The sequence below is a fragment of the Lissotriton vulgaris genome, chromosome 3_1, assembly GCF_964263255.1.
Source record: "Lissotriton vulgaris chromosome 3_1, aLisVul1.2, whole genome shotgun sequence".
NCBI classification, from domain to species: domain Eukaryota; kingdom Metazoa; phylum Chordata; class Amphibia; order Caudata; family Salamandridae; genus Lissotriton; species Lissotriton vulgaris.
Window position 1 is genome coordinate 1,018,346,463 of NC_141689.1, and position 72,089 is coordinate 1,018,418,551.

Below are 72,089 nucleotides of genomic sequence, written 5' to 3' on the forward strand. Positions count from 1 at the left end.
CATAAACTGTAGTTTGGATTTAGTTGAAAGTGGCTATTTCCCGACCATGCATAATTTCCATACGATAGGAAAACGTTGGCAGTAGCCGAGCAGACATAACAGTTGGCAGATGGGTGAACGATAGACAGCTCAGTTTCTGTTTTAATGTTTTGAACCCATAAATTAGCAACTGTGCTTTTTCCTGGATAGCATCTAGTTGGTATTTGCAGGTCTTAGTTGGTATTTGCAGGTCATATGGAATAAATGCTATCAGAAAATGTGCTGCATTATGCCACAAAACGTGCCTCTTCTTGCCACATAATCTAGTCAACCTTGTTGCATAATTTGCTCCTCCCACTGCAACATAATTCCAATGGTCCTTCATATACTTCTAGCTGACTAAGTGGCACAATAAAATGCTGAGATATGCAGCGATGTGTAGGCGAGCAATTGGGAGCCCCCCAAGGTTGACTCAGCTTTATGTATGGGATATAGTACCCCCTGCCGTGCATTATATGGATATTATAAGTCAACAAAGAGTTACATGACCATATACAGCAGTGATACTCATGGTATGGACAGGGGGCCACATGCGGTCCTTCTGACCTTTACATGCGACCCCCTGGGCAGCAGCAGCACTGGGCTGCTGTTTATGCGACCCAGCACTAACAAGAAAACAAGTTAAATATACAGCAAACACTTATTTAAAGGTTAATTGCAGTTAGGAAAAGGAAGGAACTAGGCCCTTAACTTTAGGAGCACCTTTATCTTTAGACAGCCACTAGATATACATACTTTGCCTCCCCAACACCTCTTTATACCCCCCCCGCTGGCATCAGTGCGGCTCTCGGTCACACCATAGACCAAACCTCGCGGCCCCTGGGAAAATTTTTGCGAGTACCCATGATTTAGAGGAATAAAGCTGAAGGCTGAGTTCCTTTATAAGCTTATGGAACTGTGAGGTGACTTGCAATATCCTTATCATATATGGCAGGGAGTCATTTATTCCTTTAAATGCATGGTCACACCTTCACCTTTGAAAACTGAAACAATGGATAAACTAACGCACTCTAAAGTATGTAATGTAGCTCTGTTCAAAAGGTCGGTGGTGCTAGTAGGTGAATCCTCCTGAGTGCGAGGATAGTCATACAAGCAACAAAAAAAACGCGCTGACCTCAAGATGTGAGGGGAGTCTCCAACTAGCACTTGAATAAAGATCAATCAATGGATCCTTTCTTGATGAGTTCTTCAATAGTTTATTCAATTCATAAATGTATAATTTGGAAAATCATAGGATATTCAATCATAACTAAAATTCCCTTTTCGGTAAATGACGATGTTTAGATATGCTTTTTACATGTGCCCAATGCATTTTGGGCAAAAGCCCTCCATCAAGGGATAAATATCTGTAATGTAGAAGAAACTGGATATCAGTAAAAAGAACAACGGTGTCTGCCAATTACTAGTACGGGTGTGGTTCCATGCAGGAGAGTAAAGTGTGAAAGTCTCTGAATATAGATGAGGTGGAAAAAACAGTTGTGAAAGGTGTGAGTGATTCGAATCAAGGGTCAACGAGGTGGTCCGATGGCAATAAGAGGTGAAAAAATACCAGGTATTGTGAGAATCAAAGAAGAAAAGGGTAAACAAAACTGACAGAGTGACGTGAGTAAAACAGGGATAAAAATAGCTGTAACGGATCGTAACCAAGTAAACAGCCGAGTAAACAGCCGGTTTCCGTGTACGTGCAACCGAGTAAACAGCCGGTCTCCATGTCCGTGTAAGAGACCGTGTGTGAGCGAATCATGTTTAAAGTGAAAGGTGACCCGAAAGTAAGTGTAAACCGTGAAAGATGATGGAAATGGAAAAAAGACTGACACAAAACGTGATGAGAATACTGGAAGTATTAAGGAAGTGGTACAAAATTAAATAGTGATGAATTGTTGTAACAAATACAGTAATATGAGAGGAAACTGGAACCAACAACAGTGATGCATTAAAGTAAAAAAAGCAAGGTAAAAAATAGGAACAGATTGGCAACAGTCAATTATGACTGAGCGATATTTTATCCAGGTAATTAAAATGACAAGCAAAATGTGTGAAATAAAGTTAATGCATTTGAGAAAACAACTAAAGTCCATACTTTCATCTAATCCTTTGGGATTGACCGTTTCCTTGAAGTTAATCCAGAATGTTTCTTTTTGTAAGAGAAATTGAGCATTGTCGCGACCTTGCAATACAGGTACTTGTTCAAGAACTACAAATCTTAATTGGCTTACATTGTGATACATGGAATCAAAATGCGCAGCAACCGCAGATTTTAGGTTTCTTGTACGGATACTACTCTTATGCTCGTTTCTGCAGATTAAAAATTTACATTCTGTTTTGCCTACATAGGCTAAACCACATGGGCATTTTAATATGTAAATTGATGAAGAGAGAAGATTTACTCAAATCAAAACCCAAGATTGAACAAAAACGTATGAAGGTGGTTTCTAAATATTCCACTTTGAGTAACAAATATTGAAGTATAATCTTAAGGCACTGGTCATTATTGAGTAAAGAATCCGATTTTAGAGGATTGTTTGAACACACACCAATTTTTGCCTACACCCGAGGTCCCAACATCAAAGAACTATTAACTCATCCCAAGATTGAAAGTTTAACTTCAAGGTATAAAGGACTTCAACCATGCTACAATTGCAGCAATTGCAATAATGTCATAAAGGGCAACATCTTACACCATCCCATGAAAGGTTACAAAATTAAGTTAAAGGTTAATGCGACATGCAACACGTCAAACGTGATCTACTTACTGAAGTGCCTATGTGGCCTGTGCTATGTTGGACACACTGAAAGGAAGATAAGAATCAGAATCTTGGAGCATAAGAGCAACATAAGAACTGCTAATATGAAATCCTCCGTGGCCATGCACTTTCTGGAACACAGACACAATATAACTCAACTACAATTCATGATTCTTGAGACCGTCGTCAATACTGAGGGCATGAACCCCAAGAACAAATTGCTTCAAAGAGAAAACTTTTAGATACGCTACCTGAGCACGATGCAGCCCACAGGGCTAAATGATCGTATGGAATTTCTGTGTTATCTTTGAATAGACTTATGATGCTTTTTAACATATGATTCTCTCAAACTTTGCGTGTATGAACACTAATATTTTTTTTCAGATTTATGTTTGTACACATGACATTGTTTTTATTTGTGAGCCTTTGTTCCTTTTCACCCACTGGACATTTTCAGTTTATCTTTAGGGTCGGGTAACCCGCTTGTATAACACAGTTTAGCTGACTTCCCATACTGCTTTTGAATGGCTCCCACGCCTTCAACTGTCTGTCACTTTTTGAATAACTTTATCACCGTTTCAAAATGGCTCCCACACTTTGGACTGCTCGTCAGTCCTTTGTTGATATTTACTTTAATGCACTCGGCGTGCCTTATCAAGTATGAACACCGGTAACTCCGGGCTTTATACGCCAGTGGGAACTTGCGGTTTACGGCGTTTCAACACTACGTTTCTAGTGAGTACTAACCCTCCGATATCACTGACCATTTCACTGTGTTTTGATAATTATTCCGGCACTTTGAGGTTGATACCACTGGTCACTACAAAGTTTATTATTTTTTATCACGATATATACGAGCAAATAGCACTTTTTTACATTTAGTCCTGTTTTGGCGATGGTTTCTTTCTTTTAAAAATTCGTAGTTCACAGTAACACTTCACCGGATTAGGTGATCTTAACCAGATATGTTTAGCGAGCAACATGCATGCATTGAGATTCACAATTTATATTTGATCTGCATCTTGTTCCTTACGAACACGGGAATAACTTGGCTTATCTAGTAATGACCTTCATACATGGAAGTTTATTTGTTTAGTTTGATATATGAATAGGAGATATCTCCCTGAAAACAGTCAGTTTTTCATTTTTTCACAGATAATACCCCTGATGAAGGGCTGGATAAGCGGGAAATGCATAGGGATGTAGAAAGAAACATTGTGGATGTATTTATTTACGTTTGAAGAGCACTCTCATTGTACGAATGAAAGTTACGACATTGCAATGAAAAAGTGACAATTACCATTACAAATTTATTTGGAATGAACTTTGTGTTTGTTTGAACTTACTTATACCTGCGGGTACTCATAAAGCGGAGCACTGGGGGACAACTGCCATTGGGAATTGCTACATAGATTTTAATATGTATACAACATTTTGACTGTTGCAGCCGTGTGGTATTGCCGTTGATGATAGAATTGCAGTTCCCACAATTCATAAACAGTGTTGTCCCTCAAAATGGTTTCTCGTTAGTATCTGTGGATTTTTTGAGAATTTGTTTTAGATTTTTGGTCCTCAAGTAAGCGAACATAGGTTGAGTTTCAAAAATTATTTTAAATCAGGTTCTGTACTTAGAATGGGCCAGTAGTTTTATAACGTTTTTTTGATTTGAAAACTTTTTGTAGAAAATTTGGATACAAATACAGATCTGTTTTCTTTGTTTTGTGATTTTGAACTAGTCGGTAAACTCTCAAGTGTTTTGTTGTCAACTTTTGAAATGGTGATCTGTAGAATTGCCTCAGGGTAATCTCTTTCTCTGAATTTATTCATGCAGTTTATCATGCTTTCTTTATACAAGTCTTCTGTAGTAGAGATACGTTTTAAACTGAGAAGTTGAGAATAGGGTAAATGCTTTTTTAATGAAAGTTGGTGTGAGCAGTGAAAGTATACAAGTCTTCTGTAGAAGAGATGCGTTTTAATCTGAGAAATTGAGACTAGGGTAAATGCTTTTTTAGAGAAGTTTGGTGAAAGCTGCAAAAGTGAAGGAGATTGTTGCGGTCAGTTGGTTTTGTGTATACGTTGGTTATGATTTCTCCATTAGCTAAGATAATGTGCGTATCCAAGAATGTAATTTGTTCAGTACTTATAGAGGAGGCGAACTCAATTCTTTCATTCACCTTGTTTAAATTGTCGATTGCTTGCGAACGATCCGCATGGGACCCTTTCCATAGTATGAAAATGTCATTGATGTATATAGGATGAGATTTTTTTGTTCATGTTTCTTGATTGAGTATGTGATCCAATTCGAATCGATACATAAAAAGATTTGCATACGCCAGTGTGGCGCAATTTCCCATTGATCTTCTAGAAAATGGAATATAATAGTTATCCTGCCATTTAAAATAACTGTGAAATAAGGTGAAATGTAAAAGTTCCATGAGGAATACTTTGAGTGGCTCATCTTTCTCAAGGTCAACCAAAAAAGATTCCACTGCAGCGATACCCAAATTGTGTGGAATGGAAGTACACAACGATTTTACATCTATGGTGTACAAAATAGTAGTCTGGGTTATTTGATTTTTTACAATCTCCAGGATGTTCAAAATTTGGTAGTGTCTTTGATATAGGTCGTCATATTTTGAAAGAGAGGTTGAAGATGTTTGTCCAAATATTTACCAACTGGTTCATGAATGGAATTAATAGTGGAAACTGTGGGTTGGAAAGGAGGTCTGGTGGTATGTTTGCGAATTTTGGGAATCATGTAAGTATAGGGAATGGATGGATTATTTTTAAGAAGGTATACTTTTTCATCTCTCCCAATCGTGCCATGTTCCATGGCAACATCAATGATTTTAGTAAAGACCTTGGTAAACTCGATAGGGGGATCAAAGGACAATTTCACGTAAGTAGTATCATCTTCTATGTGAGCTTCAACATTCTCCATGTAAAAAGTGGTATGCATGATGACCATGGCTCCCCCTTCATCTGCTTGGCAAATGGGTATCTCCGGGTTGGAAGCAATTTGTTCTAGAGTTTTTCTTTCTTTTTGGGTAATGTTCGAAGATTTTGTAGAAGGGTGTTTGAAAATGGTGTATAGATCTTTTTGTACGACTGTCTGAAAAGCTTCCAACACCTTGTGACTAATAGGTGGAATGAAAATGCTTTTATTACGTAATCCCAACAAGGAGTTAGTATTTGAAAGAGGATTTTCTTCTACTACATTAGTGAAATGATGTTTTAATCCCAGAGTCCGCATGAATTTGTAAAAACAAATCTCAGATTCAAAGGTGTTAGAGTTGTAGGTAGGTACATAAGAGGAACCTTTTTGTAAAGTTTGCATTTGGAAATAGGTAAGACAGCATTTGGAAATGTTGATGACTAGATTATTTGGGTCCGTGTGCCTTTTGCTACTGGTTGTGGTTTTTGTCTTTGCGCTTCTCCTTCTGCTTCGCCTGGTGGTTTTTGGCCTCGCTCTAAAAAAGGTCAGCTACCGTTTAGATTTCCTGATTTAGAAGGTGCGTCCTGATCTGATCTTTGAGTCACAGATGTTTTGGTTTGTTGTCCCCGTTAGTGTGCATCATCTGAGGATGAAGCATCCGTGTCTGAGAATCGTCCTGTGTTGAATCTTTGTTGCCTTCTCTGAGCGTAGATGTCTGCCTAATTATAAACTTCCCCTAATTTATAGCCTTGTGTATCTATTTTACATTATCAGATTTTTCTTTCATTAATCTCTCTTGTATACGTGTCTAACTGCTTATTGATATCGTTTAATATTTCATCCCAGTTTTCTTTAGACATATTGTTGGTTAAATCTTGCTTTAACTGGTGTATTTCTTTGTTAAGATCCTCCAGAAATTTTGACAACTCTTCTACAATTAATAAACTGAGGTCCAAAGAACATTTGTTCAAAACTGCCTGCCACCTTTCTGTGAATTTTGTGTTATTCTTACATAGTGTGTATTTTAGTGAAATGCCTAATCCCCTGGGAATTTGTTGGACCTTATGGTATTTTATATGGGTACTTGCATGTAACTGTTGATTTATTGCTTTCTTTGAAATATAAAGTACTTGTTTTATGTTGGATTCTGTTGAACCTGTACTTGTACTGATGCCCTCAGTTTCCTACGATCAAAGAATCAATCTTTTGTGTTTCATCGTCCATGAATACAAACGTATCCGCTCTTTGTTTCGTAAGTCTGGCTATATCTTCATATGACATTTCTGTGGGTGCGTCGGTTGGTCACTCCGAGTGATAAAGTTGAAAACTGAAACAATGGATAAATAAACGCTCTCTGAAGTATGTAATTTAGCTCTGTTCAAAAGGTCAGTGGTGCTAGTAGGTGAATTCTCCTGAGTGCGAGGATAGTCATACAAGCAAAAAAAAAATACGTTGACCTCAAGATGTGAGGGCGTCTCCAACTAGCACTCAAATAAAGAGCAATCAATTTTTCCTTTCTTGATGAGTTCTTCAATAGTTAATTCAATTCGTAAATGTATCATTTGGAAAATCGTAGGTTATTAAATCATAACTGAAATTCCATTTTCGGTAAATAACGATGCATAGATATGCCTTTTACATGTGCCCAATGCATTTCGGGCAAAAGCCCTGCATCAGGGTCTCAATATCTGTAATGTAGAAGAAACTGGACATCAGTAAAAAGAACAACGGCGTCTGACAATTAGTAGTATGGGGGTATGGTTCCATGCAGGAGAGTAAAGTGTGAGAGTCTCCGAATATAGATAAGGTGGAAAAAATAGTTGTGAAAGGTGTGAGTGATTAGGAACATGGGTCAACCAGGTGACCCGATAGCTATAAGAGGTGAAAAAACACCAGGTATTGTGAGAATCAAAGAAGAAACAGGTAAACAAAACTGACAGAGTGACATGAGTAAAATGGGGATAAAAATAGGTGCCAAACCCGTTACGGTAAGAAAAGAAAGTCTGTGATCAAATTAATCTCTGTGAAAAGGTGCAAACGAGGAACCAGTGCAATACACTCACTTAATGCTACAAGTTTGTAGTATATACGCGTGGTGAAGATCTGTGTTGCTGAAACTGAAATTAAAAACGCCAAGTTACTATCATGGAGTAAATGACCTGTAAACATTAAAGGCATGTGCAGTATTAACACTGACCCGTGTAACGGATCGTAACTGAGTTAACAGCCGAGTAAACAGCCGGTCTCCCACAAACCACTTACATCCTTGGTGGGGAGCTTTTTCTTTTTTTTTATAGCAAACATTAGGAATAAAAATAGAATCTTTAGTGCAAAGTTAAACACATCAAAAAAGCTGTTAGCTATTTGTTGGGAAATTATAATTTGTTAAATGCAGGTCAGGTTAAAAAAAAAGTTGCAGTAGCTTGGAATGTGTAGTAAATGCAGAAAGAATCTAACTTTTCTATAACTACCCTACAAGTACAATAATAAACATGTTACCATAAATTACCCCTTTCTTCTTGTTATGTTACAGCTCTAAAATCAGAGCAGGAAAAGAAAAGCCACATTTTGTGTTATGCGCTGTGACCTGACCTGCCTTTTTCTCTGCTGCTGGCTCTGGCACCAGGCTGTGTGAAGTCAGAACTCAACAGTAATAAATTATTACAGTAGAGTGCTGATGGAGTTTCTTTATATTCAGCGACTGGGTGCATCATAAGTTACTGATTAAAAGAAATTAGAGACAGGCTATTATTACAGGGATTGCATAATCTCATGTATTAAAGCACTTTAATGCCAATAAATTGAGTTCCAATAAATTGAGTAATAATTACACCTGTTATGTACTGTGCATTGGTAAATTAAGCACTGTTTAACTGTGTAAAAATATAATCTGTTGTTGTGAACAGTGTTTTGGTAAGCGAAGTAAAATTAACATAGTATCAATAACACCTGTTATGTTCAGCAGTTAGAAACAAAGTGTGATGTGAAGTAGTTACAAAAGTTACTCATTGTACATTAAGTTGGGGTACAAAAACACAAGGATGTGCTAGCAGGCAATGTAATTGGAGGAAAACAAAGTGCAAGTGAGTGCAGGAAAACTGCAACTTAGAGTTGTTAGTGTGCAAAAAACCACTTTGTACATCCACTACTGATGAAAAGCTAACTTAAGTATGGAATGTACAGAACAATATTTGATATAGCGTGGCTTGAATTTAATGGCATTTTAACAAAAGCCCCATTTTATGTTGAAGTATGTACAAAAGAAAATGATAGAACACTGATATGAATAAATTCCATAAGAAATATAAAAAACACTTTCTGGAATATTTCAACTGAATAATTGAAGTGCTGTAAATTACATTACAAATATTCATACCACATATAATGAAAATTGTAAAAAAAAATGCATTCTTAATTGGGGTGGGTGACTACCCACCTCAAGAAATAATGACAGCTCTTTCCAAGATAAACCCTCAAAGTCACGGTGCTCAACTCCCTTGTAGCTATGGCACAGAGCAGACAGGCTTAACTTAGGGTTATGTGTAAAGTATTTATGCAGTACCAAAACATTAATGAAGACAAAACACCAATACATAAAAAAATAAAAAATAAAGTAACATTCAAAAAATACAAGTACACTAACTGATTATGTTTTCACTAAAATGAAAACAAAATCAATAGGGGGAACTGGACATATGAATTTTTAAAGTTTTAAATAGGGTACACAGACAAAATATCGAGTTTTAAATTTTGATATACAATTATATCGAAGTTTAAATATCGATGGGACATAATATAGAAGGTAAGTAATATCGACAGTCTTAATATCGATATTAGTATGATATTAGTAATTTCGAAGTTTTAAATATCGATGTCAATAATATCGAAATAAATAATTTCGATGTTACTAATATCGATTTTTAAATAAATTTTGTGTATATTATATTGTATTTATTATGTTTTATTATTTATTTTTAATATAATTTAATTAAATATTGTCTTTTAGTACTGTAGCGGGTTGTGGGTTTATAGGGGAATAGGGTGGGAAGTAATTTAATTATGTTAAATTAATTATTAATTAGTAGGAATTATTAATTAATTAATTGAGAATTAATTTTTAATTAATTTTAATTAATTGATTAATTGATAAATATGTTCTGTAGCGGGTTATGGGTTTATAGGGGAATAGGGTGGGAAGTAATTTAATTATGTTAAATTAATTATTAATTAGTAGGAATTATTAATTAATTAATTGAGAATTAATTTTTAATTAATTTTAATTAATTGATTAATTGATAAATATGTTCTATAGCGGGTTATGGGTTTATAGGGGAATAGGGTGGGAAGTAATTTAATTATGTGAAATTAATTATTAATTAGTAGGAATTATTAATTAATTAATTGAGAATTATTTGTAAATAATTTTAATTAATTGATTAATTGATAATTATGTTCTGTAGCGGGTTATGGGTTTATAGGGGAATAGGGTTGGAAGTAATAAAATAATGTTTAAATAATTATTAATTAGTAGGAATCATACATTAATTAAAAATAATTGGTAATTATATTTCATTATTTTGGTAATTATTTTTAATTAATTGATAAATATGTTCTGTAGCGGGTTATGGGTTTATAGGGGAATAGGGTGGGAAGTAATTTCATTATGTAGAATTAATTATTAATTAGTAGGAAGCATACATTTATTTTTATTAATTGGTAAATAAATTTAATTAATTGGTTATTAATTTTAAATAATTAATTAATTGATAGATGTAATTTATAAGTATGTAATTTAAACCCGTACGCTATCCAACACTTTCCCTACTGTTGGACTCTCTGGATTTGGAATAGTAATTGTTACCCCTACGCTATCCAACACTTTCCCTACTGTTGCACTCTCTGGTGTGGGAATAGTAATTTTTACCCCTATGCTATCCAACACTTTCCCTACTGTTGCACTCTCTGGAGTTGGAATAGTAATTGTTACCCCTACGCTATCCAACACTTTCCCTACTGTTGCACTCTCTGGAGTGGGAATAGTATTTGTTACCCCTACGCTATCCAACACTTTCCCTACTGTTGCACTCTGTGGAATTGGAATAGTAATTGTTACCCCTACGCTATCCAACACTTTCCCTACTGTTGCACTCTCTGGAGTTAGAATAGTAATTTTTAATCCTACGCTATCCAACACTTTCCCTACTGTTGCACTTTCTGGAGTTGGAATAGTAATTGTTACCCCTACGCTATCCAACACTTTACCTACTGTTGCATTCTCTGGAGTGGAAATAGTAATTTTTACCCCTACGCTATCCAACACTTTCCCTACTGTTGCACTCTCTGGAGTTGGAATAGTAATTGTTACCCCTACGCTATCCAACACTTTCCCTACTGTTGCACTCTCTGGAGTTGGAATAGTAGTTTTTAAACCTACGCTATCCAACACTTTCCCTACTGTTGCACTCTCTGGAGTTGGAATAGTAATTTTTAATCCTACGCTATCCAACACTTTCCCTACTGTTGCACTCTCTGGAGTTGGAATAGTAATTGTTACCCTGACGCTATCCAACACTTTCCCTACTGTTGCACTCTCTAGAGTTGGAATAGTAATTTTTAATCCTACGCTATCCAACACTTTCCCTACTGTTGCACTCTCTGGAGTTGGAATAGTAATTGTTACCCTGACGCTATCCAACACTTTCCCTACTGTTGCACTCTCTGGAGTTGGAATAGTAATTTTTAATCCTACTCTAACCAACACTTTCCCTACTGTTGCACTCTCTGGAGTTGAAATAGTAATTGTTACCCTGACGCTATCCAACACTTTCCCTACTGTTGCACTCTCTGGAGTGGGAATAGTAATTTTTACCCCTACGCTATCCAAAACTTTCCCTACTGTTGCACTCTCTGGAGTAGGAATAGTAATAGTTACCCCTACGCTATCCAACTCTTTCCCTACTGTTGCACTCTCTGGAGTGGGAATAGTAATTGTTACTGCTACGCTATCCAACACTTTCCCTACTGTCGCACTCTCTGGAGTGGGAATAGTAATTTTTATTCATACGCTATCTAAAATGTATTTAGCTTTTTTATTAGTATTATGTTGTTATTAATTGTTATTTATGTGAATATTTTATGTAAATAAATGTATTAGTAATTTATTACATTTTTATTTGTTTTTAAGTTATGACAATAATTAATTTAGAGTTATTATTAATGAAAAATATATTATGTATTATATATTTATTAACATTAATTTGTATTACATTATGTATTAATTTTAAATATTATAGTACATTTTTAAATATGTTTATTACACTTATAAGTATTATTTAGTTATTATTACATTTTTATTATATTAAAAAAAACAATATTTTACAAAAAACAATATTTTTGTCATTCTATATTTTATTTTCGATATTTTTGTACTTACCTTGTTAGGGATAGGATTCCTATATTTTTGACTTCGATATTTTTGTTCCGATATTTTTGTATATCGATATTTTTGTTTTCGATGTTTTGTCAGACATTCTTAAATAGAAATAGCTATTTAAAAAAAACAGAAAGTGCTCATCATAGACAATGGTTTTGGTAGATTTGGACCTAGGCACAAATTGAAGCTGACCACAATGGAGTGCAGGTCAGATACACCAACCAGGTTTGTCCTGTTCAAATGTTTTTACTTCTTACTTAGGGGCTGATTTTGAGTTTGGCGGTCCATCGGGCCGCCAAACTCACGGTGGCATGGGAACCGCCGCACTGGTGGACTGACAGTTGCATTATGAGTGCAGCATTTCCACCGACACTGGACCGCCACAACTGCTGGGGATCAATAATCTCTCAGCCATAGCATGGCAGTCTGGCCCAGCAATATGCTGGTGTTGCCGCTGTGGCACCGCCAAGCATATTCTGAGATTTCTCAGACCCACAGTTTTCCTTGCAACGACCGCGTTGTAATGGTAACACGTGGTAACATCGTTGTAAACGCTGTTCCCCCCCAGCCTTTTGGCAATTCTTGTTTTGTCATGGTTCATGCAAAACCTTATTGCTTGGGAATCTGTCAGGCCCTCATCAATTTAAATAAAAATTGGTTAAAAGCAAAAATGTTGTTTTGGTTAAGCAATTAATATTGACATAGTAATCCTTTGGCACTGAAGGGAACTAAGTTGTGTGTGGATGTGCTTCTTTTTCAAGGGCCGCAGGACTGAACTCATGGTGAAATCAGCCAATGGCTAACACTTTTAAATATACCCGCACCTTACCTTGTGCGCTAAAAGGCTTACATGGGATACCTTACTAATATTTAAAAGGGAGGTTTTCACCAGTCGAAAAGAGTTTATTTTTGTACCTTCTACCATGCATATTTACATATCAACGGTCAGACTACACAGGGTAGGCCTGAAGCCAAATTTGCACAGCCTCCATAGTCGATGTGCTCTAGTCCATTAGTGACACCTAACTTTCCGGACCTTATACTAGGGACTTATAGCCACTTTAAATATACCAGTTTGGAATAGGCCAATTAAACCATGTTTAAAGTGTGAGCAAAGGCATTTTACTACTGGTTAGCAGGAGTAGTGCACACAGAGTTCCAATGCCAGCAAAAATATAGGGCCAAGCAAAAGGTAAAAAATCTTGGGATACCCACAGAAAAGGCATATTTCCTACACAGGCTGCTCCCAGCCAAGAGCTGTGGTAGGCTAATCAATTCCTTGCTGTACTCCCCTGCTCAGGCGACAGGACATGGCCATTCACCACTTCTGCAGTGGTGCTTATCTGTTCTTTGCCCCTCTGATCCTTCCTGTATCCCTCTGTCAACATCTGACCAAGTCACTAGTCCTGTCCATGGGGGACATTTCTCCTCCCCTGCAGACCCCCCCTTGTGAGGTGACTAACCCAAGCTTGCTCACCGATACATCCCAGTAGGCAGACAGTGCCACCATGGCCAATAAGGGGATGTGATCCATTCTTACCCCTAGGTTAGACTTCTGTCCCCAACTGGGGTCACACTCTTCCTAAAAGGCTAATAACCAATGGAGGCCACTGACAGCTGACAGCACCAGTAGCCGGGTTCCTGTCCACCATCGGCAAGGTGGAAGCTCCAATCTAGGGTCTTGGTTAAACCTTGCCATGGGGCTAGGAAGGAATCTCCCAGGTGCTCCTGAGGTCTCTTTGGCCTCCTAAGTTTCTTAGAGGGGGTGAGGGGTGCACCGTTAGATGATAGAGCGCTGATTCCACTCTTTCTTCTGTCATTTCAGGCAGGACACCCAGAGACTGTCCTTTCAATTCAGGGTCTGAACCCTGAGACTGAAAAGGTGCCTAGCTTTCCAGGACTTCTAGGGTGGACACAAAGTCCTCCTCAAGGCTGACAGACTGTGTCTGTGTCATGCAAGTGTCTGCCTAGGGCAGGCCTCCGCTTCTCTGGCTGACAACACAGACAGCACCTCCAGGTCTGTGTGGCCTCACCAGTGCAAGTCTCGGGGTGCCCTCTTCTCCGAGCAGGTAACACCTGATTCTCTGGTCATTCCATTGTGGATGCCATCCACCTCCTACCTTTTACTGTTCATCTGGGCCTGCCTTTAGGGACAGTGCCCCAGACATCTGTGGTTCAGGACACCCTGGGTGGTTGCTAATCCCAGCTTTTCTCACTAATGGGAGCTCATTGCCAAGGATGGGTCCAATGGGCATCTGGGAGTGGCAATGACCCTCCTCTGGGCAAGTACCTCCTCCCATTATAAGGATATAATGGCCCCAGGGCGGGCATACTCCCGCCCATGGGTCTTAGTTACCCTACAGACTTGCCCTAGCAGATACCGTTCTGGGGAAACCAGCCGTGCCTCCACCATGGTCTGGCTGACACAGGTGTCCCACAAAGCAGTGACAGGGACTGTACTATCTGTGACTTCCTGGAAGTGATGTCTACCACCCTCAGGCATCACTAGCTTAGCTTCTGTATCCACGACCCAGCTAAGCAATAGTAGGGCATGCTCCACCCTCTCCTTCCTAGGGCTCCACTAGTAACCCCATGTGGAGTGCCCGCCTGTGGATGACTTTCAGGTACACAAAGAGGCATCCCTCTTATTCCCTGTTTGTTGAAAGTCATAATACCAGGCCTGGTGATATGACACCATGGGCTTATTCTCATTGGAACTACTCTTCTTTTGCTCAGAAGGGGTCTTGAAGTTGATCCCCTCAAAACTCTTTTCGGGACTGTTAAGGAGATTTTCTGTATTATTTTGGCCTTCCCATTCCCTTTGCAGAGAGAAACCGTGACCATATTTACCATGGTCACTCCTGGGTACCTTCTTGGACAATCGGGTGCTGAGCCAGAGGTCAGCTTGTTTCGCAAACTCTGTGAACGTAGTGAGCTTGGAATCTATCAGGAGTTGTTGCAACTCTGCACTGAAAGTACTCAAGATGCGCTCCTTCATGAACAAATGTCACAGCCCATCATAATGCTTACCTTTCTGCATTTCACACAACCTTCCAGGGCGTTACTAGATGAGTCTACAAAATCCACCTGTAGGAAATTGGGTTAAAGGTTGAAGGGGGTGAAACCATACTCAAGCAGCAACCACAATTCTTGTCAGGGTGAAACACAGGCAAACCCCAAATTAACCAGTGCTCAACCCTCTAGTAGCTTGGCACAAAGACAGTCAGGCTTAACTTAGATGCAATGTGCAAAGTATTTATGCAGCACTTCAAATCGTAATAGAGTGAAAACACAACACAAAAATTCCCATTCCAACTTAGAAAAGCAGAGGAAAATGTAATACATTATTTGACACCAAAATGTCAGAAATCCAATAATTAGAACTGGTGATGTGCAATTTAAAACATATAGGTGAAAATAGTGCTTAAAAGCACAAAGCGGCAACTGTGGCTCTCTGACGGTGCCAGACTAGGACAAAGTCACAAGCTCAGGCTGACTGCGATGGTGTGCAGGCCAGCTATAGGGACCAAGTTAGGCCTGCTGAACGAAGTACCTTAAACCCTGTTTGTGGAATGCTGTAAGGTCCTAGATCGAGGATACGCAGTTCATTGGCGATATCGAGGAACCGCAGGCCTGCGATTCAAGGATATGCTTTGAAGATGATCAAAGCGGTACAAAAGGGGGGGTGATGGACGGAGCATCTGAACCAATCCAACACTCACACCCAGTCAACAGATCTGGGTTTAATCCATCACCGTTCTTTAGCCCACTCTGCCACCCCAGTTCAGACATGGTCATATGCAAATCAGTCTGACCCTGTGCCTCATGGGAACAGTCCAGCCCGAACTGCCAAGCCATGCCTTCCCTGGATTGGAAACAAGCTTCCTAGGACCCGTTTCTGGCATTACAGCCGTCTTCCGCCAGGCTTGCTTGAATCCAGTGGCAAAGTGAGCAAGGTCCTGCATCAAAGGTGCATCACATGCCTTCCCTGGACCGGAAACAAGCTTCTGAGGACCGGTTTCTGGCATTACAGCCGTCTTCAGCCAGGCTTGCATGAATCTAGTGGCAAAGTGAGCAAGGGACTCCCTGCCAACTTAAGGCAAACAAAGCGGTACAAAAGGGGGTGGTGATGGACGGAGCATCTGAACCAATCAAACACTCACACCCAGTCTACATATCTGGGTATAATCCATCAACGTTCTTTAGCCCACTCTGCCACCTCAGTTCAGACATGGCCATATGCAAATCAGTCTGACACTGTGCCTCATGAGAACAGTCCAGCCCGAACTGCCAAGCCATGCCTTCCCTGGATCGGAAACAAGCTTCCTAGGACCAGTTTCTGGCATTACAGCCGTCTTCCGCCAGGCTTGCTTGAATCCAGTGGCAAAGTGAGCAATGGACTCACATCTGAGCATACCCTGCCAACTTATGGCGAACAAAGCGGTACAAAAGGGGGTGGTGTTGGACGGAGCATCTGAACCAATCAAACACTCACACCCAGTCAACAGATCTAGGTTGGCCATATGCAAATCAGTCTGACCCTGTGCCTCATGGGAACAGTCCAGCCCGAACTGCCAAGCCATGTCTTCCCTGGACCGGAAACAAGCTTCCTAGGACCGGTTTCCTGCATTACAGCCGTCTTCAGCCAGGCTTGCTTGAATCCAGTGGCAAAGTGAGCAAGGGACTCACGTCTGAGCATACCCTGCCAACTTATGGCGAACAAAGCGGTACAAAAGGGGGTGGTGATGGACGGAGCATCTGAACCAATCAAACACTCACACCTAGTCAACAGATCTGGGTTTAATCCATCACCGTTCTGTAGCCCACTCTGCCACCCCAGTTCAGACATGGCCGTATGCAAATCAGTCTGACCCTGTGCCTCATGGGAACAGTCCAGCCCGAACTGCCAAGCCATGCCTTCCCTGGATCGGAAACAAGCTTCCTAGGACCAGTCAGGCTGGACTGGTCCCATGAGGCACAGGGTCAGACTGATTTGCATATGGCCATGTCTGAACTGGGGTGTCGGAGTGAGCTAAAGAATGGTGATGGATTAAACCCAGATCAGTTGACTGGGGGTGAGTGTTTGATTTGCTCAAACGCTCTGTCCATCATCCCCTTTTGTGTCGCTTTGAAGATGATCCAAGCAGCAATGGTTCCAAGGAACTGCGGGTCTACGATGCAAGGTCCTGCATCAAAGGTGCATTACATATCGGCAGTTCCGAGGAGCTTCAAGGTTCTGCATCAGGGATGAGTTGTGCATTGGCATTTCCGATGTGAGGCTGTGAGGCAATGCATCACACTGCATTGGTTCTGTTTGGACTTACAGCATACAGAGCCCAGGTGCTGGGTTGAATGTGTTTGGAGCCTTTTCCGTCCCTGAGGCTCTGATCAGGAGGCCAGCCAACTAACCCTTGCAGTCACTCAGGAACAGTCCTTTGTTCAAGGTGATGGTCCAGTCCTTCTGGCTCAGACTGCATTGCCGTAGGGCAGAAGAGTGGCAGTCTTTCCTGTGACAGACCAGCGCAGCAGTCCTTCCGAGTCTTCCACAGGTCCAGAGGTGTACTAAAGTGTTGGGTGTGAGGGTCAATATTGACACTTGGTACCCACTTTGAAGTAGGAGAAACTCCTAGAGTCTTTCATCCTACAGAGGTGTCTGGAAATTCCTGCCTCACTGCCCTGGCCCCAGCTTATCTGATGGCACAAAGTACTAGTGTGAAACCATTTGTGAGTGTGCTGAGGCAGAGTACTTGTGAAATGCAAGTGGGGTAGGTGACAGCTCTGCCCTTCTATCAAGCCAGAGATGGTCCATCTTGCCAACACTGATTCCCCTCTTGTCTCACTGTCTGGGAGTAATACACATATTCCAGCTGCCAGCTACATCTTGGATATAGGCTTCAGGCACCAAGTAGTTCGGAGAAGAAAATGTCAACTTTCTAAAAGTCTCTCACAAAGGGCATATTTCTCCTGCACCCAACAGTCACACTGCTGAAAAGGAAATCCTTCCTTAATGAAACTCTTCCTCCAAAGTTACATAATTTTTATCAGTCCATCAATCTTAATCCAAAACCTTTTGTCATACGTCTTCCTTTGTACTTCCCCACCACGGAGACAGCATGTTTGCACTATGATTGCTTATTCAACATTTTCAAGTGCCTAACGTTGCCAAACCAGGCTTTAACTGAGGCATGTGAGGTCAAACATGTTTTAAAAGTGGTCTTATTACATTAGCGTACTCCCAATGCATTTAGAATCTTTACAATTCTTTGTCAGGGGTTAACTAAAATGAAATGGAAAACCAATTCAACTGGCTACTCAACCATTACTGTGTGTAAAGAACCCACTCGTTGCTCTGCCTCCACCCTCACCCCCACTGAACTCATAACCACCTGGTATTAACACTGCAAGTGAAACCCCCACCATCCATCCAACTATTCCAGCTTTGTAAAAGTTGCATTTCCAAAATTGTGACTTAAAATCCAACTTTTCCATTGAAGGGAGTTTTAAATTACAAATCTTTAGAAACCAAACTCAACATTTCTACTTGCTCCCGATTGAAAGTTATCACTTATTCAATGTAATGAAGTATCCCTATGTCATAAGATAATATGTGTATGCGTAAAGCCTTACCCGGGAGAGTCTTCTATGCATTAAAAAGGGAGGTTTAGGCCTGGCAAAAGGTTTATTTTACCAGATTAAATTAAATGGCAGTTCAAAACTGAACCCCACATTCTGCAATGGCTGAGACAGTTTTAAAGGGCTACTTAAGTGGGTGGCACAATCAGTGCTGCAGGTCTACTAGTAGCATTCAATTTACAGGGCCTGGGTGCATGTAGGACAACTTTACTAGGGACTCACAAGTAAATTAAATGTGGCAATTGGGTGTATGCCAATTTCACTATGTTTAAAGGAGAGAGCACAATCACGTTGACACTGATTAGCAGTGGTAAAGTGCACAGAGTCCTAAAAGCAAAAAAACATGTTCAGAAAACAGGAGGGTGAAGGCAAAAAGTTTAGGGGTGATCCTGCAGAGAGAGCCAAATCCAACACAACCCAACCCCAGCCAACAGCCATGGTAGACTAATCAATATGTTGACGGGCTTCCCTGCTTAGGCGAGAGAACATGGACAATGGCCTTCTACTGCAGTAGCCCTTGACTGTTCTATTCTTTTCTGACCTCAGGGGGATCCCTCTCAACACTCTCCTGGGTCACTGAAATCACCCATTTGGAACCCTTCTCAATTGTGGACCCAATCTTTGCAGCTCTTAAACTTAACTAGCTCACAGATGCATTCAGTAGGCAGACAGGATCATTATGGCCAACAAGGTGATGTGGCCCATTCTGCCCCTTGGATCTGACTTCTGTCCCCAATCCAAGGACATTTCTGCCCATAAGGACAACAACCAGCAGATTGGTAGCTGTCAGTGTGAAGAGCCAGGCCCCGGACCATCCACTGCCAGTGGAAGGTCCAAGTGATGACATTCCGTCGGCCTCTCTTTCAGCTCTGTGGCTGGCAAGCAGTTCCCTATGGGCATCTGAGGGTTCTCTGACCTCTGTGGTTTCTCAGAGTGGGAGGCAATAGACCCGGGTTTTAGACAACCGACTTCCACACTACCTCCCACCATTCCCAAGATGGCATCCAGAGTCTGAACCCTGAGGCTGCACAGGGGACAGGGGTGATTCTTCCCTCCCCCTGCCCCCATCTGGAATTCCGTACTCTTCGCTTGAGAGTGGTAACCCCAGAAAACTGAACTGTCTGTGCTCTCCGTGTGGCTGCCCCTCCCAGCTCTCCTGAAACCGGGGCAACTCATTCCCCAGAATGCAGTCTAAGGGCATCTAGGAACTAATTATGACCCTCAGCTGGGTCACCTTCCCTCCCCACTGGCAGGGATACCAGGGCCGTAAGATGGAATAAATCATGTCCCGGGACATGAGTTATCCACACACCTGGCCGGTCTACTGCTCTGGAAAAACCAGCCTTTTCCCTGCTATGGTCTGGCTAGCACAGATGCCCCTCAAAGAATTGACACGGATCCCATTCACCTTCACCTGGTGGAAGTGATGACTTCTACCCCCAGGGATCACCAGCTCATTCTCTGAGTCTTTCTCCCAGCTCAGACAGATCACAGCATGTTCTATGATCTGCCCCCGAAGGCTACATCCCCCTAAGGCCACTTTGGCCACTTTTGTAGAATTTCTACCATTGGAGAGTTTCCTAGGACAGACAGGCCCCCTGCTATGTCCTAGCTGAGAGAGTTCAAAGAGCCAGGGTTGAAAGTGGGGCACCCTGGGCCACCACCCACCATAACCAACTCTCTGGATTTCAGCAGGGAAAGGGGAACCCTTTCACCCCACCTTATTGTTGGACTTCTTTGTGTCTTTTTTGACCTCCCTCTCACTCTGCTGGGAGGAGCTGGAACTACTTTTCTTGGGGTCACCTCTACGTACCTTCTTGGATACCCTGGCACGGATCCACAGGTTATCCTCCTTTGCAAGCTCTCTGGGGTTAGTGGGCTTGCTGCCAACAATGTGCCGCTGCAGCTCCACTAAACATGTACTGAATATGTGCTGTCTTAAGACAAGATTGTACAACTCAGTAAACTCATTCACTTTGCTGCCCTGCACCCAACCATTCAGTGCCTTGATGGCATAATGAGGGAATCCACCCAAGACTGGTTCTGCAACTTTTAGCTATCACTGAACCTAATGCATTAATTCTGTGGGATGAGCCCGAATGTGGTGAAAGGGATGGTTTTCATGGGCATGTACTTCGTCTGGTCTCCACCTCCAATGTAAGTAAGGTATCCCTCTTCACTGTAGGCATGTGTTTCCAGAGTGATGCCCCAATATTCTTTTGGGACACTGTGCATCTTTAGAGCCTCCTCCTAGGCAGAAAACCCTTTGTCAATATTATCCCCTACCAGACAGCTGGGAAGAGTGAACATTCCAGTCTGTCTCAGACCCTGTTGATATGCTGCTATCATTGCTGCTGGGGTTTGACCGTCTTTTAGATATCTGGCTCTTTGAAATTCATCTTATGAGCCAGTTGCTGTAAGGTCAGTTTCTCCTCCATGGCCACTTTCTTTTCCTACATCTTGAGTTTGACCATCTGCAATCTAAACTCACTTTCAGCCTTCCTGTTGGCCAGCTCCTCTGAGGACAGGCCTTGTGAGGACACAATGCTTTCTGCTTTGGGAGGGAATTCCATTTCAGGGGACAAGTTATTCTCCTCCCCTGCATGCTGCACTTCAAGCCCTCAGAGCCTTCTGGAACTCCAGCTTCCTGGTGTTCCTTTTGGCAGGAAGTCCCTCTCCTTACAAAACTCTTTGAGCTGAACCACAGTGTAGTGATCGAGGTTGGCAAACTCAACCTCCATCCTTGCAGGTGTAGCACAGGCACAGACAGTCAGGTAGAATGAGGGTGAATTTGGAAAAAGCAAAAGAGCCAATCAAGGAGAATTTAAAAGAACCTTGAAATAGTAACACATTATTTATCTGGGATTTTAGTGTTATAGAAAATCACTGTATGGCACTGCACAAACACAAGTCCTGAATCTCACCGCTGAACACCAATGTAGGAAATTGGGTTACTGGTTGAGGGGGGTGAAACCCTACTCAAGCACTAATCACAATTCTTGTCAGGGGGAAACAGAAGCACCCCAAATTAACCCATGTCCACCCTCTGGTAGCTTGCCACAAAAGCAGTTAGGCTTAACGTAGAGGCAATGTATAAAGTGTTAATGCAGCACTTCATTTAGTAATAAAGTGAAAAAACATGACAAATACCACACCAATTCAGAAAAATGTAATACATTATTTGACGACAAAAATGAGAAAAATCCAATCAGTAAAACCACAGATAGGCAATTTAAAATATTGAGGTGAAAATAGTCCTTAGAACTAAAGCACAAAGCATCAGCCGTGGTAATCTGGTTGTACCGGATCAAGACAAAGTGACATGTTGCGACCGACCATGATGGAGTGTGGTCTGGTATAGGCAGCGATGTGAGGCCCTATGTCGAAAATGCTGATACAAACAAAGCGGTCCCAGATAGACACACAATTAAGTCAATCGTAACAACAATTACCAGCGATGAGCAGTGCCGTTTAGGATCTCTCAATTAGTCCACGATTTTTCTTGTTACACGATTCTGCCTTGTGGAGCTGACGAGGACCGCCACAACACATAATTCAGCGGTGACCCACACACTTCCTTGTTTAAAACTACAGCTGAACCCCTTTTTCTGTTGCATTTCTGCTTTTGGCAGATTCTGTTTTGTTGAACTGACGAGGACCGCCACATATGATTCAGCGGTGACCCACGCACGTCCTTGTTTAAAATTACAGCTGAACCCCTTATTGTCATTGGCATTTTTTACTGACAGATATAACCTCCCTTCCGTATCTTCAAGAGTCTACCACTATTGAACCATACCCTCCACATTACAGTATCTATTTAAGATCCATTGCCCCACCTCCCCCATCAGGGAAGACCCTCTAGCAAGGTTTATACCACGCCTGCATCCACTTGGGTCGAAACGTCGACACTTCCTCTTGTGCTCAGCCTCCTCCCTCATTTATCATTTGTGATTTTATTTGAGGCATGATTGTTTAAATCAATTGATGAACTATTTGTTCCATTGTGTCAATTTATCATAATTTCTGGTGCATCTTGGTCTTAGTGACCCATGTTCTAGTTTCTATACTTTCACTATCCCAGCACTACCCTTCCCCATTTCATTCTTTTAGGGGCATTATATGTGATTTACTATGTACTTAATTTTATGAATGAATCTTTTACGATACACGTTGTGATTAAAAACAATGTTGTTATAATTATCTTTGTATGTACCCATTTGTTGTTACGATTGTGTTAATTGTGTGTCTATCTGGGACCGCTTTGTTTGTATCAATATTTCACCCAGGTCCCAGTGACTTCTTGGGTTAACCCGTGTTTTTGTAGCACTGTGTCGAAAATGCATTGCACAGCGGCAGTTCAAAGTACCTGCTCGGTCCTGCGTCGGCGATATGTTATGCTGCAGCGAGACCGTGCTGCTTTGGTTCTGCTTGGACAACAATTGGGTTAACAAAGCAACAGCAGGCCCACTTCCAAGGCTCCAGAACTCTGTGGCATCACTTGGGGGGGCGGCAAACCCACAACAAAGTCTATTCAAAAGACTATATATATTCTGTATTGAAAAAGGGAGGTTGTGGCCTGGCAAAAGGTTTATTTTGCCAAGTTGAAATGGCAGTTTATAACTGCATCCAGAGGCTGCATTGGCAGGCCTGAGACAGGTTTAAAGGGCTACGTAAGTGAATGGCACAATGAGTGCTGCAGGCCGCCCACTAGAAGCATTTAATTATACTTGCCCTTGGTACGCGTAGTACTACATTACTTGGGGCTTACAAGTAAATTAAACATGCCAATTGAGTTTAAGCCAATTTCACCATGTTTAAATAAGAGAGCACAAGCACATTAGCACTGGTTAACAGTGGTAAAGTGCACAGAGTCCTAAAGGCCAACAGAAACAGGTTCAGAAAACAGGAGGGTGAAGGCAACAAGTTTGGGGATGACCATGAAGAGAGGGTCAAGTCCAACATGACCCAAGAGTGGTGTGACTGTTTCTGGCTATCCCTGTGCTTCAGGTAACACTTTTCTGGAGTTAAACAAACATGGAAAATGTGCACCTCTTTTATGAGGTCATGCATAACCTGGTCAGCTGCATCTACAATCAATAGTTATCACTCCCAACAATAGGCATGCTCTTCCACAAGCTAACCCGCAGCCCTCTGAGAGTCTGTGCAGACGCAAGGCCACCTCAGAGTCTGCAAGCCACTTTTCAATGTCATCCCATATCACATACCAGCATCCGCTGAGAGCTGGGACAGACTTAAGCTAATTAATCTTCTGATACTTCAGGCAGGTAAATGGTTACTTTCTAAAAGAAACTTTTCTGTAATATTTTTTATTACAAAACAACTTCATAATTGAATTGGATTTATAATAATTATTAAACATTGTAGTTTAATTATTTTTCTAGTGGCCCTATTCCACAGACACAGTAGTAGTTTTTTAATCTGGTCTCTGATTTCTTAAATAGGCTTGCCACAGTGAAATTAGCTTTTAGGGCCTTGTCACTGTAGAACATGGTAACATTAACCTTTTACATGTCTCACCTTTAAATAACATGCACCCTACCTAGTGGGCTGCAAGGATAACATACGGGTGACTTAAATTATTCTTAACAATCTCCAGGTAGCTTAAACAACACTGCCACAGTAAACCATGGGTCTTCACAGATGCCCTTGTATCTCTGCCCATTTGTAGTCCCTTCACAAGCTTCCAGTGACCAAACAGGTTGCTTTTGAGTGCTTTTGCTTCTTCCTGCGTGCTATTGTCAAGAGAGGTCTGAAGGTCTACGTACACAGATTCAAGAGATTCAACCCCAGCAGAACTCAATGACCATCTTCCTGCTACCCGCTCACTATTGCATGGATCAAAAGAGCACACAGATAGTAAGACAAGGGCATTGTTCCCACTCTGTGTTAAAATAAAAAAAAACTATATCTACTGTAAAATCTAATGTCTTTGCTCTTTACCTTCTTCATTGATATGGGTTTCATTGATAAGTTGGGTTGCAAAACTCAGCACCAAGCTACACTTTCCTTGGGTAACATTTTCCTCTAGGAATTCATTAATCATCATCATGTGGCTTGGTAAACAATCCTTAAGTGTAAACTTCTGCAGGATGAATCGCGACTGCAGACTGATGTCCGCACAAGTGCCAAGGGATCAGTTACTGGGGATTGCTGCACCACACGAATACAGAAAAATGTAATATAAGAGGACATTAGTAGCTCTAGAGAAAGTCACAAACCTTATCAATTTCTTACTTATGGGCTGATCTAAAGTTTCCAAAAATAAGAGAGAGGGTCCAACTCGGCTAAAGGGACAGGACACCAACAGTAGACACTTTGGTCAAATGAGAAGATCCCTTTGGGCTTCTTATAAAGCATACAGCAATCTCTAACTCACATCCAATCGTAAACCACTCAGCAGCACCAAATAGAAACAAAGAGAATAATATAAAAATGTCATATATTCTTTATTAAACAAATATCATAAAATATTTAAAAAATCACAAACATCTCATCAATACACATATATTAAAAACATTTCATTCACAAAGCAGAGGGGGAACTTTATGATATTCTATAAGCCCACAAACAAACACCTGCTAGATATCAGAGACACTTCAAATACATAAAATTAAATGCTGATGTATCCAGTTTGATGCATAAAAAATATTCATTTTCTTCTATTCAAGCCTGATGTTATTTCAAGTGCTCTAACCAAAGCAGCTCTATTCAAGCCAGGTGTTGTTTGAGTACTCTCTTAAACAAAGAAGCGACACGTTTCAGTGGTATCGTATGGTTCACCACCTTCTTAAGGATGCCAAATGCTATAAATAATCTCCCAAATTATTGATCTAAAAAACAGTAATTTGAAAGAGAAAAATATAAGATATTTTTACAAATGCTAAATTTGTAACATTATATACAACTCATATTGCATTTCACATTCCATTACATCATTAATTACAATTGAGACATCTTTCTTTTTATAAAAAAGTCTAAAAAAATATGATTTGCTATATTACAGTCTTGGTTCCACAGATGGTGCTATCCATACTTATGCACGCCATTTTTCCACCAGGCTCACTCACATCACTTCCTACCCTACACACATTCTTTAATAATATCAAGGGTAATACCCACCCAATACTTGGTGAACTGGAGGAAGATGTATCTCTCCTTTCACAAAACCGTTTTCCTTCTCGGATAAACCGCAATGCTGGCATTCATTATGGGGGCAAAACAACCTCCCTAAAAAGTATAATAAATTGTCAGGAGAAACAAAATATATTAGTATCCCAAATTGGCTCTCTTAATTCTCCTAATATTCTTTGACGTACCAAAAAGGTTTTTTATTATTATTTAGTATTCTACCTTAATGTCCTCTTTCACGGTATCATTCAATTCTTGGACCAGCAACTAAGAAAACAGCAACCAGGGACCACAACCTCATTGATTGAACTGCAAATAAAACAACGTTCAATCCAGTATTCTTCATAGTTTCTCATAGACAGGCACATTTCTAAAAAACATACATTAAGCATATAGTCCCTGTTACACAGGTCCAAATTGTCTTGACCACCAGAGCTATGGCCCTCCACACCGTCAAAGTATTCTAAAATGGATTAGGGCTTAGTGAGTAGAGTTATATCTCAGGAATTATATTTTCAGGGTCTCCAAAAGCCCGCCTATATAATGAAAAAAGCCACATTAACATAGTAAGTTCCACTATGAACATTGCATTTTACCGTTGCGTTTTTTGCCTAACTGCAACGCTTAACTGTTTTAGGACCGCATCCAAATAATGCGGAGAAATTTTATGCGCATCCATGTTTATTCAAGATAAAATGGCGCTAATATCATGCTGTATATGTAAAATCCAAGCGGAACTCAGGTCTCACTATCACAAATCCTTCAAATAATAGAGACCAACATTTCAAAAGTTTCATGTGCCATTGAAATAACTGAGCGCTAATATCTCGATGTATTTGCGAAAATGAGATTGAAACAAAGCTATTGGCATCAATATCATGGGCTATTTAAATCTCACATGGCGGCCCATACCACCCCGACAAGTTAACTAACTCTGGGCGTAGTGGGGCTTCACGAAGCTACGCAAAGTGGGTGAGACACTACGTCCACCTACGCACTTCGAGTAGCCCCACTACGCACCACCCGCCTCCCTCTCGCCCTCCCTAAATACTTAAATAACATTTTAGAAATGATTAAAAACCACTTACCTTGTCCGCCGCGTCCCCGGGTCTGCCGCGCATGCGCATTACTATCCAAGACGGTGGCGCGAATCGCGCGATGACGAGAGGGAGCCCCGGGGACGCGGCGGACAAGGTAAGTGGTTTTCAATAATTTCTAAAATTTTATTTAAGTATTTAGGGAGGGCTGGAGGGAGGCGGGTGGCGGGCAACTGGTGGGCAACTTCGCTACGTCCGCAGGGTGGGCGTAGTGTTGCCTGCTATGCCTACTTCGCAAATGGCGAAGTAGGCAACACTACGTCCACTCCGTGGGCGTAGCGAAGTGCTATGCCCAGGGTTAATGTTAACCTTAACTCCCCCCCGCACATCGGGGCTCACTCACCGGGACTAACTAGTCTCCTGGCCTGCTCCTGTTTCCTTCTCGTACATCTATAAGAACCAGCTTGTTACCTGCTCCGCTTCTAAATGCACCTGTCGTGTCTCTTACCAATAAAGTTAGTAATAATAGAGAGAGGACTGAGCAAACTACGGGGGTCCGCCATTTTGCAGTGGGTTTATCCAGACGCTCGTGGTCTAAATTGAATAGAAAGAGCGAGGCGAAATGCTTTTGCACGGTTTTCGATAGTGAATAGACTGTTTGAACGAGTGATAGTTCCAAATGAAGCCTGATACCAAAAACTAATATATAATTAAATAAAGCGAGCTAACCATGTAAAGCCTAATATTTATTCATAGTAAAAATCATTTCTCATAAACAAAGACATGCTCTGCTAAATGGGATTATGGATGTCACCCCACTAATTCTAAGTGTCCATGATTTTAATTAAACAGTCTTGAACCCGATCATGTTATATCTCTATCCTGTGTGGGGGTTACTGCTCTTACCTAGTTGTAATCTAGATAACCTTCTCCTCATGTTCTACATCCCTACGTTATCACAGAGGATCATTTCGATTTATATCTAGCCAAATACATTATAAAGGAAAAACTATTGCTTTATCAGCTATTCTTGAACCCCAAATATTGCTCCTATGTTTAAACGGGTTCGCAGTAACACGAACCTCAATGTATTCATAGTTTAAGAGAAAACTACTCTATACTAATGGGTTCTAAGTAGTTGATGGTATAATTATTACGTCTATCGCCAGCAAATCAAATGCTTCATCACAGTTCTATTTTAAAAGCTTATCCCATTCCTCACGTGAGTCCCTCTCTAATGGTATTAAGGATGGAAATATACTATTGTTCTCTCGCCTTCCTTTTGGCCTCCATGTTGCCTCCTCTTCTGTTCATAGTCACTTTTTCTAGAATATACCATTCAAAGTCTGTTTCTTTGTGCCCCTGCTCTAGAAAATGGGCCACTAAAGGGGCACTGATCTTCCTAGTCTTAATAGCAGATCTATGCTCCAAAAGACATATCCTCAGCTCTCGGCCCATCTCACCCTCATATGCTTGTCCACAGGGACATTTTAGCAGATATATCATGTTTTTACTGCAACAATTATTAAGAGTATGTGCAACCATAGTTCTACCGTTATGTTCTAACTCCTTTGCCAGAATACATTGTGCACATAAGGAACAGTTACCACATCTCATATTACCTGTCACTCTTATATTGTCAATAGTCCTCTGCTTTTGGGCTGGTTCCTCCCTATACGTATTGACCAACTGGTTCCGGAGGTTAGTGTTACGTTTGTAGGCAAAAAAAGGTTTCTCTAATCTCACATTCTCATCATTATTAAGTATATGCCAGTGTTTGTTATTCACATTTTTAATTTTGTTGCTGATTTCATAAAATTGACACACAAACACTACTTTGGTCATCTTCTCTTTGTTCTTGGGGTCCTCAAACATCGCTACTCTGTTGTAAAATTGCGCTCTTTTAAATTAGTGAGAGATTAATTTTCTAGGGTAGCCTGTCCTTTAATTTGGTTTTAAGAACCTCTGAGTGTTTATAAAAATCCTCCAATTCAGTACAGTTTCTCCTCAAACAGAGAAACTGGCTAAAAGGAATATTATCCTTTTGGGACTTGGGGTGGAAACTGGAGTACTGGAGCAAGGTGTTTTTGTCCATCGGTTTGGTATACAATTCCACCTCCAGCTTACCACTCCTTGCCCCAATAGTGATATCTAAATAGTCAACACTTACCTTGCCAAGTTGTGCTGTGAATCTGAGATTCACGTCTCCTAAATTCAACCATTCAACTAATTCATCTAGTTGTTCCATGGGGCCGGTCCACATAAAAAACACATCATCGATAAAACGATGCTATTCACTAACGTTCTCATAGAAGGGTGCCAGTTCATTGTAAATATGATATTTTTCAAATTCACAAACATGCTATACTTGGGCTGCAGGTTGCGCTCATGCTGGTCCCCTTCTTTTGGCGAAATATTTGATCTTTGAATAAGAAAATGTTATTTCTCAGCACCAAGTCTGTGCACTCAATAATACATTCCTCTTCATAGATCCAGTCATGTTCTTTTGCTGCACCCAAAAGATCACTGCATTTCTTAGCTAAGATTGTGAGTTCCCTTTCCTGAACCCTCTCCTAGTGTGTTGGGACATTAAGTAAACTGAGCATTCTATTGTCATAGTCCTGGGTATCAAATATCACGACCCCACCCCCCTTATCAGTTGGTTTGATTGTGATAGAATAGTCTTCTTTAAGGGTACTTATAGCTACTCTTTGAGCCCTATCTAAATTCTGTACTTGGGTAAATTCCTTTTTGAGAATGTTCTGGATCTCAATTTCCGTAACCTTTTCAAAAGTCTCAATATTACTCCCCACTTGGGCTGGGGAGGGCGTGAATGTAGATTTTGGTTTAAAGCCTGTAAAGCTATTAGATTCCCTTGCTGGTTTATTCTCAAAGAACCTCCTCAACCATATTTTTCTAAAAAATGATATGAGGTCCCTTTCTAATTGGAATCTATTGGTTTTTGCTGTGGGAACAAAACTAAAACACCCACCTAGAGTTTCTGTTTCATTGCGACTCAAGGATCTGCTAGATACATTGATTATGGGGATCTTGTCTACCGCCAGTATCTCTGGCGCCTGGTTTGCAAATACGACTGCGGGGGTTGACTCCGAGCTTGTTGACCTCCCATCTGGTTCCCATTGTACCGGCCTCTTCTGTTTCTCTGTTAAAAAAAAAACCCTGTTGTTCTATGGCCCTCTTGTGAATAGAAGAAAAGGAATATTATTAATACATCAAACTGGATACATCAGCATTTAATTTTATGTATTTGAAGTGTCTCTGATATGTAGCAGGTGTTTGTTTGTGGGATTATAGAATATCATAAAGTTCTCCCTCTGCTTTGTGAATGAAATGTTTTTAGTATATGTGTATTGATGAGATATTTGTGATTTTAAAAATATTTTATGATATTCGTTTAATAAAGAATATATGACTTTTTTATATTATGCTCTCGGTTTCTATTTGGTGCTAGTGAGTGGTTTATGATTGGATGTGAGTTAGATATTGCTGTATGCTTTATAAGGAGCCCAAAGGGATCTTCTCCTTTAACATAAGTGTCTACTGATCTAAAGTTTGGCGGAGAGGATACTCTACCATAACAGCAACAGAGTACCCTCTCCACCAAAAAGAAGGCCCGCCCACCTGATATACATTCAGGTGGATGTTAAGTATGTCAGTGACGGAGCCTACTCCGTCTCTATCACTGAGATACTCCTCCAAGGGCCCAATGGAGTAAGGGCAATTGGTGGTTTGCCAGTTTGACCGCACACCGGACTTACAGTGGGCAGTAGAATGGCCAGTTTTTACTATCTCATGTGAAAAACCTAGTGGTAAGGGATTGTAAAGCTGTTTAATTTACCCTCACACAGTGGAAAAACTCATAATGATGTCGGGTAATTATTTATTAAATTTTTTTTTAAAACAACAAGTTAAAGGTTTGTCAGGCGGCCGTCATGTTTCACGGAGCTGTCTGTCAAGCTTTTAACTCAGTGACAGGAACTGCTGTAATAGCCACGCTCGCCTACATACTGATGACACCTTTTTATCTTTATTGCCTGACAGTGACTCTGCCTCTCACTGAGTGCGCGCTGACGAAGCCCAATTTCTTTAATAAGGGGTAGGATTCCTCAAGTGCATGTGTAGAGCAATTGTATGCTACACTTTGTGATCGGGGTGAGTGGGGTTGTGTGTTTGTGTGTATATAACCACTGCGCCCATCTGGCCTTCACATCATCCCAAACATAGCGATGTTTTAATCAGCTCCAGGAACTGTACCACTGAGATCACTGACAGTCCCACACGATTCTGGGCTTGTATTCTAAGTTCATACCACCATAACGCAGTCCGTTTCTACCATTAGGCCAGACTAGGCGGCCGCCTAGGGCGGCAAAAGGGGGAGGGCAGCCAAAACATGCCAATGTACCGGCGATAAAGGTTTGGTTTAACCAGTGACCCAAATTCTTTTACCCAGTGATTTTAATATGAACCTTTGCCAGGTTACGTCTATGGATTATATAATGGACATTATTGATCACATTTGGCATGTGCTGCATATCCAAGTATTTAAACAAGCATTTGACAAAACATTTACAGAGGCTGGGTGAAAATGCGCAAATCAACATTCTCTGCACACTCGCAACAATATCGAGGCGGTGTGTTCCTCATCACACATTGCTGCTTTTGTGCAATTTTGCCGCTTTAGGGAGGAAGGGTATAGACAGAGTCTGTAAAGACATTGCTTGTAACCTGCCTATTTCATAGTGTTTATGTCTTTGCTGTGACATGCCATTAGGCTTCTGCAGGTGCAGCTTTCCAGGCATATAAAAGATCAAGTAAAGGCAGGCTTTCTTCCATGGAATATAGCATTATAGCGTGACAGTACAGCCTTTTTTGTATTATTGGAAATAATTTGTTTTTATGTAGAATTTCAGTGCACTTCTAAATTTCAAGGCTCTAGTAAATAAAGGTTTTAACTTTAACTGTAAGAATATTCCCGTATACCACCAGGGAGATATTATGGATAGTGTGCAATGTTCCACTCTGGACGGTGAAGTGCTCTCAGCTGGGGGCGCCAGCCATAGACTGGGATTGGATCCCCAATGTCTTTGAATGCGATTGAGGTTCCGTGACAATTGTAAGTGGTGTTTTTGACTCGCACGAATATGGTCGAGTCTGGTATCTACGAACCGCAAATGACGAGTTTAGTGGGTGTGCGCAGTTTCGCTGTGCTAACCTAAACCGTTCGTTCGTTTCGTGGGTTTATACATCTGTACCCACGGGTTCCATCTTAGATACAGCATCCATTTTGTTTCTTGCCCTCAAGTAGCCAGCGAACGGACGCTGTCCGCTTCGCGACCCTGGGATTCTCAAAACTCTTGCGGAAGACACATGTCCTTTGAAAGTGTCTTTATGACGAGGGGGATGATACTGTAAGGCAGATGGCCCCGCTCGAGGCTCATCTTGCCGTGCCGGTCTATTGTCTCAGCCGTGCATCTCATTAGGCACGTCCCTTTGATGCCTGTAGCTTGTGTTTCCCGATACCTCCCTTTTACACCCTTTTCGATCTCCCCACTGTTTCTGTCTTCCTCTGCACCTGTCCTTGTTCCTTTTTCGATCTGTTTACTGCCGATTGGAATGTACTAATGGTGGGAAGATGGGTTTTTACAGTTGGGAACCACCAAATGTTTCTGCACTTATGCCCCGGACCTTGAATGTATCAAAGTGACCAAAGTGACCCCTCTCGGGGATAATCATGGGAACCGAGTTGTAAACCTTTGTGTACCATGTAACCCTATGGGAGAAATCTGTATAAAAGGAGCGATCCACAGTAGCAATTTGAAGCAGTCTCCTCGAACTTACACTTGTTGTACTTCCTGTGACTTCTGTGTTCCCTGCAGTAAATAAACCTCGAATCTTTGACGCCGAAGGAAGTGTCCCGTGTCTCTGTCATTCGTACGCCGGAGCAGGTTACCCACGAAGGTTTCAGGTGTTGTCCCCTGGCACCGCTGGGTCTTAAATAACCCAGTCCTTCAGTTGGCGCCCAACGTGGGGCTGCATCAGAGGTACCGGTCCAAGCCCGACGATCGTGAGGAACTTAGTGTGAAATCTCCGAGGGAAGGTGCACTCCGCTTCATCGATCCTGTTGTCGAAATAAGTGGCCCGAAGACTTTTCCCGCGAAGATTCCCGCCTCCTGACGGCTGCGACGGACTGCTGCCCTGACTGTAGACCTGTTTTGGCACCTGGCGTAGACCTTGGTATAGCGAGACGATTGACGGGCCTTCCTGGTGACGCCATCGATCTTTGAGTTAAGTATTTGTGGGTCGCTCCCAGAGTTCTTGGTTGTGGTTGCTTAGTTGTTGCATGGTTCCATTGCATTTGTGGTTCTTGGTACTTTGTTGTGATATTTGACGACTGCAGCCGCCAAAGACCGAGGGTTGTTGCTCTTTGCAGGGACTTGGTAAATCCTGTAACCCTTGAAGTTTGTGAAACTCGGCTAGTGTGCAAGATGCCTGGTCGTAGTACTTTGTTCAGTTGTTTCAGACGTTGTGGTACGGATTCCCGACTGGAGGACTCGTGTCCGATACCTCCGGTTGGAACTCCAACTTATGAACTGTACAGTAAACATGGGTTAGGTCCTATTACCTTTAATGAATATTGGATTCGTTACACTAAAAAGGATGGTGTCCTTAGTTGGCCACCTCATGGTAGTTTTGAGACCCCGATTTTAGATAATCTTTAGGCTAAATTGTTTGAGAAAAAGTCAAGGCCGGCCATGTTTGATGCCTTTCGGTTGTGGCGTAAAGAAGCCCGACAGAAAGAGATCAGACAGACTAAACGCAATCAGAGAGATGGTGTTGCTGCCATTGTAAAGAAAGCAGAGCAGTTTCAGCGTGATAAGGAGGATAAGCAAAAGGAAGTGTTTGATAGGCTACAGCGTATGTCCATAGATAAATGCTACCCTGTTTTGCCTACAGAGTCGGATAACAAGGAAGAATTAGTTGAGGATCCTTTAATGTCCTATCTTATGAAGTCGCCACCTCCGTATGTACAGGGTACCGCGCCTCCTGTGGTTCCCCCTGTACCTGCTCCTCAACCTGTTCCTCAACCTGTTCCTCAAACTGTACCCGTTCTTCCGGCTGTTCCCGCTCCTTTGCCTACTGCTGTTCCTACTGCTCCTCCGCTTCCGCATACTCCTGCTCCCGCTACTGCTCCTACTCTACTTACTCCTGTTGCTTCTTCTGCTTCTACCTCTTCTCTTGTTAATCCCTTATGCTATACTTCTCCATTTACTCGATGTCATACCTCTCCGGTTGCGGCTAGCTTCTTCAATTCTCTTGGCCCTGTTCTTGGGTCCGCTGGTTCGGACGGTCCTCAAAGACGTAGTCAGCTTCCCGGTAACAGGGAACGTGCTGCGTTATATAACATGGCGATGGGTTGGATGACGTACCCTCTTAGAAATCCTCCACGTGTTGTACTTGATACGTTCTGTCAATTTAATGTACCGACACAGAGGTACGTGTTCGAAGAAATGTGCAAGGTTCTGCGCGACCAGATATCGGCCGATGCATCTGACGATGTGTTGACCGCTTTGTCTGATCTACAGCTTCAGTTCTCGAGCGGAATGATAGTGGATACCAACGTTCGACGCGCTGTTGAGCGGTTGTTATCTTTTCGTCCTACTCCGATACCTCAGGCCTTGTTCGTTGAGGACGTTGAGAGACAGTTAGATGCGTCTGGTCAGTTTCCCATGCGTGAAGTCCCTCCCGTATGGATGCCAGCTATTCCTGGGGCTCAACCTCCGGTAGTGGCACACTTCCAGAGAGTGTGGATACATCTCCCATGGAAACGATCGGAAGTGTTGCAGGTGAAACAATCTTTGCCTGACCCTCGCAAAAATCCTGCAGGGTACTATAAAGAATTGTCGCAGCTCGTAGACGCTACGATAATGAATCTTGCCGATATTGATATGCTGTTCGGCAATGTCGTACCTCAACCGGTATGGGCTAAGATTCGTCAGGAAAATCATCCAAACGAATTAGGTGGTGATTGGGCTGCCCTTGTAGCGGCGGATGGGTTGCAAACTGGTGGTGCTAAACCCGAGCAGTTGATTGCTGATCTCCCTCAAAGAATAATTACACTAATGAAAACACTTATTCCAGCTATGAGGGTGAACTGGGACAAATTGTCAGCCTGTAAACAGAAGAAGGACGAGAGTGTCTCTGATTTCTTTACGAGATTTGAGGAGGCATTCATCGACCATAGTGGTCAGGATATGGGCACTGAGGGTGGTCAACGGTTGTTTGTGGATAAATTTGTCTCTAACTTATTGCCCGACTTGAGCAATAAATAAAAAAATTCTGAGAGTGCGTGGGCCGTCTCTACATCTGCTCAAATATTGGCTACGGCGCAGTATTACGAAAACAGAGAAAAAGAAGAGAACGACCGCGCTGATAAAAAGACGAAAGAACTTAAAACCAAAGTGTTGTTGCAGCAGGCCTATCCTCCGCGTTCGAATCAGAATGCTCCTCAGCAAAATAGATCGCAGTCGCAATCGAATAGGTCGCAACCTCGAAATGACTTCTCTTCCCAAAGATCTTCGTTAGGGTACAATCAGTGTGCCTATTGTAGACAGGAGGGTCATTTAAAATTCAACTGTCCTGTTCTAAACGATCGTAACAGTGGTAACTCATCTAGAGGGGGTCGTGGTGGTTCTCAGCAGACATCACGTGGTAGGGGTCGTGGTGTTCAAAATGATCGTTCAGATAACTCATCAAATTCCAATAACTGTTTTGACCACCGTGGATCATCGCAAGGACGATCTGCGCAGTACAATGTAGATGATTATTACGTCGATCAGGGAACTGACGACAGTAATTACTAGGACAGCCATAGACAAGGAGAGGGAGTGGTATCAGTTCCGGTTGATCAGAGAGGGCCTTACGTCGCAGTTGCTACATCGGGCGTCGTTGAGCCTTTTCTGTTGGACACTGGTGCAGCGAAAAGTTCCATAATGCATTCGAAACTCCCTGGCGCACCTTTGTCTGGCTTAACAAATGTTTCCGTTGGATTCTCTGGCGCCCCCGTTAGCAATCCAGTTTCGCGCCCTTTGCCCCTTACAATTGGGCCTCGTGAGCTTCAAGCTCCGTTGATTTTAACTACTGGTTGTGGTGAAAATCTTTTGGGCCTGGATTTGCTAAAACGTTTGTATGCAACTTTGTATTGTTCTCCTGCGGGTGTAAAGCTTACGTTAGGTGAGAGGGTTGTCTCTCCTATGTACTTGTCTCTCGATAAGCTTCCACCGGAATTGAGTTCTCTTCCTGCATCTTTGTGGGCCACAGGTCCCAATGATGTGGGCCTGCTTGACATCTCCCCTTATGTTGTTCAGCTGAAATCTAATGTACGGTTGCCACGTATTCCCCAGTATCGAATCTCTCTTGATGGTGAACGAGCACTGTTAGCGATCATCTATGATCTGATCGAGAAAGATGTTATTGAAGAAATGCGGGGAAACGTGTGCAACAGCCCTGTACTGCCCATTCTAAAACGTACTGATCCTTCGAAACCGCCTGTTTATCGTTTTGTTATTGATTTACGGGAGGTAAATAAAATTGTGATTCTTCAGTTCCCTGTTGTGCCTGACATCACGGCGCTACTGACTCTGATTCCAGCTTCTGCATCTTGGTTTTCGGTGATCGATTTGAAGAATGCTTTCTTTAGCATTCCGATTGCCGAAGAAAGCAGAGACCTTTTCGGTTTCTCTCTTGGTGGTCGCAGCTTCCGGTTTAAACGTGCTCCTCAGGGCTACTGTGAGAGTCCATCGATTTACAGTCAAGCCTTGAAGGGTCAACTGGATACGTTTACGTTGCCGGCTGGTGCAGCCTTAATCCAATATGTCGATGACTTATTGGTGGCTGCAGATACTCAGGACATTTGCAAAATTGCTACGGTGTCGTTGCTGCAACATCTCTGTGACTTACATCACAAGGTGTCACCTTCTAAACTCCAATATTGTTGTCAAGAAGTAACCTATCTAGGTCACTTATTGTCAAAGGAGGGAAGGCGGTTGACCCCAGAGAGAATTGCAGCAATTGCGCGAATGACTGTGCCAACAACCCAAAGAGATGTGCGTGCCTTTCTAGGTATCACGTCGTATTGCAGGCAATGGATTCCAAATTTTTCATTGCTAGCGAAGCCATTGGTGGCTCTTACGTGCAAGGATGTTTCAACTCCTTTGCCATGGACGGAAGAATGTCAGAAGAGTTTTTCTGAATTGCGTGACTCATTGTGTTCGGCTCCTGTGTTAGGTACCCCTGACTACAGTAAGCCGTTTACATTATATGTTCACGAGAGGGAAGGTTGTGCTTTGAGTGTCTTAACGCAACCTTTTGGTGGTAAGCAACGTCCATGTGCATATTTTTCCTCGACCTTGGACCCGGTAGCTAGAGCATTGCCGAGTTGCTTGAGAGCAACAGCGGCAGCTGCGGTGTCCATCCGACAATCAGCAGGATTGGTCATGGATAATATGCTTACGGTGATGGTTCCGCATGCGGTCGACACTCTTTTGAATCGTACGAAAACTCAGCACTTGACGAGTGCGAGGTTGTCTGGGTACGAGTTGACGCTGTTGGCAAGTCATATTCAGATAAAACGTTGCAATGTTCTGAACCTGGCGACTTTGTTACCAATTAGCACGGAGTCAGATGAAACAGTAGAACATGACTGTTATCTGAGGACTGAAGAGGAAACAAAAGGTCGAGTGGACCTTAAAAACACTCCTTTGGAAAATCCAGATGGAACTTTGTATGTGGATGGTTCATGTTTTAAATTGCCGAATGGTGATGTGACTACTGCGTATGCTGTTGTAACTTTGAATACTATTGTGGAAGCTGCGAGATTGAATCAGAACTCTGCCCAGGCTGCAGAACTGATTGCTCTCACTAGAGCGTGTGTGTCAGCGAAAGGGAAACGTGTGAATGTGTTTATCGACAGCCAATATGCTTTTGGCGTCGCCCATAGCTTTGGACGGTTGTGGAGAGAGAGAGGTTTTATGACGTCGCATGGCACAAAGATTCAGCATGGACAGCTTGTGAATGATCTTTTGGATGCACTTACGTTACCTAAGCAAGTGGCGATTGTTAAATGTAGTGCGCACCGTAAGGTGACGGATGATGTTGGTCGTGGTAATGCGTTCGCGGATGAGATTGCTAAGGAGACTGCCCGGAACCTTAGCACTAGAATGTATGTGATGAGTTCGGTTAGGTGGCCTACAGAGACTAGTATGTGTGAGGACACTATCGAGAGCGTGAAAGCGATTCAAGATGAGGCCACCGAGACTGAAAAGACGAAGTGGAAAGAAAGTACGGGAAAGTTGGATGCAAATGGTTGTTGGGTTGATTTGTCGGAACATAAGAGATGGATGTTGCCGGATGCGTATGTGCTAGCTGTTGTGACAATGGCGCATGGGTTAGCACATATTAGTGTGAAAGGTATTTGTAAGTTGCTGTCCCATGTGTGGAAGAATGATGGTATCACGAAATGTGCTGAACGGTTGGTTAAGAATTGTATGGTATGTATGTTGTACAATCCTGGTAAGGGAACCCCAACACCTCCTGGCCATTTTGCTCCCCCTTCATGTCCTTTTGAGGTGATTCAATTAGACTTCATCCATATGGAGCGATGCAACAACCTGAAATATGTTTTAGTTATGGTTTGCGCGTTCTCCCGATGGATTGAAGCCTACCCTCTCAAAGACAATACTGCTCTGTCGACTGCGAAAATCCTACTGAAGGAATACTTTCCTCGGTATGGAATGCCTCGGGTTGTATGGTCTGATAACGGAAGTGAGTTTGTGGGGAGTGTGATGAAGAGTGTGTGTAAGGGCCTTGGAATTAATCAAAAATTCCATAGCGCCAATCATCCCCAGTCAGCAGGTTTGGTTGAAGGGTACAATGGCACCCTTAAACTCAAACTGGCTAAGATTCAGGCTACGACTGTTCTCTCGTGGCCTGACGCTTTGCCCCTTGCCTTGTTGTCAACAAGGACGACAGTACACTCCCGAGTAGGGCTTAGTCCCTATGAAATAGTGTTCGGTCGTCCTGCGAATATCTGGGGGGTCCCTAGACCGGGTGTGTTCTCTAGTCTTGAGTATCCAATGTTGATTGACTATCTTCATGATCTGACTGCTAAACTGAGGTTAATTCACCAACAGGTTTACAAAGCATTGCCGACGCAGACGGAGGGTCCAGGCCACCAGCTCCAGCCCGGAGACTGGGTGGTAACACGCAACTTTGCCCGTAAGAAGAATTTGGAACCCCGCTTCACTGGACCCTACCAGGTCCTCCTTGCCACGAGGACTGCCGTCCGTTTAGAAGGCCGGAAAAATTGGGTGCATGCCACCCATACGAAGAAAGTTCCTATACCCTTACCGGCAGACTCGTGGGTGAGGAGGGGCATTGCTTCAGCTGAATCCGAAGGATTGCCGGCTTTTGTACCTTTTAGCGACGCACAACCTGTCGGAGAATCCTCAGTGCAGCAGAAAGACATTGTTGAACATTTGCCACTAAAAGACTCAAGACCGGAACATTCGACTGATCAGCAGGACTCTGTTCCCTCATCGGATCCTTTGTTTGATGAACATACACGTCCTGGGAAAACTCGATACTTTTTGCGATCCAGCACTAAGGACAAATAAAAAGATTTCGTTTTGTCCCTTGACAATTGCATTTCCCGTTTTCCACGATCAGTCTGAACACCCGTATCATTGTAATTATTTTTGTATATATTGAGTTTCATTCCATATGTATTTTTGCTTCCACAGCTGAGAGACATTTTGCATATACATTGTGAATAAAGGCCGTAGGGCCGCGCGTGTACTTCCTTCTGGTTAGTAGGTCTTGACGCTAGGTTAAAGACCGTCGGTTCCTGGGAACTCCTGGGGATTGACTACTGCTACACAGAACGAAGTGTGTCAAGAAACGTTGCGGACGGTCATAGGGAATGGCGTTTTCAAAGCTGATGGACTTGGAAGAAGCTCAGGCGCAAAGATTCAAACTGCAACAACTTATTCGTACCAAATGTTTTATGTTTCAAATGTTCGTATTGCTTTTGACTGTTTCTGCACTATTGGCGGGTGGGGTGTATTACATGATGTCGTACTTCTTACCTTCTGCCATACCCACTCCTACTTCTGACCCTAAACTTACCTCCACTGCATCCCCTCATTCTTTCCATATCCTACCCGAACACGAGCAGGCTAGACGTGCAGAATTCCGAAATAATTCCTTTATTCAGCTCCTTCATCAGCACCAGTTAGTGGTTAATACTACAAATTGTTGGGTGTGTGGGCTGATGCCACATACCACGGATAAGGGAATTCCATATCTGGTCTTACCGTATAGTTCCCAGGGTTCAGCTCGAGCATTCCAAACAATGTTTCGAAGCGCACTAGATTCTTACCCCAGTCGAGAGCCACGTTCTCCCTACTTTGGCCCTGGCTCGTATCATAAGCCTTTGTCTATAGCGATAGAAGATTTAGATAGAGATATATATGAGCCGTCGCTCATCCCAGAGGAAGAGGTACAAGCCTATAGGGTCCTGAGTAAGGTCGAGTATAGTGCGCTCACGAGTGAAAAACAGCTTAAAAGCTCGCCTCCGATATGGGTCGTACCCCACATTGGTAATTTTTGTCTAATGGGTCGTGGCCGAAGATCGAAAGCTCGACTTGGAGAGAGTGCTTGCACCGAGAATTATATTCTGCCGATGGTCTCGTCCCCTGTGTTTCTGGCTGCCAAGGGTACATACTTTGTCTGCCATGATCGTGCGTATGCATGGTTGCCCTCCGACTTTGTGGGCTCATGTTTTATCGCAAACCTGTTGCCTCCGACGTTCACTGTAGACGCAGACTATCACAAGACTAGAGTTGTGAGAGGCGTAATTAGCGAAGAGGACACTGCTGGTCAAGAGGCAGGAGACTTTTTCAAGGGTTTCCTCCCGTTTTGGGGGCCTATGGTTAATAGTAGGAACCTGAGACAGTTGACTCGAGTGGTGGAATCGACAGCTAATATTACTGCCAGTGCCCTTGGTAATATCACCACAGAACTTCAGGCGGATAGGCTTATGACGTTACAAAACCGTATGGTTTTAGACGTGATCTTAGCAGATCGAGGTGGGGTATGTAAGGTGATCCATTCGAGCTGCTGTATTTTCATTCCAGATAACGCTCCGACCGTCTATCAAGCCATCTCAAAGTTGCATAAGATCTCTGACTCCATACACGTGGATGTAGGGGATTGGACGCTACTTGGGTGGTTTTGGGGCCTGATGTCGACTTGGGGTTGGAAGATTCTGATGATTATCGGAGTTGTTGTAGTGTTCCTGTTCACGTGTTGCCTTTGTGTGCAGTGTGGTCCTGCCTTATGTGGCCTCTGTGCTACGACGTGTATAAGACAGCCGCCTGTTACCAAAGGGACTCGGTTGGACAGAGCTATGTTGCAGCAACATCTAGATGGTCTGATGAATATTGAGTATGATTCTGACTAGTGCTTGCCTACATGAGGGCAAAAGGAGCGTCTGAGGTTCCGTGACAATTGTAAGTGGTGTTTTCGACTCGCACGAATATGGTCGAGTCTGGTATCTACGAACCGCAAATGACGAGTTTAGTGGGTGTGCGCAGTTTCGCTGTGCTAACCTAAACCGTTCGTTCGTTTCGTGGGTTTATACATCTGTACCCACGGGTTCCATCTTAGATACGGCATCCATTTTGTTTCTTGCCCTCAAGTAGCCAGCGAACGGACGCTGTCCGCTTCGCGACCCTGGGATTCTCAAAACTCTTGCGGAAGACACATGTCCTTTGAAAGTGTCTTTATGACGAGGGGGATGATACTGTAAGGCAGATGGCCCCGCTCGAGGCTCATCTTGCCGTGCCGGTCTATTGTCTCAGCCGTGCATCTCATTAGGCACGTCCCTTTGATGCCTGTAGCTCGTGTTTCCCGATACCTCCCTTTTACACCCTTTTCGATCTCCCCACTGTTTCTGTCTTCCTCTGCACCTGTCCTTGTTCCTTTTTCGATCTGTTTACTGCCGATTGGAATGTACTAATGGTGGGAAGATGGGTTTTTACAGTTGGGAACCACCAAATGTTTCTGCACTTATGCCCCGGACCTTGAATGTATCAAAGTGACCAAAGTGACCCCTCTCGGGGATAATTATGGGAACCGAGTTGTAAACCTTTGTGTACCATGTAACCCTATGGGAGAAATCTGTATAAAAGGAGCGATCCACAGTAGCAATTTGAAGCAGTCTCCTCGAACTTACACTTGTTGTACTTCCTGTGACTTCTGTGTTCCCTGCAGTAAATAAACCTCGAATCTTTGACGCCGAAGGAAGTGTCCCGTGTCTCTGTCATTCGTACGCCGGAGCAGGTTACCCACGAAGGTTTCAGGTGTTGTCCCCTGGCACCGCTGGGTCTTAAATAACCCAGTCCTTCACGATGTTCCCAATGCAAGCACACACTTCCATTTGTCTTTCTCTCTCTGTTCCTGTCTTTCTCTCTCTGTTCCTGTCCTGCCTTTCTCTCTCTGTTCCTGCATTTTTCTCGCTCTATTCCTGTATTTCTCTCTCTATTCCAGTATTTCTCTCTCTGTTCCTGACTTTTTCTCTCTCTGTTCCTGTCTTTCTATTCCTGCCTTTCTCTCTTTGTTCCTGTCTCTCTCTCTGTTCCTGTCTCTCTCTCTTTCCTGTCCTGCTCTCTCTGTTCCGGTCATGCTCTCTTTGTTCCTGTCCTGCATTTGCCTTTCTTTCTCTGTTCCAGTCTTTCTCTCTCTGTTCCAGTCTTTCTCTCTCTATTCCTGTCTTTCTCTCTCTCTCCCTCTCTCTCTCTGTTCCTGTCTTTCTAACTCTGTTCCTGTCGTTCTCTCTGTTCCTGTCTCTTTTTCTCTCTTCCTATGTCTTTTCCACGCATTCTCTTTTTGCCAGCTGCCATATACCCCGGGGAGCTGTGGACAGAGACACTGGTCATCGACCTTCAAAAACTGGCCTTCAGTGACCCAGACTCCACCCCTCCTGCCGGGAAATGCCTGCTGAAATAAATGGCCAACCCGTCCTCGGCGATTATGCCTCATAAGTACACTCAGATTTTTAGCCTGGAACTGAGCTCAGCCCACAATGTGAAAAGTGTTTTGGCCGCGAAAAATGACGTTTACTTAGGTTGTTTCAGTAGCAATCTCTTGAGAGGCAGCTGTGGGGAAAGTGGCACGTCATGATCTATAAAATAAAAAGCTGAGCTTGCAAAAGAGAAGTTCGCAGTGCAGGCACAGGTGCCAAGGCTATGGTTTGAGCGGAGGGGCAGGAGAGGTGGGGGGAAGAAGAAAATAGGATGGAGGTTCAAGCTAATCAGTTATTCCTCCTTACTTTGCCTTGAATTTAGCAATTTTATATATTGACCGCCTTTCTATTTTGCACATATTAGGCCCACGCTATTGACTTCTCATTCTACCACTCTTTACTTTTCAATGGTTGCAACATTTCAAGCAGCATCTTTGGGCATACGATTAACGCATCAGCAGATGCTTCCCGCGGGGCCTGAGTAACAGAGGGGACCTGAGGGGAGACAGCCAAGGGCCAGGAAAGTGAGGCTCATTGAATGGAATGTGAGTGCTGCACCAATGAGACGAGAGCAGTGTGCGTGCCTGTGAGTGCTGAAGAACACAGAGTAGAGCGTGCCGCCGAGCTAAATGGTTTTGAGACAGTGACCGTCATGGCACTGTGGCAGGAAAGCAAAGTCAGTATGTATCGGAGCGGGAGACAGCGTGAAGTGGCCTCAAGGAAGAGAGAGCAGAGGACCCCTGTAACACTCTAACGTGACAGCAAAGAGATGCCTGCTGCGTGTTACTGTGAAGAAGGGGGCACCTCCAGAGTAGGCTTAAGCTACGCACACTAGTCCCTCTAGTCCCGACCTATATTGCTTGGCACACCGCAGCCCCTTCCAGAAAATACCCACCCCAGGCCCCCAGAGAACACTCATCATCGGAGCAGCCTGTCCCGCCACGGACTCTCATGGACTTCTTGACTTTTTCTTTTGTCCTGGCCGCCATTTTGCTGCTGTTCTCGTCCGCTTTTCTCTGGACCCTGACCCGCCATCTTGTCATTCCCTCGTCCTTTACCCTTTTCCCTCGTTTCCCCCTTGACGATCCTCAAATGTTTCTTCCCTTTTCTGTTTTGCCTTTTCTCCATACCCTTGTATCCCTCCCTCCCTCCCTTGTTGCTGTGACTGCGTGCCCCCTCCGACCCCACTTAATGGAACTCTGCTCTCCTGTTTTGTTTTGGGGGTCTTGCCCTGAGAAAATCTACTATGTGTTTATATATGTATATAGAGAACTCTAATCACTAGTATATGCAGTAGACCTTTGTACTCTTTACCTTTCCTATGTGACTCTTAGAGTATATCCATTAGTATCTCTTCCATGAGTGACTTTACTACTTGTACATTTGCAATTTTTCTTTCTGTTTGTATCTCTTCATTGTGTGACTTTGCATCTTGTACATTTGCAATTTTTTATGTTTGTATCTTTTATGTAACGCATGTAATTCTAAGTCCTTATGTTTTGTAACTGGTTCTTATGTAAAGCGCTCTGACACCTTCAGGTAAAGTTCACGCTTTAGAAAATCGCATTAAATAAAATACAATAAAAAAATAAAATAAAAATACATTAACGTTATTTACTGAAACTCAGAATCACCAAAAGATTCTTTTGGTGGTTCTGAGTTTTTCAGTGAACAAGAGAGAAGAGAAGGCCACGTCTTTGGGCGCTATGATGTCATGGGTAGTCAATATCCAATTATTAAATGCCTTTGCATTTAACGATAACATTAACAGAGTAAAATAAGATACCTGGGTCCGACGCCCCAGTAAAGCTATCTCGGTTCATTTTAGCCCATGAGCGGGTTAGAGACAGGGGAATCGTATTTTTATATGTATTTTGAGTGATAAGGGTGTTAAAAGACAGGGACAGCTGCGTGATGTGACCATAAAGGAGGAAAAGGCCTTTCGACACTAATCAAATTATGCTTGGTAGCGATGGGTTTGAGAGTGTGTGCAGCTGATCTGTGGCATCTTTTAAAAGTTGTGGGAAGCCTATTGGAGACTAGAAGGTTAGTAGCGTCTGGGTCCTGGGAGTTTTCCAGGTGAGAATTGAAATTGTCATGAATAGTAAAACTGGGACTTTGAATGATAAAAGGTGCCAGCAAGGAGCACATGAAGTGAGTAAAACCTGGTCTGAGGCCTGGGATAGGCAGCTGTGCCTGAAATGGCATTTATTTCACATTTATAGCACAACTCTACCCAGCTAAGGTGTCGGTGCTCTTACACAACAGCAGAATTTGAAATGCCAGGACTTAAGAAATAAATTAAACCAATTACCTGCGGTAAGAGATGCGTGAAAATATACAAACTAGCAGAAAGCGGGAGGGAGAAGAGGCGAGAAACAAGTGAAGTCTAAAAAGGTAAATAAACAGGGGGCAGGTTTGGGCAGTCTGGAGAATAAGGTGGAACTAATGAGAGCGAGGGCGGGGGCGGCATTTTTCAATTCTCGCCTATGGCGGCGAAAGACCTAGAAACGGCCCTGCAGACCTCACCCGGGTCCACCTCGTCTTTGCTGTGTTCAGGCAGTTGCCACTGTGCATGGGGATTTATAGAGCATTCAGACATAGATACCGCCTATAGGCTTCACCTTCTGCACAGCTGACAGCAGCACCCTGAGAAACGTTTTTTAATTTTTCCATGTAACTTACAGCCTGATTCATCAAAGACCCGTTTTGCGAGTCTACAATAGCGATTCATAAGGAATCGCTATTACTGACTCGTAAAAACGGGATTCATGTAGGAATCGCAAAAAGAATTGCGATTCCTACACATTCCTTATTTGCGATTAGCAAATTGCTAATCGCAAATAAGGAATAACTCCCCATTCATTCCTATGGGCCAAAAGGCCCATAGGAATGAATGGGGAGTATTCCTTATTTGCGATTAGCAATTAGCTAATCGCAAATAAGATAGCGATTTAAAGGGTGCCAGGGGTGTCCAAACGACACCCTGTAGCACCCCTTAAATGCAAATTGAAACAGGTTTTGCGCACACACATGTCCAAAGGACATGTGTGTGTGCAACATGCAACTTAGAAAAATGCTTTTAAAAGCATTTTTCTATGTTTTCGCTATTTACCACGAGGTTTGACCTCGCGGTAAATAGCGGGCCGAAATTGCGAATTCGCAATTTTTAAATGGATGATGAATTGCATTTAAGGAATCTCATATAGAGATTCCTTAAATGTAATTCCTCGCTAAATAGCGAAATCGCTATTACCGTTTTTTGCATTTGGGATGATGAATCCCAAATGCAAAAATAGCGCTCGCAAAGGACCAGATTCTCAGACTCTGGCCCTTTGCGAGCCGATTTCGGCTTGATGAATCAGGCTGTATGTCACTCTAGCATAAAACACATCAGCATGCCCCCTCTTGTCATGAAAGACTGGCACAATGCATCACAACAATATGATGTCTGTCAAATATGTGTTGTGCATTTTAAAGCTTTTGTTTGTGTGTCTTTCTCCATTTTGTTTCACCAGGTTGGGGGTAGGAACCCACACTGAGAGTTCCTATCTGCGCGAGGACGCATATACACCTCAAAATATAGGTACCACAGGTACACAGGGCTCTCTTTTCCTGAAACCTGTTCCTTTTTCTTCTATTTTCACTTACCCTCTCGGTCCTGACGAAGTGCCAATGGATCCCCTTAAGGACCAATAAGAAGTTCAAAACATGTTGACCTATTTTTTTTGTTAATTCACTCGTGCACTGATTCTGAGAGCAGCGTCCAGTCACATATCCGCCCTCTATATTTGTTCCTGGGAGGGGCTCCGGGATTCACATCTATTTTTAACCTTATCATTCGGACCCTCAAATAAACATTGGTTCCGGGTACTGTCTGGTAATTTTAAATCACTCACACACTTATCTCCCAAGGCCCACACACCCACATGCTCAACTGCGGCGTCTCGGTAAAAGATCTCTACCAAAGAGCCTTCTCGCAGGGGCTGTGGGGGACAGTAGCGCCACCCCCACGAGGAGCAATGCACAATGATGAAGCATGACACTCGCAAGGGTGTGTGAGGGCACTATATCCAAAATGAGGGATTCCCCATCACTATTTATAAACCCAACCTCTTTGAAATGGACCACTTACTGTTATTCCTCTCTACCAACCAGAGTTTGGGTGCCACTCTCTTGAGACCTTAGGAACAGTTACCCACCAGTGTATACCACGTTGTTCGTTGGGAGCACGGGTACTGGACTGCCTCCTTTTCTAAATAGTAACCGGTCCTCAATTCTTTTTGCGTTAAGATGGAATTGGGTGGTACCTGGGATCAGATTAAAGCATGGGCCAGGAGAGGAAACCTGGTGAGAAGCCTAAGGCCGGGATACTAGCTTTGCCATTGCCAAATTATTACATCTATGCACTCTATTATTCCACCGTGAAAGATTGATTGGGATAAGATGTCTGCTTGTCGACAGAAGAAGGCTGAAAGCGTGTTAGATTGTTTCACCCAATTTGAAGGTGCATTTTGGGATTTTGGTAGAAAGGATTTGTCGGTGGAAGGAGTTGTCGAATTGTTCGTTAATAGATTTGTTATGAAACTGCTTCCTGAGATCGCGACTCGGTTGCATGCCTCGGAGAGTACTTGGACTACCTCTTCCCCCCTGTAATATTAAGTATGGCGCATTATTATGAACACAGGGAAAATGAGGAGAAGGAGAAGGTGGAGAAAAAGCATAAAGAGTCAAAGACGAAGGGGGAATGGTAGAGGACGTAGTCAACAGCTCCCACGTACTAGCTGGACTACTTCACCTGTAGGGCAAATCAGTGTGCATATTGTAAGGAGGAGGGATAATGGGTTAGCGAGTGTCCAGTGTTGTTGCAGAAAGTTGCGGTTCCTAGAGGACGAGGTTCTAGTGGACGGGGTCGTGGGACTGGTGGACAGGATAGAGCTCAGTATGGTGCAACCTCCCAGGTTCATCCGGATAGCAATTACTTTGACGACCCTCGGGCGGGCAGTATTATCATGATGATTATGACTTGGATGAGGTGACAGGGATGTCTCACAGTTAGGATAGCCAGGGACAGAGTGAGGGACCAGTTCCGATAGGTGTAGATCAGCACGCTGCTAATGTTACTGCAGATTTGCATGGCTCAGCGGAGGAAATTTGGGTGGATACAGATGCAATGAATTTCTCGTTCACTGGTCCCCGCGCAACTCCTTCTGGCCAAAATAATATTTTGGTAGGATTTTCTGCTGTACCATTAGTGAGCCTCATTTTTAAACCTCTTACACTGACTATAGGTCCTTTTTACTGTGGTTTTGCCATTTATATTGACATCTAATTGTGGAGAAAATTTGATGGGCTTAGATTTATTGAATAAGTTGCATGCCACCATCAATTGTTCACCAGAAGGTGTGTACATGACAATAGGCCCAAATGTGGTTAACACTAAGCAGTGTCTGTCCAAGGATGTGCCCCTCCCTGATGAATTTAAGGACATGCCACCCACTTTGTGATCAATGGGTGACACAGACGTAGGACTATTGCAGATACCTCTGGTTTCCATCAAAATAAAAGATAATGCCATTTTGCCCAGTATGCCTCAGTACAAAATACCGCAAGCTGGGGAGCGAGCCTTGTTGCAAATTATACAAGACTTGATTAACTCAGGGGTTGTTGAAAATACGACTGCGAATGTATGTAATAGCACTATTCTTTCCATTCTTAAGGGAGCATCTTCGGGTTTATCTGCTGATCATCCAGACGTTTATCATTTTGTGATTGACTTGCGTGAAGTTAACAAAATAGTGGTTCCTCAGTTTCGGGTGGTCATTAACATTACTGACCTTCTGATGATGATACCTTCCTCTCCTAAATTATTTTCTGTTACTGATCTGAAAAATGCATTCTTCAGTATTCCGATCCATCCAGACAGCAGGCACTTGTTCAGTTTTACACTGGCTGGCAGAAGCTTTACATGCTGTCGAGCTCCTCAGGGCTATACTGAGAGCCCCAGTATATATAGTCAAGTTTTAAAAGCCCAATTGGACTCGCTCACGCTTCCCCCAGGTAATGTATTGCTCCAATATGTAGATGATCTTCTCATTGTTTCTGACACAGAAAAGGGTTGCAAAGACAGTACGGTTAAATTGTTGTTGCATTTGGCACATCACGGACATAAAGTATCCCTATCCAAATTACAATATTGTCGATAGGAGGTCACCTATTTAGCTCACCTACTATCGAAGGAGGGTAGGAGATTGACTCCTGAGCGTATCAGTACCATTGTTAAAAGGCCAATTGCTAAGCCTCAGAGGGACATGTGCACTTTTATTGGCATTACGTCTTATTGTCAGCAATGTATCCCTAACTACTTGTTACCAAAAAAGCCTCTGCTTGCGCTAACCACTAAATATGTGCATGAACCCTTACCTTGGACTCTTGAATGACAGCAGTCTTTTGAGAAATTCAAAGTTGCACTTTGCTCTGCACTTGTGCTTGGTACGCCTGATTATGCGAAGACGTTCGCGCTGTACATACACAAGATGGCTGCTTGTGCGCTTTCTGTTTTAACACAGGCCTTTGGAGGTAAGCTACAGCCGTGTGCTTGTTTTTCTACTCTTCTTGACCATGTCGCAAGAGCCCTCCCGAGCTTTCTAAGAGCGGTCGCGGCTGTGGCCATCTCAATAAGGCAATCGGCTGGGCTCCTACTTGATACTGAGCTCACGGTCATGGTGCCCCGTGCTGTGGATACCCTTTTGAATAAGACCATAACGCAGCACCGGTTATGAGCTAACTCTCTTTGCACCGCATGTCACGATTAAATGATGTGCCACTCTGAACCCAGCCAAGTTAGTACCTCTCCCTTCTGAGAGCGAGGACATTTAAATACATGATTGTATCTTCCGGACGGAAGAAGAGACGAAAGGACGGGTGGATCTGACTGACGTTCCCTTATCCGACCCCAAAGGGAAACTATATGTCGATGGCTCTTGTTTTAAGTTACCAGATGGCACTACAACTGCTGCATACGCAATCACAACACTGTACACGGTAGTTGAGATGTCACAAGTTTCCTATAAGGCGGCCCAAGCTGTAGTGCTCGTTGCCCTTATTCGAGCCTGTGAGTTGAGTGAGGGACTGGTTGTCAATATCTATACTGACAGTCAGTATGCCTGCAGAGTCGCCCATAATTTTGGGAGGCTCTGGGCAGAGAGAGGGTTTCCCACTTCCCATAGGATGAAGATCCGGTTATGGACTAACTCTCTTTGCACCGCATGTCACGAATAAACGATGTGCCACTCTGAACCCAGCCACGTTAGTACCCCTCCCTTCTGAGAGAGAGGAAATTTAAATACATGATTGTATCTTCCCGACGGGGGAAGAGATGAAAGGACGGGTGGACCTGACTGACGTTCCCTTATCCGACCCCCAAGGGAAACTATATGTCGATGGCTCTTGTTTTAAGTTACCAGATGGCACTACAACTGCTGTGTACGCAATCACAACACTATACACAGTAGTTGAGATATCACTAGTTCCCTATAAGGCAGCCCAAGCTGCAGTGCTCGTTGCCCTTATTCGAGCCTGTGAGTTGAGTGAGGGACTGGCTGTCAATATCTATACTGACAGTCAGTATGCCTGCAGAGTCGCCCATAATTTTGGGAGGCTCTGGGCAGAGAGAGAGGGTTTCTCACTTCTCATGGGATGAAGATCCTGCATGGCCACCCTATACACAGGCTTTTGTAGGATTTGACACTACCCAAGAGATTAGAGCTAGTCAAGTTCAGCTCCCTCAAAGCAATTACTGACAATGTGTGTAATGGGAATGCCTTTGCAGACTAGATAGCTAATGATACAGTCTGAATGAAGATGAAAAGAATGTTTGTAGCAGGTCCCGCTCGGTGGGTGCCCGAGGCCACCATGTTTGAGGATATGCTGGAAAATGTCAAGGAGATACAGAGTGAGGCAACGATTGGGGAATTAGCAATATGGCAGGAAAGCACAACACATTTGGATGAGGAGGGGTATTGGATAGATAAGTCAGGGAAACAGAGATGGATGTTACCAGATGCATATGTTTTTCCCGTAGTTATCATGGCACATGGGCCAGCTCATATTAGTGCTAAAGTTATTTGTAAGTTGAAGGATCTTGTCTGGCAAAACAACAATATCCCAAACACTGCCGCTCATCTGGTAAAATATTGTATAGTGTGTATGATGCACAATTCTGGAAAAGGTACCCCTACACCACCTAGAAATTTTGCACCTTCCACTTTCCCTTTTGAGGTCCTTCTGATGGATGATATAGACATGGACCGAGTCAACAATCTGAAATATGTGTTAGTGACTGTTTGTGCATTCAGTAAATGGGTTGAGGCTTACCCTACCAAAGAAAATACAGCCATAGTGACTGCAAAAATACTCCTGAAGGAGTTCTTTCCTCACTTCGGCTTGCCCCGTTTGATTTGGAGTAATAACGGAAGTCATTTTAATGCGAAAGTCATACAGTTAATTTGTGAGGAACTACATATCAAACAAAAATGTCATGCTACAAATCACCCCCAGTCAGCAAGTTTGGTTGAAAAGTACAATGGTACTCTCAAACTGAAATTGGCAAAGATTCATGAGCACACAGGGTTGCAGTGGCCAGTTGCTTTACCATTAGCACATTTGTCCATAAGAGCGAGAGCGCATTCTAGAACAGGATTGTCACCTCACAAGGTCGTGTTTGGGCGCCCGGCAATTGTCTGGGGCGTCCACGTCCTCGAAAATTTTCTGAAATTGAATATCCTCTGTTTCTGGGCTATCTTTATGAGTTAACTAAAAGTCTGCGTTCTATTCACCAACAGATCCGTGATTCACTCCCACCAGTACCTGCACTCCTTAGCTGGTATGACACCGTCCCCATGAGCATATGTTAGTCACTTTGGCCCCTCACAAGGGAGAGCACTGCAAGACCTACGCTGATGATGCCTTCATACAAATGCTGCATCAGGCTCATCATGTGTCAAACAACACAAACTGTTTGGTTTGCGGGTTGCTCCCTTCAGTTGCTCATAAAGTAATAATTTGCTGTTCTTACCTTTATCTTATCTAGGAAGTTGTGAGGGTTGGTTTGAATTGCTTCCTATGGTACACCATCATTTCCACAATTCCATGCAAACAATGACACATGCTGATTCTCGCACTATAGTTGAGTACATATGTTTTCATCAGGGGTTTACACAGATAGGTAAGGCAGGGCAAAATGTTTCTTGTACGTTGTCCCCCAACTCATGTGTGAGCAAATATGACAAGGTGAAGAAGAACACATGGCTTCAGATGGAATTGGCTGATTTCAGAAATTCAGCACCTCTGAGTATTTTCAATCTTTCCAGGTTCGTAATGTCACTAAGGGCAAACCAATACTGCTGCCTTTTGTGTCCAGGGGAGAGGGGGAGATAGAAGTGGGGAGCAGTAAATGCAATTTCACATACCCACTCAGCACAATTAATAGTCATACCTTGGTTTTGCACCCAAATGTCTATTTCATTTATGGAATCCAAGCTTATGTCTGGCTCCCAAGGGGATCGTCAGGCAGGTGTTATCTCTCAGTCCTCCTACCCCTGTATATATAGCTCCATCTAATTATGACAAAGACCACTCGCTGCAGCGCTGGAGTCTATACGTGTCCCGAGTTAGGAGGGTTATCAACACAGAAGATATAGATCAGACAGACAGCACTTTGCAACAGTTTGAGTATGCCATGAAGGGAATAGTACCCATCTGGTGCCCCATGTCTAACAGTCTTAATATTCGTAGGCTCAAGAGAGTTTAAATGGGGTTATTAATATGACAGCAGGGATTCTGACCAATGTTACTGCTGAGCTCCAGGCTACAAGAGTTGTTACCTTACAAAACCGGATGGTGTTATATGTCACCCTTGCAGATCACGGAGGGGCTTGTCACGTAATTGGCAATAGCTGTTGTGTGTACATCCCAGACCAAGCCCCCAATGTATATGCTGCTATATAGAAGTTGCATAGGCTTTCATCTGATATACACCAAGAAAATGGTACTTGGACACTCTCTGGATGGCTCTGGGGTATATTCACGTCCTGGGGTTGAAAGATTCTTACCTTTCTAGTGGTAATTATTGGTATTATCTTCACCTGTTTCCTTTGCATCCACTGCCTCCCTGCTTGTTGTGCTTATTGTGTGAACGCCCTGGAGCCTAAAAGAAAAGTATCTGTACCTGATACTAATGCCACAATGATGCAGGATGCCAATAGTCTTATGCTAATAGAGGAAGGAATTTTTGAATACTGACAATGCATATATTAGCCAGTGGTGACTATACATTTTCTGTGTGAGGGTATTAGTTTCTAGACAGTAACAAAATGTTGAGCAAATGCTAAAAGGAGGGTCTTTTTTTTGGACTAAAAATGCTTTCAGCCGAGTTCTCTATGCATTGTACAGCTTAAGTAATTATTCGCTCCACCATTTTGTATTCAGCTGCCATTTTGAGCCATGATCAAAACTAACTTCTGTCTCACTCTGTCTGCCTCAGCAGAAAGCAGCTGCAATTTTCTTTTTTTGTATTTCTCTGAGGTTGAGCTTCACTGTACTAATGAATAGACTGTTTCTTTTGTCATCACATACCTTTCTCACTAGATAGGCCTGCTCCCACCCTTAGAGCAGCTGGTACAAGCAGAGTAACCTTGATGTTGAGATAGCATGTACCCGGTCCTGGGATTGTAACTCATCTTTCTGTATCTCCTTTGTTCACCAGCTACCAACTGTAAAATTCCAGTTTGGGCGTGTTTTGGTGGTCCTGAAATGTACATTATGTGTTACCATGTTTGCTGAAGTCAGTCCCTCTGCAGCAATCCAAGGAGGGTGGTCAAACTGGATTCCACTCGAGTGTACTTCTAATAAATACCTTTGGTTTGTATTCTCTACTGTCTGACCGACTCTTCATTTGTGAGAAAGGCTGAGAGGTGGTCGTGAGTGACCCGGGTAGCCCTAATCTGGTCACTTTGTTCATTACCAAACAACAAATTTTGAATTATTTTACAAAATGCATAGGAATAGTCTAATAGTAGTAAGGAGTGGGTGTTTGGAATTATAAAAAATAGACCCAAATTGGGCCATCAGAATTTGCTTCTTAGTGAAAATGAGCTGCCACACCCTCAGTGAACTTTTATAGACATACCCTCAGCGTACTTCTATAGACTGTTACCATTAAAAACCTTTAGCATCAAGGGCTGTTCTTAAGCAATTGATGGTCCACTTCTCTCATAGGATAGAATAACACACTAAGGTTCATGATGGTTCTCTTCTTTAATAGGATAGAATGACCCAATATGGTCCATGAGTGCCAATTGAAGGTCCTGTGCTCTAAAGGATATTAGAACACTGGAATGTAGAGAACTCCATTGAATACAATGGAGTGCTCCGTGCTGCTACAGGCCGGTTAAAGCCCTCAGAGCAACATTTCAATGTTGCTTTTGTTCACAGCTGTTGCTGTGAACAAAGGCCTGTCAGAGCCCGAGGGGATTTAAACCCCCTCTGGCTCAAAGAGGCCTTTATTTTATTTGCTAAAACATTCTGCCCTCTAGTTGCAGAATATTCTAATATCCTTATAGCCCTTTGTAGCTGGGCTACACCGGACATTAAAGTCCCGCTCCCTTGTTAAAGACGCTGGAGCGGGCCTTTAATGGCCGGTATTGTCCGCTACGGCGGGATATAAGACTATAGAATAACACACTAAGGCTCATGAGAGCCAGTTGATGATCCTCTGCTCTCATAATATAGAATGGCCCATTATGGTCCATGAGAACAATTGATGGTCCTCTTCTCTCATAGGAGGATAGAATAACACACTACGGTTCATGAGAACCATCTGATGGTCTTCTGCTCTCATGGGATAGAATGACCCATTACAGTTCATGAGAACACTTAATGGTCCTCTGCTCTCTAGGTTAAAATAGCCTATTACGGTCCATGAGACCCAATTGATGGTCCTCTTTTCTCATCGAATAGAATAACACATTAACATTCATGAGAACCATCTGATGGTCCTCTGCTCTCAAAGGATAGAATGACCCATTACGGCCTATAAGAGCCAACTGATGGTTTTATGCTCTATAGGATAGACTAGCCCATTACAGTCCATGAGAGCCAATGATGGTCATCTTCGCTCATAGGATTGAATAACACTAAGGATCATGAGAGCCATCTGAAGGTCCTCTTCTCTTATAGGATAGATTGACCCATTATAGTCCATGAGAGCCCGTGACAATCACCATGAAATGGATTAAGAATTGATCCAAGAGCTCAATTCAAGCCTGCTTTCTTTTAAATCCCTTGACCGGGTAGAACTAGAGACTTCAAATGTTTTTCACTATTTATCTTCATTTAACTGTGCTTCCATTCTAATTTTATTATTAAAGATTTTTTTTATTAGTAATAAATAGCTCCGACTAGACATTGTTATACACAGTGCATGATAGCGTGCATCTACCTCAGTCATCGTGCTACCTCCCATGAAACACACGGGCACAGTGCTTTCTTGAACGAGCCAACAAGGAGTGACAAGGAGGCCTTGAAATTCTGGCCTCAGGATTAGGACTTTATGATGAAATCCCTGTCAATTTCGATGAGGCCAGTACCAGTGGTTTCAGTTGGTATATGATTTATAGGATTCATAGGAACACTGCAGATCTGTGGAAAATGAGGAATTACAGTGTAACTAGGACCTGGGATTACACATTTCTCCAGTAATCCACCATTTTATAGGGGTTTCTATGTGTTTAACCCTGTAAGTGTGGAATTAACACCAAACCATCCGGGGAACCTGTACTGCTGACCTATGTTTATAACATCGTACCTGGTAGGAGATACATGTAGTCCCATTTTTCTGTGGCTTGGCCAACCAACATCTGTAATGGGTGGGAAAAGATGGATCAAAGTTAGATTTTCTGGAAAATTGCAGGTTCTCCAAATAAGTCTCACTATGTTGGTTTTCGTTATTTATGCAGCAACACAAGGTGCTTATTTTGGTTCAAGAAATTGATGGTGATATCTATACCAGCCTATCTACCCAAACCTTCAGGTAACAATGAAAACAACCCATTGGGGGAATGTAGTGAAAGCTGCATGCACAGTACGAGAACTGGATTTTGACTAGCTAAAATGGAGCCACCAAATTTGCCCCTGCTGAGGCTCGACTGCCTTTGGATCAGGGACATGTGAATTAAAATGGTCAACGCTTATCCACCCCTGTGCAAAGGCAAATTAGTCAAACTTTTGGAAATAGTGCTAGATGTCTTAGGAAAAATCAGTGCTAATTAAAAAAATAAATAAATAAATAAGCCTAGAAGCCCAAAGTTTTACTTAGGACCCTACCGCAAGCAGTGCTGAACACCAGGTAAACACTATGGTTGCTTATTTTGATTCCTTATCATGACTCTTTCATTTACCAATCTACTCTACATGTCTCTTTATCTCACTCTTCCATGTTTCCTTCTCTGTTTATCACTGCTGTGCTGTCTTTCGCTTCCTCCTCCTACCTCTTTTTTCTGCCTTTTTCTCACATACTTTGGGTCAAAGTCTAATGAGGAAAAATAAGCCTTGGTCCCCAAAATTGAGTGCCAGTGCCTACCACCAAGAACCAGTGGGAAAATATAAACACTAGGCGCAATCCACAATTAACACCCAGAAGAGAAAATGTTCAGGGCCAGGAACCTTAAAGTGAAAGTGGGTAGATATGTATGATAGCTGCAAAATCAAAACGGCAACAGAAAGCCTGAGAGATCATGGTCCATTCACTGAGTGACTCAAAAATACAATGAGGGAAAAAAGCTTTGTAATGTTTTATGATAAGAGGCTGAAGAGGTTACCGGACAGAAGACCAAAGGAGACATTCTGGGTAGTTGCACCCACTCAGCACAATGATGTCCAGCATCACATATATTATGTCAGTTTCACAAAAAGCAGAAGTCCGGGGGGCTTCTATTCAGCAGACCATGTACTTTTTCATGACCACACACTTGTACTGCAAAATGTATTTATAGATTTTAAAGCAAAGCTGCCTATTTAGCTATTTGTTAATGGCGAGGTAGCTAACACTGCGTATACCACCAGATGACATTGGATACTGGAAGTGATATATTTGTGGATTGCCTGCAGCATTTAAAAAAAAAAACTTTGAAACAGGTCTTAGTTCTATGAAAGACCTGCTTCAGATTGTTTACCCAGGCCAAGCAAAATCTTCTGACATGTCTGACTGGATCGCTCCTCCAGGCACAACTGCAAGGAGCTGCATGTAAGCTCCAGTACTGCGAGCGACTAAATCCACAGTGTGCCTTAGAGTGGCACAGGGAAGGCCCAAATTACACAATATATGTAAGGCAAAGGGAAGCCTTAGTCATCTATACTGACAGAAGGAGGCAGAGCAGGGAGAATAACTTTAAAGAAAAAAAGAATGCAAGAAAGGCCTAAACCTAAGTAGCAAGGGCAACAGTAAACTACATCTACAAGAAAAGAGGCAATATGAAGGCAGTGACTTAAGTGTGATAGAATTTAATGAAAGTATGTCATGGGTTGTAGTAACAACTTGAATTGTTTCTTTATTTTATTCAGCTTAAAGCAATACAATATTAAATAATTATACCCATAAAAACAAGAGTTGAAACTCCATCCAGAAAATATTCAGTAAATTATCAGGTTGAATCATAAGTGAAGTACATTTGTATCTTGTTACATTCCATGCCAGATGAATGTAGTTAGATTGTATCTAAGTCAGACCAAAGGCCTCACTGCAGAGTCTTATGTAAAACTTCCAGAAAAGAAGGCAGACCAATTTCTTCCTTATCAGCAGTGTTTGTACATAGCAGCATCAGGTGGCTTAATGTCTTTGGACCACCTAGATCACAGTTACAGTGTTCAAAGCATTCCTTGTTGGCAGACCACTCATTAGCATGTTAAAACTGGCAAGACTCTTAGTCTAAAATTTGATACAAAGACTTCTCTTTGACTCTGGATGTACTAAGTCCAAATGTCATTCATAAAATATGAAAGACTTTGGGGCACATTCTCAAGGACATATGGCCAAGTTATCAGCACTTTATCTCAGCCAAAGTGGTGATAAACGTATCATCCCATTCACAAGCTGGTGCTAACAGCCAATATCACCAGATTCCCTGCGATAGAAGCCGCAAAAAACATCGCCACAGATGACAACGGCAACTAACGCTAATGATATGCAGAGTAGGTGTTCTCGTACAAAAGCTGAGATGTCACAACATTCTCAACGACCAGCCAGTTCTGCGATAAGATCACAAACAAGTGATAAGGCACGTTAGCAGCAGCGATTTAACACCTGCTCTTACCTGGTGTAAAGTCGGACGACAACCTGCACCATAAAAGGGAGCCCAGCCCAGAGCCACACCTGAAGAACAACAGATGCCATGGAGCCAACGATCATGCAGCTCGGACACCCAAGAGGGCCACAACATAATAATAATAATAAATAATAATAAATAAATAATAATAATAATAATAATAAATAATAATAATATAAATAATAATAAATAATAATAACAATACATAATAATAATAATAAATAAATAATAATAAATAAAAATAATAATAATAATAATTATAATAAATTAAATAAATAATAATAATAATAATAAATAATAATAATAATACAAAATAATAATAATAATAATAATAATAATAATAATAATAATAATAATAATAATAATAATAATAATAACACCCACTGCCACCACCCCCAGGACCCCCCCCCACCCCGGTACAATATTTTACACATCAACCTCACAATATCATGAACAAAATCATTCACCTGATGTCGCACAATTACAAAAATCAACAATCATGTGTGGACAGAAAAAGAAGAATCACTCATTCCCCATTGAAAGTCCAAACAAAAGAGAAAGAGAGAGGGAAAGAGAGGGAGAGGGGGAGGGAGAGAAAGAGAGGGAGAGGGAGAGAAAGAGAGAGAAAGAGAGGGAGAGAGAGAGAGAAAGAGAGGGAGATGGAGAAAGAGAAAGAGAGAGATAGAGAGGGAGAGGGAGAGAGAGAAAGAGAGAGAAAGAGAGGGAGAGAGAGAAAGAGAGAGATAGAGAGGGAGAGAGAGAAAGAGAAGGAGAGAGAGAAAGAGAGAGATTGTACAAGGAGCGCAAGTCAATCAGGTTCTTGGCTCATACATGCCAAGTGTTATGTGTGTATCGCTATTGGTGCACCTTAAGGTGAAGGCCTGGTATCAATTGCAGCGCCAAGGCCACATCACATTTTAGAAATGCAAGCAATAGTCAGACTAACATTAGAAATTAAAGCTCCTTTGTCTCAATACATAAGGCAGAAGGACATCTGCACCTCCGTCAAAAAACAAGGTTGGTGGAGGGTCTAAGGGGAAAATTATTTAAAGACCCGCCTAGGCGAGCAAATGCAACTCTAAAGTGAGAGCTGCTCAAAATATATATAATCAAGAAAGAAGACCTGAAGCCGTGGCTGCTCTAAAACGTCAAAAAACAAGGTTGGTGGAGGGTCTAAGGGGAAAATTATTTAAAAACCAAAAGACAGACAAACCCCTTATTCACAGTATTACAATACAAAAGGACTTTTTTCTCACTGCAATTTAACATCCCACACCATTTCAAACTGATTTGACTTTTGGTACGATCTATCACTGGTGGTTCCTTGGGTTTGGAGAAGCACATAATTCCAACAGATGTGTGGCTCCTTAACCGGACCATCTTTGGTTCTATCCCAGATGATGAAGCTCTGCCATATGGGTGGGCTGATAGGATTAATTTCCTTTTTTTTGTACACACTTTATAGGTAGACACAGAGTCTGTCACATTTTTCTTTGCCCCCATTAGTTGTACAGACCATTGACAGTCCTTTTGTATTGTTCATCTGCACCTCCGACCTTGGTCTTGAATGAGGCTGGCACCCCTGAGAAAGATGCTATACCAGATTTTGATGACTCCCACACCACGAACTGTGCTAATGAAAGACCAACTTGTCCACACCCCACACACAGTAGTCCCTGCTTGAGGTACTCCTGCATGGGATGCCCTTGACACTTAAGTAAAAAAAAAACAATACATCCAAACGTTGCACACACATACGACCCATTGCTCCAAGCTTGGCACATCATCCACATAACTGCCGCCGGTCAGAAGAGTGCTGGGTCTAGGAGATCAACAAACGCAATGGCAGGCCATCCCAGGCACATGCACAACCCCTGTCACGTGGAACTGTACCGTGCACATATGCTGCATTTGTTGGGAGTACTGCCATGGGCAGTGTTGTGTCCCAGTTACCGTCTGAGCTTCCATCTTGCGAATGCCACCTGCGTCCAGCCCTGGTTCCACTGTTGATCATGTACATTCGAGTGGGCCATGGTGTCTGCCTATCCAACACAACGGTAGCTGAACTGGATTATGACTTGTGTGTGCGCCCCCTGTTGGCCCATGACCAGGAGTGCAACTGTGATACCCGTGCATGGGATGCCTTGATATTTGGCGTATGTGCTGATAGTTGGGGATGGGAGATTGCACAAGTCATCGTGTGTAGTGACCACATCGAGGCGCTCCCCTATTGGCTTGTTTTGCAGATTGGTGAAACAGCGTGGACGGAGCACAGCTGTCTGGACCAGTTAATGGATTGGCTCTCCCTCATGTTCATTGAAATCAATGACAACATACTCCTGTAACAGATTGTCCATGAAGCTGCGCTCGCATTCATGGACGAGTAACTACGTTCCTGCAGGCACAACTGATTGTAACCCAGAGCACAGGTACCAAAACCTTGTTGCATCTTGGAGGAATGGTCACATATCGCACTGCAACAGTGGACATGTCTGCATTTGCCTGGACTCAGAATGTATGTGTATGCACCTACTCGTGTTAACACACACCTGTGCAAGGTGAGGCAGTCCCATGGGCGGAGCTGCACAGCGTCGTTTGGCAACGTTACTAAATCTGGCATACTGCTGGAAGGAGAGTACACACATGGCAATGTAGTACAACATGTGACCTTGTTGGACCCTTTCACCTGCTCACTGTCAGCAGAGTAGACAGCTGGCGCAGTCCCGTGGTACAGCACTATGCAGATCCCATGGGCTGTGAGTCGTGTCCCTTGACACGGGGCAATGAGCAGACGCCAAACATCATATGACTCGTCCAGCAAGGCAAGGTGGGATGAGACCGTTGCCATCCGTAATGATTGGTGTTCATTTTTGCCTCACCATTGCTTGCACCTCGGCATGTTCCTACGCTGCCTGTAAGTGTCTCAAGCATTGGTCTGCATGTTGTGGCCCTTGTCTTGCCCGTACTGACACACACATGCTAATAAAGTCTAGGCAACTTCACTAGTGTTCAACTGTGATGAGTGTTGATTAGAATGATAAATTGTGTGCCTTCAATGAGCATTGTCTGTACACAGGGAAGGACTGACTGTCGCATTTCACTTGGGGGTGAGTCCCTATTGACGACAACACCTCTGTGAGCCAGACATTGTGGTTGTGATAGTTGCTGGTAGACCTGTACTCTTACATGTCTTCAGCAATGTGAGTATGGTGTCCAACCTCTTGCCATGTGGATCACTGGGACCCATCAAAACAGGGTGTGTCCATACAGATGTGTGTGAGTAGGTATGCAAAGAGATGTTCTGTTGTTACATGTTATGGGGACACTACTTCAGGCCTGCTACCGAATTTGACATGTTTACACACATCCCTATTTAAAAAATTGACGTGGGGCTATGATAGGGGGTTGTGAGATTGTTGTTCATGAGCAATGAGGCCACAGCTCGTTCACACCTTCACAGTCATCTAATTGGTCATGTGGGTCAGGGTTAAACATGTGCATTGATGTCATTTCCCAGGGTGTACCTTTTGTGCAAACAATGTCCCTACATTCATCCATACTTCTATACTTGATTGAACATAGACATGACACATCTGTGTGATTGGGAATGTTTTATTCACATCCTGAGGTGTGTCGGAGCTGAAGCAGTACATGGCCATGCCAACCCCACATTACATGGCTGCCCAGTAGAGGGCCAACCAGAGTCCTTGGGGGAATGAAATGTCAATCGGAAGAGGAAGAGTTCAGTCCGCAGCCTGATTGCTGTGTCATTAGTAACCAGAGCAGATATGGCAGTTCATATGAACAGAGACCAACACATACAAGGGGAGGAAGGAAGGAGTTACCTTTTCAGAGACCTCAGGGTCCAGTAGCGAACATAAAGGACCGTCAAGCAGTTAAAACTGTGGACCTGCACAAAATGGCACTTTTAATAGTGGTTTTGCCAACATTTTTTTAAACCTTAGGTCCTTAAGCAGACATCATATGTACATGACTCTGCACATATCATCTCTATGATCGAGGGCACCTCCTTTAACACCTGTAATCAGATACTGGTAACCCTCGACATAGAGGTGTTATATACAAATATCCCTCAAGATGATGCAATTGAGGTCATCCATGACACCTTAAGTGAAGATGACCTTAGAGGTGCAAATAAAGAGTTCATCATGGAGTTTATCATGTTAGTACTTAAAAATAATATATTTTTATATAAAGAAGACCTATACCTCCAATGCAAAGGGACCAGCATGGGAGCAACTTGTGCTCCCAGTTTAGCATGTCTATATGTGGGATGATTTGAGGATAGTATCAGGAGAGTATAGGAGATTCCTATACTGGATCCTGTGGTGCTCCTACAGAGGATGGTGTCCTCAATGTTCAGTATTTATGAGTCAGAAAGTTCAAAAGACCAGAAATTTTCATCTGGATGTATTTTATTCCAAAGTTCATATATTGTTTCTCATATAGACTTTGATCAAAATTAATGTATGTTCAACATGTTATTCACCACCACAACGATTCCTGAATGCCAAAATCCCAATGCATTTCGGGACAAGGGTCCCTTCGTCAGGGGAATAACGTACACTGTGAAAGAAACCAAACACTGTTTCAGGCGGCGGGCATTATTTACAATGGCTAAAAAATACGGTAACAAAAAAATACAAGAGATCGCCTGGGGACCTCACCATTATAGGGGTGATTAAAGGAAAAAGATTGTGAGTTACTAAGCAGTGTCAAAAGAAGTGAAAGTGCATCGAAAAAGGACCGTGAGTAACAAAAACGTGCTGCGAATAGATGCGAAGGTAATCCGGTAACAGAAGAAACACCGCGGGTACTAGCGTGAATTAGTTGATCAGCAGATATGAGTTCACAAAGAACCGTTCACCGACACACAAAGAAATTAAAGGGATTACAGTCTACCGATTTCCCAAACAATGTGCTTACCGGAATCTTCAAAATCTTATATTCGAAAAGCACATACTCGCGGGCGTAGAGGTGGAGTGTTTGTAAAGAAGCTAGCCGGAATAGCGTGCAGTGCGTGACATAGAAAGAGGACTTCCCGTGCCGGTTAAGGGGTTACTATGGATTAAAACGTACAAGGGGGCCCTGGTGACCGACATAAATACGGATAACAGGAGAGGATAAACAAATAGGTACTGGAGTCATCGAGTCAAGTGAATGTTGAAATAAACAATAAATGCGATTGTTCAAGCGCATCAAAGTGTCAGCCATCTTGGATAGGGGAAAGTAAACGAAAGCAACAGAAAGTAAGATCGGAGTTATGACAGGAACAAGCAATATTCATGAAAAGTCTTGAACAGTGTGCTAAGAGGTTGTAAGGATGAACGATGAAGTGAAGTATAAGAAAAGTAAAGGTGAAAGAGATAAGAAACAATAAAAAAAGTATAAAAAGGTATAAAAAAGGTGAAATTAAGAATTAAATAAGTAGGAATGGAAACTTTACAGTTGAAAATATGAATAAAGATTAAACAGGTGACAGATAGGTAGCATGTTATTAAAGGAAACAACTAAGTTCTATCCGATCATTCAGTCCTTTCGGTTGGCATGAATCCAACGACTTAATCCAAAATAGTTCACGCTGCAATAGTTTTTTCCGGTTGTCAACGCCAGGTCTCGTGGGGACAACCTCTAGGACAAGGAACCTCAGCTGGCTTATGTTGTGTTGGGATGAGATGTAATGTACAGCTACAGGAGATTTCAAGTTCTTGTTCCTGATTGTGCTCTTATGTTCCGTGAGACGGACTTTTATTTTCCTTTCGGTTTTTCCGACATAAAGTAAGCCACAAGGGCACTTCAGTAAGTACACAAGATTCATAGAGTCACATGTGGCGTTTGTTCTTAGTTTGATTTGTTTTCCAGACCATGGGTGATTGATGTGGTTTCCCCCGATTATGTTGTTGCAGTGACTGCAGTTATGGCAGGGTTTGGTTCCAGAAAAAGTACAGTCTGAAGACTTGGGGTTGAGTTCCAGCATATTTTTGAGATTTTTTGCTCTCTGATAAGCAAACAATGGAGTACAATTGAAAATTCCTTGAAAATCAGGTTCAAATTGGATCATCTGCCAATTCCTCAGAATAATGTTTTTTATCTCAAGACTTCTAGAAGAGTATTTGGACACAAATACAGGTCTGATCTGCTTGTTGGTTCTCGGGTTTGAGACCAGAAGGTCATTTCTGTTTTTTAGAGCAATTCGATCACTTGCGGCTTGTAGAGTCTCTTCGGGATATTGTCTGTCTTGGTATTTCTTCAGGATGATCTTGGCAGTGTGCGAATATTCCTCCGGTTCAGAACAGATCCTTTTGGCCCTCATTAATTGAGAAAAAGGAAGATGCTTTTTCAATGGGGTGGGATGACAGCTGGTGTATAGGAGGGCATTGTTTCGATTAGTGTTTTTTACGTATAGTGACGTATTTAGACAACCATTGTCTAGGGTGACTAAAATATCCAGAAATGGTAGACTCACAGGGTTGACGCTATGGGTGAATTGAATGTGATCATCAACTCCATTAATGTACGTAATGAATTGGGATATTTCATCAAGGGGTCCTGCCCAAATCAAAAAAATGTTGTTTATATATCTCCAATATGTGGCGATTTTGTCACACCATTGGGTGTTTTCCAAAATGTAGTCAGTCTCAAATCGGTGCATAAACAAATTCCCATAGCTGGGGGTGCACAATTGCCCATTGAAGTGCCCACTAGTTGAAGGTAGAAGTCGTTATTCCAAGTGAAATAGCTGTGGTACAGCATGAACTGCATAAGTTCAAGTAACAACACTTTCAAATCGTCGTTCATGGAGTTTTGAAGTAAGAAGGATTCCATTGCTTCAATGCCCCTGTTATGAGGTATAGATGTGTATAACGCACACACGTCAATGGTAACTAGAGTGTACTGGGTATTAGGTATTAACCTCACTTTTCTCAGTTGGTTTAGAAAATCGGTAGAGTCACGTATATAAGTAGACATGCCCCTCACTATGGGCTGAAGATACATATCAACAAACTTCCCAGTGGGTACATGAATGGAATTACTGGTGGATACAATCGGTCTAAAAGGTGGTTGCTGCAAGTTTTTATGGATTTTGGGCAGCATGTGGATGCTGGGACACTTAGGGTACGGGTGGATCAGATATTTCAAGTCTTTCTGTGTGATGGTACCCAATTCCATGGCCTTTTCTAGGATAGCTTTCAAGATCTTAGAGAAAGTTTCGGTAGGATCGGACAGCAGTTTCATGTAGAGGTCTTTGTTGCTTACATGTGTAGTGATGCTTTTTTGATAAAACTCCTGGTCCAAAATGACCAGGGCTCCGCCTTTGTCCGCTTTACAACAGGTGATTTTCTTGTTCATCGTGATTTCTTTGAGAGCTCTGTAATCTTTGATTTTGAAGTTAGTAAACTTTGGGGATGGTTTCTTAAAACTTTCTTTCAGTGCATTGAGGGTAATCGTTTCATAAGAATCCAAAATCTTATGACTCACTGGAGCCATAAAGGAGCTCTGGCTTCTGAGATCTTTGCAAGCGTGTTGAACAGGAGGACCTGTTGGAGGATTCACATTAGTGAAAAAGTGGCGTAAGCGAAGGTTACGCATAAATTTGAATAAACAAATTTCCATCTCAAATTCGTTGGTGTGGTAGGTCGGGACAAAAGATATCCCTTTCTGTAGTATGTTCATCTGGTTAGTGGTCAGAGAAGTTTGTGAGATGTTAATAACTAAGTTCTTTTGCTCCTGGTTGCTTGAGCTATGGATGTTGTTGGCGGTGCTACGGCCGCGGCTTCTGCCCCTCCTCGTTCTACGGTGACTGTTGGACCTTTCTCTAAAAAAGGAACCGCGGACGTTGTAGGAATGTTTTGAACGGTGTTCAATTCCCCTGTTTGTTGGGGGGTCATCCTTTGAGGTCTGCCCTGTGTTTGTCCACGTCTTTGGGTTGTAGATCCATCCGAGGAACTGCCTTCATCAGAAGATGGATTGGTGAAAGGTCTTTGTTGTCTCCGTTGGGCGTAGACCTCCGCCCAACTATAAACCTCCCCCAGTTTGTAGTCCATAGTGTCTCTTTTATACTTTCTTATTTTTCTATCATTAATTTCTTTAGTGTACTTGTCCAACTAAATGTTTATATCTTCAAGGGCTTTATCTAGTTCCTCCTTGTTCATGCTTTTCTCCAAATTTTGTTGCATCTGGCCTATTTCTCTCTCAAGATCGTTGATTACTTTCGAAAGTTCTTCTACAATTAGAAGGATAAGGTCTAGCGAACAGCGGTTCAAGATAGCATACCAGCGTTCCGTGAACTTCGGGTTGTTCCTGCAGAGAGTAGGCTTTAGGGCTATGCGGAGACCTCTGGGTATGCGTTGATCTTTGTGATATCTAATTAAAGTTCCTGCGTGTAACCGTTGGTTAATTCTTCTTTTGGATGTGTATAAAAGTTGTCTCAACATGCTTGGATTCGAAAAAGTACTTGTAGAGGTTGGGTCCACCTCCTTGACCAGTGAATAGATTCGTTTGGTTTCATCTAGATCAAATTCAAAAGTGTCGGCGCGGTTCGCCGTGATGCTTGATATTTCTTCGTAGGACAGATTTGAGGATAGACATGTCTTCAATGAGGCGGCGCCCTTCTTTGAGAATATCTTGATGTGGCGCAGCTTCATTGATGATATCTTTTTCATCTGGGAAGGAGAGGAAACAACACTGATACAATTTTTGGAATGGATAAATCTTGGTGATCCTAACCTTAAATTTACAGCGGACTACAACAACAGTTCAGTCCATTTCCTGGATATTACAATAAAAAATGTTGAGGGATCACTTGAAGTAGACCTTTTCATGAAGCCCAACGATAAAAACACACTTCTCCATTACAGGAGCTATCACCCACAATCTCAATGAGACAATAGCCCCTTTGGACAGTTCCTCTGGTTGTGGAGGAACTGTTCAAATATCGATGATTTTTATAAACATTCTGAAGCTTTGAATAATAAATTACTAGATAGGGGGTATCCGAAAAAATTTATCAAACATGCATTCAAACGTGCTCGTTTCTATAATCGTGACAGCTTGTTGAACCCTGATCCCAATGACAGTAAAAAAAAGGAAAGACTACTGAAAAGAAATTAGTATTTGTAAGCCAATTTTCAAACATAAGTAACAGATTAAAAAACGTGATAAACTCCAACAGGAACATTCTGAATGAGGGGAATGAGGTAAAATTACTGAAACCCATATTTGCATTTAAACACAATGATAATGTACGAAAAAGCTTAGTCCATATGTACAGGGAAGTTGGTCTCAATGGCCAGAGCACAATCCAAGGAGGCAAAGCATTACGCAACAACAAATGTGGAAATGGTTCCATATGCGACAACTGCATGGTCACCAAGACACTCACCTATAATGGTTACCACTATTACATCAAGGAGGCTGAACAATTGTAGGAGCAGTATTGTAGTGTATCTCCTCTGCTGCCCATGCGGGCTAGCATACGTAGGTGAGACTGGAAGAGAACTAAGACTCATACTGTTGGAACACAGGTCAGCTCTGAAAACTACCAAACAGAATGCACCTTTGGTAGATCACTATACAACGTTAAAACATAAACACCCAGATTTTGACTGGTTCATCATTGAAAAAATAGCTTCATCTAGGAGAGAAGGCAATTCGGTAATCAAGAGGAAAAATAGGAAACAATGGTGCACCTCTACCCTAGATACAATATCAAAGGGATTGAATACTAAGGAGGACTGGATGGGAATTGTCCCATAATCCTAGAGTAGCCATCTGTCTGTAGTGAAGAATTATTTCATAAAGGGTTCAGAGTTTTGTTAAAAATAGGGAACTTTGATAATTGAACATAGATATTTGTTTGAGATCGATGAATCCTGTATTATTAGTCGTATTTCATATCTAGACAATATATATATGTATATGCCTGTAGTCTAAGGAAGAAATATAGGAATATTTAGGTAAATATAGAGTGATTACTTACTAAGATCTGTGACTAATAATAAATAAAACCATATATAAAGTAGACAGTCTGGGTACTGTACTGTTTAGCTGACTGAAGGTATTAAATATGTGGGGGCACTTTTTCCATTTTTTATATTTTGTTATTTTTTATATCTTGGATTTCTCTATTTTATAATGTAATAAAGTGGAATGTAAGGAATTAGATTGTATGAAGACAGTAAACGTTTATGATGAGAGTATATATTTCTTTAAACTGAAGATCTTTAAAATGGTGGTTTCATTCATCCAGACGTAAGTCAACATAAAAGTACCAAATTGTTTTTTTTTGCCAATAAAGTCTTTCCAATGCCATTCGTTGGATTACACGCAATGTCGGAAGGACATAAGGACCGAAAAATTGCGGGTGCGCCACTAGAAAGGTACTAAATTGGTTTTCTTTTGCCAGTGCCAATACATTTTTTTGGAACCCACCCATGTGATCACCCGTAATGCCGCAAGGACGCATGGGTTGAATAAATAAATAGCAGCTGCGCTGCGGTGCGTCCTACTTCCGAACGAACCACGATTGAGGAAGGGCACCGGGAACAGCGATTTTCATTGGAATTAAGAGGTGAGGACGACTGAGCCGCACTCTTTACGTGAAAAAATTCCTTATATATTTCTAAACAGACAGGCTAAATACTTGTAGACTGAGTGACTTAACAAAGAGTTTCGGGACCTATTACAAAATACCCGATTTACATTTGAGTACGTTACCACAATGATAGATATAATCTTATTTCCACACTAGAAGGTTTCTTTTTGTTAAAAATGTTAATGGTATCGAGCGAGCCCTTAAACTGGATTAGAAACATGACCATAGAATGTAGGTGGTGGGATGACAGAAACTATGATAATGTTATGCACTTACAGACGGGAGAAAGAAGGGGAAAAACATTTTGGGGAAAATAATTATTGAGATTATAGCCCTACTGGCCGTGTCTCAATGTAATTAGAAAATATATCAGACATCGCGAATACAGATTGGTAGAACTATAACATGTGGATATATAAAAACTTCAGTACATATTATTTATACATGGATTTAAATCCCATTTAGCCACGAAAACGCTATCTCACTGCCAGAAAGGCGTGATATATGATACTCGCTGTTGATGAAACAGACGGTGAGACACAACGTTTACAACTTTGTCATTATAAATCTAAATAGACTGTTTAGAACATTAGTACTGACAGCTGAAATGGTTTGCTTATATCAGAGACCAGGACATATTCCGTTTTTTAAACGTAAGACAAGTTACTGAAGCCCTTGAAGATGAAGAGACCGAGACATGTTCCGGTTTTGAATTTTATCAACTGATGACTGATAATCTAATCAGATTTTTAAAGGTGAGGTCTTTATAAAACACCTCGTTTTTCTAGTGTATAAAAAGTAGAAATAAAGGTAATAATACTTACAATTCACCTTTACTATACAGGGAGCAAGGAAATTGGACTACCACGGAATCCAAGAAAATGCCCCTGTAGTCATTTAGACTGTTTTTTAAGACTAAGGTCATAATGTCTAAATTGGACCTTATAGGGTTATCCCAGAAGATTAAGATTAAAATAACATATAAAGCATTATTTTAACGAGGTTTTCTTAACATTTTAGAACCCACATCATTGTATATCTACTACATATTGGGAAAACCCCTCACTGGAGTGCTGTGGCACTGGTGAGTAACAATAAATGATGGAATAAGTGTCCATTATTGGGCACTTGGCTAGAATGATTGAAACCAGAAAGGATCAAGTGTTATGTGTGTGGTATCAGTTTTTTGTTCTTTTAAAATTCTTTTTATTTGCAACATAGAAAAAGTGGTGGTCAACACCGGTTTTACATACAAAATTCACGTTGTACCGTTGAGAACACAGAGCTTACAATAAATGTTCAATCTTAGAGTGCACACAGTAGATTATCAGAAATGAAATCAATTTGTGGCTGCCTCTTCAGTTTGTAAAGGGTGAGGGGGTTCACATATGACACCTCTGTAATCGTTCCAGTTTGACCACACGGCCACCCATTTCTTGGTGCACCCTCGCACCATGTAAACGGTTTTCTCCTGGAGTATGCACCAGTCCATATCTTTTTTCCAGGAGTTGAGCTTCCGGGGCGCCACTGCCCCCCACAGCCTAGCAATGTTTCGCTTTGCCACTGCCTGTCCTAGCGTAGCCCATAGACTCCCTTTCGCTGGCAAGTCCGTGGGCTCCCAGATGTTTAACAGGCACCTCTTAGGTTCCATACGCAGCTCCACTCGCCACACTTCATTCATACAACGGAGCACTTGTTTCCAGTAGATCTGTAACACTGGGCACTCCCATATTATGTGGATGAAAGTTCCTACCTCCCCACCTCCCCTCCTACAGAGTCCCTCAGCACTCTGACCCATAAGTTTCAGTCTGGTGCCAGAGACGTACATTCAATGGAGTATTTTGTGCTGTATAAGTCGTAGTCTGGCTGAAATAGCCACTTCCTTGGGGGAGGCAAGCGCACACCTCCACTCCTCGTCGTCTATTTCCAGCCCGTCAGCCTCCCACTTCGCTCTGAGAGCTAATAAAGAGTCAGGAGAATTGTTAATGAGTTTTTTATATGTGAGGGAAATTGCATGTTCTGGGAGGTGCCCGCCCAATAACCTATCCTCCAGGGGGGAAGGTATCAGTTTTTAATATGGTATGATTGGAGGACTTATAAATGTAAGGTTAGTATGAGTTTTTTGATTAAATTATGAGAACACAAAAATGTTGAAATATTTTTAAGTGAGTTAGTCTCACTAACGAAGCTCTTTTTAATGATATCTATTCTTTTTGTTTCTATTTCATTTTAGGTGAGCTTAAAGATTGATACAAAGGCTATATAAAGGAGAAAATACTTAGTCCTGAAGACGGTGGTCTTATTGTGAATGTGTCACTGAAACGCGTGGATGCCCAGCTTTCTGTGTTGTTAAATTTGGATAAGTCAGCAGTTAATTAGAGACAGGAAATCTAGACCCATGCTTTTTGCTGCCTATGGTGTATCCAAATTAACATTTACATGACAAAGTAGATTGTCTGTGTTTATTCTACTTTTTTTTAACTATTATTTTTATTTATGAATTGTGTTCCATAAATATAGGAAGAGTTGTGTTTGGAATGTATGTGTGTTTTAACCATTTTATGAGTTGTCATTGTGTGGACTCAATATCTGTACAGCTTTTTATTGATTACAATAAAAAAATATTTTGCTTAATCTGTTAACATATAAGTGCTTTGATACATCCTGAGTGGATTGTTAATTAGTATCTGTTTGAGTATATGAGTGTGGCTGTATTTGTGGCCTGAATTACTTTATATAAGTCTTGACCAAAGGGAACTCTTTTTTGAAACTTCACAGCTATTGAGAGCTCCATCCCTTTGGATCCCAGAGCCCCCTCTCCTGGATTTCAAGGTAATTAAGTACAACCAGTTGGCTGGAGAGCACATCTAATATAGACCGTTATTTAACGGCTCAACAATAAAAAATAAAAAATAATTACGAGAACATCATACAATGGATCCATTTAAAACATATGGATTCACAGAGGACCAATTCAATAAAATTATGGGTACCTCTTCCAAAACAGGAAGTAAGATTG